The sequence below is a fragment of the Dasypus novemcinctus genome, chromosome 10 (genome assembly GCF_030445035.2).
Source record: "Dasypus novemcinctus isolate mDasNov1 chromosome 10, mDasNov1.1.hap2, whole genome shotgun sequence".
In the NCBI taxonomy this organism is placed as follows: Eukaryota; Metazoa; Chordata; class Mammalia; order Cingulata; family Dasypodidae; genus Dasypus; species Dasypus novemcinctus.
Window position 1 is genome coordinate 34,581,568 of NC_080682.1, and position 72,089 is coordinate 34,653,656.

The 72,089-nt window shown below is 36.0% G+C and overlaps 1 protein-coding gene, 1 non-coding gene and 2 pseudogenes across 2 annotated transcripts; 2 read left to right on the top strand and 2 right to left on the bottom strand.

Moving 5' to 3' along the window:
- Positions 1-21,199: 21,199 nt before the first annotated feature.
- On the bottom strand, positions 21,200-30,480 carry LOC101427144 (olfactory receptor 5D14). Its single transcript, XM_012526388.3, has 4 exons — positions 30,430-30,480; positions 29,704-29,836; positions 26,993-27,923; positions 21,200-21,233 (listed from the first exon to the last, which is right to left on the bottom strand). Exons 1-4 carry the CDS (start codon positions 30,478-30,480, stop codon positions 21,200-21,202), a joined length of 1,149 nt encoding a protein of 382 aa, XP_012381842.3.
- LOC111764887 (U6 spliceosomal RNA) lies at positions 22,264-22,372 on the top strand. Its single transcript, XR_002797379.1, has one exon. It is a non-coding gene; the product is annotated as a U6 spliceosomal RNA (small nuclear RNA).
- A 954-nt stretch (positions 30,481-31,434) lies between the features above and the next one.
- LOC101427593 (olfactory receptor 5D13-like) lies at positions 31,435-32,363 on the bottom strand (annotated as a pseudogene).
- A 9,055-nt stretch (positions 32,364-41,418) lies between these two features.
- Positions 41,419-43,066, top strand: LOC101428021 (cytokine receptor-like factor 3 pseudogene; annotated as a pseudogene).
- Positions 43,067-72,089: the final 29,023 nt, after the last annotated feature.

Consider the following 72,089-nt stretch of genomic DNA (forward strand, 5'->3'; position numbering starts at 1 on the left):
ACAATTAAAAATGATGGGGTGGGGGTGTGTGGAGTGGGGTATATGGGAACCTCTTATGTTTTTTTATGTAAAGTTTTGTGTGATCTATTAACTTTAAAAAGAGATAATTAAGAAATAAAATAAATTAATTAAATAAAACAATGTTTCTTACTTTTTACTTTTTTATTTTTTCATATACAATGATTATTTAATTGACTCCTTATAGAGTAATTTATATGAACTGAAAATAAAGGTTTTAATTAATTAGCCTTTATTCAAGATCTCATGGCCATCCCACTTACTTTGATTGGACTCACATAAAATTATGCCTTAGGGTATATTTTTCTTCCTCAATAAAGCAGTTGGCAAATTATTTTCCTCAATACAGTACTGATTTCCTTGGAATTGTATCTATACATACTGAGTAGAGAAAAAGAGAAAGTGAGTTATGCAAAATTGAGTTATGAAAGATGTATCTGATAATTAGAATTTATAAATTTAAATATACATTGATGCAAATGAGTGTATGGTTTTTCACTTAATTTTGGATAATTATATGCAAAATATTAGCTTTCGATACCATAGAAACTCCAACCACTCCTTTTTTTTAGGTTGGATAAAAGTTTTATTGCAAAGGATTCAAAGACTATGCACATGTTTAGGAAAGAAAATCCTAATGGACTGATATTTTGTAAGACATGGGGAAATGGCAAAATGATAGCACCAACACGAATTAGACACTCGACATCCTTGCTGTTTTAATTTTCTGCCTTCCAAATAAAATACCATGCAAGGGGTTGGCTTAAACAACAGGAATTTAGTGGCTCATGGTGTTGAGGTTAGGAAAAGTTCAAAATCAAGGTGTACATGGCAGCCTTTCCTAGCTTCTGTCTTCTCTTGTGGGTCCCACTGACCTCTAGCTTCTGACTGGTCCCTAAGGCTTCTTTTTTTCTTTCACTCTGTTTATAAAGGACTCCTGTAATCTATATTAAACACAACTTGATTCATCTGAGCTACACCTTAACTGAAGTAATATCTTGAAGAGATTTTACTTGCAATGGGTCCATACCCAAAAGAATTTATTAAGTTTAAGAAATTGTTTTTCTGGGGATACGTATCTCCAAGCCCACATAGCCTGTGTCTGGAACCTAAAAGACATGCTCATTCTACTTGCAAAATACTTTCATTCCATTACATATCCCAAAAGCCTTAAGTCATTTCAGTAATAATGCTAAGTACGACATCTCGTTATAATTGGTTATTGGTGTGTTCTGCCCTGGGACACATTTCTGCTCTTTTTGGGAACCTGGAAAATCTAGAAAACAAGTTATCTGTTTCCAATACAATGGAAGGAGGAACAGGATAAGCATTCACATTCTAGAAGGGAAAAAATGGAAGGAGCCATGTGTCCCAAACAATTCTGAATCCAGCCAGGCAATCTCCTTTAGATTTCAAGGTTTAACAATCTTCTAAGGATTGTTGTTTATTCTCTGGGTCTGATGGAGAGGCAGTCTCACACCATGCAAGTGCTTGTTCAGTGGCCATTTTCTCCCAAAAAGTAGGGTGAAGTGTCCACTCTTTCCAAACATTGCGATGGCAGCAAGTCTCTCAAGAGGTCCCACCCTCTCTGAGCATTGGAGTGGAAATATGGGAACAAGGCCCACTCACTCCTAAGTACCAAGGAAGATGGACTGCTCCTCCAGAGGTGTGAACCTACTCTTTCCACACACAAGGGTTGGCCCACTCTCTTGACATGACGAGACGTCTTTTGTTCAGACCTCAGCTTCTGTGGTTTTTCCTTGAAAACATCCTTTCTATAATTTATTCCTTTCCTATCCCTTTTAGTCCAGTGTGGCAGTGGTTCTGCTCATACAGATATTGCAAAAAAATTGTTGGCTTTGCATGCCATTCAGACTTCTAACCCATCAGATAATGAATCTTCCACAGATCTTTCCTGCAAAGCTGCATTTCCAATCCTGACTTTCACTGACATAGCTGACTGAATCCATGTTCCAGGGAAATCTTCATAACTGTTTTATACATACAGTATTTTTTGAGATCCATTCTACCATTTTTAAGCTTCAGATCAGTCTGTTACAGTTTATCATACTGCTACATTGGAATTTGTTATAAAACACATTCAGGATATAGACAATATCATTTGAAATGCAAAAACTGCATTCATGCCAAAGTAACCTGTACACTCAACTCACACACACATGCAAACACACACACACACACATGCATGAAGACTGCATATTTACTTAACAAAAATTTTTTTGGATAATTGACTCAATATTACCAATCCTCTTGATTTTGTTCATGCTACTCTCATCTGACAAAATTCCTTCCTCACTGAAATGTGTCTCATAAAATTTTGCCCATTCAAATATACTTATCCTATGAAGACATAATTCCAATGTCCCCAAATGGATTTGAACCTCTCCTTCTCCAAAATCTTCTCATGATAAATACTATTTCAACCTTCTACAATAACCACTTTCTATGACAACCTACAATTACCACTGGATTTTGTGTTCTATGAAGGTGAGGACAATATCTTATTTTAACTGGAATTTGTACTGTTTTAAGATAATTTGTGTATTTAAGAACCTACAATATTAAAAGTGCCTTATAAGAAGCAGGAAGAAATTATTATCTGTTTAGATGATACAAAGTACTCAACGTACTATTCATACTATATTTAATCTTTACAATCAGATTATTCACAAGGTCATGGTATTGCAATTTTGTAGATGAAAAAGTATAAGATGAAAGAAATCAAGTTAATTGATTTTTTCCAGAAAGTAAGAGATATAGCCAAATTTAGTCTCTTTAAAACAAAATTAAAGTCCTTCCTATCGTAAAATATTGAAATCTAAATCACTGAAATCTAAAGGTATTTTTAAAAGCAACCTTTTCAGAAATAATTTATTTACAAATCAGTAACAAACTTCACTCTAATAATATACTTACAGAGAAAAGACTTTAGTGCCCATTATCTTAGTGACAGCTTCCTTCACATCCTTATTCCTGAAACTGTAGATCAAGGGATTCAACATGGGGATCATCACTGTGTAATACAGATTCCACTTTGATCGTGTGCCTGGAACTTTTGGAATTGGGCACACAGTAGAGGAAGAAGATGGTGCCATGGAATACAGTGATGGCAGTCAGGTGTGAGGCACAGGTGGAGAAGGCTTTGCGGCACCCACTGGCTGAACTCATCTTGAGGATGGTGACAACAATGAATACATAAGAGGTGAGAATGATGAGTAGTGTGCTCACCTCATTGAAGGTGGCAAAGATGAAAAGCAGCACTTGGCAGTGACAGAGGAATAGCAGAAATCCACAAATGAGAAATAGCTGAGGAAAAAGTGCATGGGCATGTGTAGTTTGGGGTTTATTTTGATTCTCACAATCATTCCAAGATTCCCGACAACAGTAACATTGTAGATAGTCAGAAATACTAAGAAGATAGGCACCTGCAATTCTGGGTAATCTGAGAAGCTCAGGAAGGTGAATGTGGCCTCACTTTTATTTCTCTCTGACAACAGCATGTTTTCTATCTATTGAAATCTGAAAATCAGTCCTGGAAACAAACAAACAAAAAAATATTAGGAGAGTGAGCATACAGGATGGTTGATTAACTCTCCCTTGTGCATATGAGAAAATAAGACAACATATCTTTTAAAATCTCTCTATGTGTTTATTATCTAAAATAAACAATGTCTACACTTTTAAAACTATGATTTTTAAATTTTCTTAAGGAGAAACAAATATAATTTTGGAACTATTTTCAGTTTAAATTCTTACCTGTAATTTTCAGTATATGAAATTATAGGAAAATGAATGCAAGAGCTTTGATGATAATGTTTAATAATATCATCACATAATATTTTCAAATTTCTTTGAACATTATTTGTTCATGAAAGAAAAGCATAGCATAATACAGTGACTAATTATTCCATATCTACAATGCGCAACAAAAAATTGGAAGTTTTCAAAACTAATTTATCCCATGAACACATGGGGCATAAAGAATGAACAGCTTTATCCTTTCATTTGTATATTTATTGTTAATGTGCTCTAACCCTTTAATATTTTTCTATCTGATGCAGCAAATTTGATATCAAAATAAATTTTACTTTTATTTTTAGAGAGAAAATTCTTCTCAAATCAGAGATTACTAACTTGGAATTATTCTTCATTGTTTGAGAAATAATAAAATTAAAACAAATGATAATCTAGACTAATATCTTTATTACGCAGGTAACAAAACAGAAAGTAGACAACTCGACTTTCCCAATGACTTGCAATCTCTGAATTGGTGACTGGTGCTCTGATCTCCAGACTCCTAGCCATATATCACTTTTCTATACCAGACTCCGATCCATGTTAAAAGTTTATATATGAAAATGTTTCTTTTGTTAATAGTCACACTTTTAATTTTTGAACATACTAGAGACTATAAAATTGTGCTAACTCTTCCAGTGGCAATGTGATATGTGACAGAGATATAGAGAGCAGCATTAGGATGAAAAACATGAGAATGGGACTTAGAGAAATGCTCACATTCAGAAACAATATCATAAAGATGCTTTGGCTTAGAAACTTTTCTTTCCTAGGTCTTTCTTCTCTCCATTCAAGGTACCTAATGTCCTCACTCTGTGCTTGCATTGCATATGAAGGAGTAGGGAGAAAATCTTAATACTGTATTATGAAGTCATTTCATGGAAAAGAGTAATAAAAAGGAACTGTAAAATTAAAGTCCAGCACCTCTCAGAACCCATCACTGTACCATGACAATCTTCTATATCAGTTCTGATAAGATTATCTCTGGCCCTAATTTTCAAACACCTGATCAATAAAGATGACAGGTCATATGCAAGACTGAGACATTCAAATGGCCTCATGTGTTTCTATACGCAAAATCTGAAAATTAAAGACAATCTCAAAAGTCAGTCTACAAAACAGCTTGACATTCTAATTATTAAATTTTTTCCTAACTTCATATTTCATTTATCTAAGTGATTTGAGAATTCATTTTTAATCAATATGTATGTTTAATATTCTGGCTCTTTTCTGCTTCATTTGCTGTTATTAAATTGCTGTAATATTCATTATATCTTTGTACCCAGAAAATATGATAACTAAAATCTTCTTCCTTATCATTTTTTTTATTGTTTACCTTGCTTCCAAGAGCAAGCATCTGTTTCATGCTTTATAATCTTAATTAAAGCTAGTTCCCTTAAATTTTTTTCCATGTGGGAGTTCATTTGATCCCTGATTATTCAGCTCTACTTGTATACATTTTACCTTGACAAATACACATTTATAAAACTCTCAGATATCTTCTATTCTTCCACCCCAGATATATGTTTTTCATATCACTGTTATTTAGGAGCAGATCTGAGCCAGGTCTGTGCAGAATTCTTTTTAAAGAGTCCACTTTCTATTCCTTGCATAGCCAAATACAAACCTGTTAAGATGACTGAATATTTCTCAAAAACCCTCTTGCTCTAAAGAATAAGTTCCTCCTCATCTAAGTTATGTTCTAGAAACCCACATTGAAATTAATATTAGTACATCTTTAGAATGCTAAGGCAAACCTCCTGATGGTAGAGGCAGGATCCCTCTTGTCTCACAAATGTTGGAAGGGAGCGATGTATGCAATCATTTATCTGGAGTCACAATTGTTGGACATGAACCCTAGAGGTTTCTCTTACCCTATTCTCTAGAGATTACAAAATAAACAATTAAAATTAATGATCTTTCCCTGATATAATGTTTGGGTATTAGAAAACTTGGAGGAAATTGTAGCAGTATTAAGGACATTTAATATTGTTGTAGAATTTGAGAGAAGTTCAATTATTTGTGTATAGAGAGAGGCCAGGACTCAGGAATGATTTTGAGAAGGAAAAATGGTTTATTGATGGCCAGCCAGACTCGGGTGCTTTCTGTTTCAATCCTGAGCCCCGAACAAGATTTTTGAGTTTCTTTTATACAGAGAGGAAAGTTTAAATGATCCCTTTGTTTCAGTTCTCAATAGGCTTTAATTAGCATATATCTTCCACATCTTAGGTAAGCTTTTAGCATGGACTTCAGACATTCTAGATAAGCTTTTAGCATATTTTGTTTGCAATTCCCCTGAATACTTAAAGTTTATAGACCTTGCATTGTTAAACTGTTTCCTGGGACTGGAGTCCTTGCCATGGTCACCAAGGACAGGACTGCAGCCTCTTGCTGTCTCACACCCACAAGTCAGACAGCTTCAGTTATTTTTGAAGAGACAAAGAGCCTCCCACCCATAGCCAACATTATTTTTCCCCTTTGCCAAAGTTTAACTTGCCAAGCTTTGGCATAATTATTGTTGGAGCTATGAGCTGGATGGCTGTTTGTTGTTTTGATTATTTATCAATCTTTAGTGTAGCATCCTGGACTGTTTTTAGAAGTTTTCATTCTGGACAGCAGAATCCTGGGGCAGGGGCCTCCTGCAGTCATCCTGGGGCCACTGGCACTCACGTGGATTTCCAGTTAGATTCTAGACCCATTTATTAATTTTATTTATTTATTTATTTTTAAAAAATATTTATTTATTATTATTATTTTTTAATTACATTAAAAAAAATATATGAGGTCCCATTCAACCCCACCACCCATGCCCCCCACTCCCCCCACAGCAACACTCTCTCCCATCATCGTGATACATCCATTGCACCTGGTAAGTTCATCTCTGAGCATCACTGCACCCCATAGTCAATGGTCCACATCATAGCCCAGACTCTCTCACGTTCCATCCAGTGGGCCCTGGGGGGATCTACAGTGTCTCGTAATTGTCCGTGAAGCACTATCCAGGACAACTCCACGTCCCGAAAACGCCTCCACATCTCATCTCTTCCTCCCGTTCCCCACACCCAGCAGCCCCCATGGCTACCGTTCCCACACCCATTTCACATTTCCTCTGTGGACATTGGATTGGTTGTGTCCATTGCACACCTATGTCAAGTGAGGGCTTAGATTCCACATGGGTACTGGATGCACTCTTCCTGCTTCTAGTTGTAGACACTCTAGGCTCCATGTTGTGGTGGTTGACCTTCTTCAACTCCATGTTAGCTGAGTGGAGTAAGTCCAATAAGTCAAAGTGTAGGAGCTGAAGTCTGTTGAGGCTCTGGGCCTGGGTGTCATATTATCAGTCCAGAGATTCAAATTCCCTAAATTTATCTTAAACTCAGCACCATCTACAATTCCAATAAAGTAGCATGCAAGTATTGTGAAAAGAGATCCCCTCTGAGTCCATTTCCATCACGCAGAAACACCAGCTCCAAAGAAGGGCCATCTGTCATGGCAGTGAACCCCTTTTGCCATGACCATAGAACCCGTGGGTCTCTTTATCCCTCAAAAGAACCAATACCTGGGGTTGTATCTACCTTATCTGTCTCTTAGACTCTGTTCAGTTGTACATAGGGGTATTCCTTCTGACAACCTCCAGACTCTTTTTTAGAGACTCACAGCCTTATAATCTCATTTCTCCTTTCCATTTCCCCCTTACATTAGGTCAAACCGCTTCCCGAAGTCATGTTATTATATGTAGACAGGTATATTCTGCTGTTCCGCATTGAATCTTTAATTCAAGGTCATTTTCTAGTTGCTTCTTCAGCTGGTATGTGGTAGTGATCCCTTGGTGCCAGGGAGGCTCATCCCCGGGTGTCGTGTCCCACGCTGGGGGGAATGCATCACATCTACACGCTGAGTTTGGCTGTGAGAGTGGCCACATTTGAGTAACATGAAGGCTGTCAGGAGGAAACCCCCAGGCACAATGCTACTCTAGGCCTTGTTCTTATTGCAGGTGCATAGGCTCAAAAGTGTAGCCATTAGTATCAAGAGCCCACTGTTGGGCCCTCCTTCCTTCCTGGTTCTTGCTGTTGCACCTGGAGGATTGCCGCTGCTCTCCCAGGGCCCACAACAGTGACCCCCCGGCCAGGAGCCCAGTACCCCCCCAGCTGTTGTTTTTAATTGTTTCCACTATGAGTATATATAGACATTACCATATACCCTGGGCATATGCCCTGTATAACTCCCTGTCAACCATATATATCCTGTCAATAACATCCCATATCAGTATTCCTCCGCTGCCATTGTTGAACCACTCTGTGATCCAAAACTTCCCGTAAAGTGAATCCCAACATAATGTCAGCTTCAGAAGAGTCTTAGATCACCAAAATTCATATATACAATATACAGTATTTCCCCAGATCCACAATAAAACCTTTTCCCTTCCACAGCAATAATCTTTTAACTTATTCATATCATATTTCCTGAAACTGATGTACAGATTCCGAAACTATAGTTTTCAAACAAGGTAACATTTGTGCTTACTATGTGGTCCATACTTTAGGTTGTACAGTTTTCTAAATTTTTTAGTTATCCTATGTTTTGTCTTATGGTTTTCATTATTAGTCTGTCGTCCCCTATATGTTTTTGGTGTAATATTAGCTGTTTTATATTCATCCTCGTGTACTCTCACATAACTCCTCTTTTGCCCCCTTATTTACCTTTGTTCTATCCATTGCACGTCCATTTTCCCCTCCCCTTAGGGCCCACAACGCCTGCCAATCTAATGCCCTGGGAGCCGTCCTTTCTCACGAGAGATACAGTTCTCTCTATTCAACGGCATTAGTCTTCCCCAGGATATGGGTCCACCCCACCCAATGGTAGAACCCACCTTGGCAAAATGAGCCTTCAGCTATTCCCTCCGGAGTCCGTCCCGCATCAGACCATACCCTCTGAGCGTCCTAACCAGGTGACCCTCCTATTTATACTTTGATACGTTTTACTCAACATTTAGTTCTCAACAAACTTCTGGCACTCTCCCATGTTTGTATGTTGCCCCTCCCTCCCACCTATTTCTTGGACCATATTACCCCTCTTCCCATCCCCAGCCCCCCTCAAGCCCAGAAAACCCCACCCAAAGGTAACCCCTTGCCCCCATTTTGTCCCTTCTTTGTGCTCATACTTACCCCCAGCTCATCACAGATTCCACCCCTACAGACATTAACTCACATCCTTCCTCCACCCCCCGATTTCCAGTAAGCCACTTTTCCAGACTCTAGCTCTCTGAGGCAGTTAACTTATTTCATATCATTGAGGTCATATAGTATTTGTCCTTCAATGCCTGGGTTGCTTCACTTAACATAAGATTCTCAAGGTTCATCAATGTTATCACGTGCGATTGTAGTGTATTGGTTCTTACAGCTGAGTAGTATTCCATTGTGAGTATATACCACATTTTATTGATCCACTCATCTGTTGATGGACTTTTGGATTGATTCCAACTTTTGGCGATGGTGAACAATGCTGCTATGAACACTGGTGTACATATATCGGTTTGTGTCCTTGTTTTCAGATCTGATGGGTATATACCCAGCAGTGGTATTGCTGGGTCATATGGCAAATCTATGGATAATTTTTGGAGAAACTGCCAAACTGTCCTCCAGAATGGTTGGATCCTTCTGCATTCCCACCAGCAATGGATGAGTGTTCCCCTTTCTTCACATCCTCTCCAGCATTTGTATTCTACTGTTTTTTTCATGGCTGCCAATCTTATGGGAGTAAGATGGTATCTCATTGTAGTTTTGATTTGCATTTCCCTGATAGCTAGAGATTTGGAGCATTTTTTCATGTGCTTTTTAGCCATTTGTATTTCTTCTTTGGAGAAGTGTCTGTTTAAATCTTTTTCCCATTTTTTAAATGGGTTGTTTATCTTTTTGTTTCGAGATATATGAGTTCTTTATATATGCAAGTTATAAGTCTCTTATCAGATATATGGTTGCCAAATATTTTCTCCCATTGTGTGGGTTCCCTTTTTACTTTCTTGACAAACTCCTTTGAGGTGCTGAAGGCTTTAATTTTGAGGTAGTCCCATTTATCTATTTGTTCTTTTGCTGCTCGTGCTTTTGGTGTGATATTCATGAAGCCATTTTCTATTACAAGGTCCTGTAGATGTTTCCCTACACTGCTTTCTAAGGTCTTTATGGTCTTGGCTCTTATATTTAGGTCTTTGATCCTTCTAGAGTTGATCTTTGTATAAGGTGTGAGATGGTAATCCTCTTTCATTCTTCTACATATGGCTATCCAGTTCTCCAGGCACCATTTGTTGAATAGGCCATTCTCTCCCAGTTGAGAGGGTTTGGTGGCTTTATCGAATATTATATGGCTATATACATGAGGTTCTATATCTGAACTTTCAATTCGATTCCATTGGTCTGTGTGTCTCTCCTTATGCCAGTACCATGCTGTTTTCACTACTGTAGCTTTGTAGTATGTTTTGAAGTCAGGAAGTGTGATTCCTCCTATTTCGTTTTTCTTTTTCAATATGTCTTTGGCTATTCGGGGCCTCTTTTTATTCCAAATAAATTTCATAGTTAGTTTTTCTAGTTCCTTAAAGAAGGCTGTGTTGATTTTTATTGGGATTGCATTGAATGTGTAGATCAGTTTTGGTAGGATAGACATCTTAATAATATTCAGTCTTCCTATCCATGAACAGGGAATATTCTTCCATTTATTTAGGTCTTCTTTGATTTCCTTGAACAATCTTGTATAGTTCTCGATGTATAAGTTTTTTACCTCTTTAGTTAAATTTATTCCTAAGTATTTGATTTTTTTATTTACTATTGTGAATGGATTTGTTTCTTGATTTCCTCCTGATCTTGCTCATTATTGGTGTATAGAAATGCTACTGATTTTTGCGCATTGATCTTATAACCTGCAACTTTGCTAAACTCATTTATGAGTTCTAGGAGCTTTGTTGAAGATCTCTCAGGGTTTTCTACATATAGGATCATGTCATCTGCAAATAATGAAATTTTGACTTCTTCCCTTCCAATTTGAATGCCTTTTATATCTGGTTCTTGTCTCAGTGCTCGAGCCAGTACTTCCAAGACAATGTTAAATAGGAGCGGAGACAATGGGCATCCTTGTCTTGTTCCTGATTTTAGAGGGAAGGATTTCAGGACTTCGCCATTGTAAACAATGTTGGCTTTAGGTTTTTCATATATACTCTTTATCATGTTCAAAAAGTTTCCTTGTATTCCAATCTTTTGGAGTGTTTTTATCAGGAAGGGGTGCTGTATTTTGTCAAATGCCTTTTCTGCATCTATAGATATAATCATGTGGTTTTTTTCTCTCAATCTGTTTATATGGTGTATTACATTGATTGATTTTCTTATGTTGAACCATCCTTGCATACCTGGGATAAATCCCACTTGGTCATGGTGTATAATTCGTTTAATGTGTTGTTGAATACGATTAGCAAGTATTTTGTTAAGTATTTTTGCGTCTAGGTTCATTAGAGAAATTGGTCTGTAATTTTCCTTTCTTGTGGTGTCTTTGTTTGGCTTTGGTACTAGGGTAATGTTGGCATCATAGAAGGAATTAGGCAGTGTTCCTTCTGTTTCGATTTTTTGGAATAGTTTCAACAGGATTGGTGTTAGTTCTTTCCGGAATGTTTTGTAGAATTCACCTGTGAAGCCGTCTGGCCCTGGGCTCTTCTTAGTTGGGAGATTTTTAATGACTGATTCTATCTCTTTGCTTGTGATTGGTTTGTTAAGATCATCAATTTCTTCTTTCGTCAGTATGGGCTGCTTATGTATTTCTAGGAATTTGTCCATTTCCTCTAAATTGTCATTTTTGTTGGAATATAGTTTTTCAAAGTATCCTCTTATGTTAGTCTTTATTTCTGTGGGGTCAGTGGTGATATCACCTTTCTCATTTCTTATTTTGTGTATTTGCATCTTTTCTCTTTTTTTCTTTGTTAGTCTCGCTAAAGGTTTGTCAATTTTGTTGATCTTCTCAAAAAACCAGCTCTTGGTCTTGTTTATCTTTTCAAGTGCTTTCTTATTTTCTATTTCATTTAGTTCTGCTCTTATCTTTGTTATTTCCTTCCTTCTTCTTCCTGTTGGGTTACTTTGTTGTTGTTTTTCTAATTCCTTCAAATGTGCAGGTAATTCTTCAATTTCTGCTCTTTCTTCTTTTTTGATATATGAATTTATGGCTATAAATTTCCCTCTCAGTACCGCTTTTGCTGCATCCCATAAATTTTGGTATGTTGTGTTATCATTATCATTTGTTTCAAGGTAGTCATTGATTTCTTTTGAGATTTCCTCTTTGACCCACTGTTTTTCTAAGAGTGTGCTGTTTAATTTCCAAATTGTCGTGTGAAGTCTGGGTCTCTGTCCCTTGCAAATTTCCAGCTTGACTCCACTGTGGTCAGAGATATTGTTTTGTATGATTTCGATCTTTCTGAATTCATTAAGCCTTTCTTTGTGGCCTAGCATATGGTCAATCTTGGAGAATGTTCCATGTGCGCTTGAGAAAAATGTATATCCTGCTGTGTTTGGGTGTAATGATCTATATATGTTTATTAGATCCAGCTCTTCTAATATATTGTTCAAATGTTTTGTTTCTTTAGTGATTCTCTTTTGAGATGTTCTGTCCAGAGTTGATAGTGGTGTATTAAAATCCCCCACTATAATTGTAGATGCATCTATTCTTTCACTTAGTTTTTCCAGCGTTTGCCTCACATATTTAGAGGCGCCCTTGTTAGGAGCATAAATATTTATGATTGTTCGATCTTCTTGACAAATTGTCCCTTTCACTAAAATATAGTATCCTTCTTTGTCTCTCACAATTGTTTCGCATTTAAAGTCTATTTTGTCTGATATTAATATAGCTACTCCTGCCTTTTTTTGGTTGTTGTTTGCTTGTATGATTGTTTTCCAGCCATTCACTTTCAACCTCCATGAGTCTCTGGGTCTAAGATGTGTCTCTTGTAGGCAGCATATAGATGGGTCGTATTTCCTTATCCAGTGTCCCAGTCTGAATCTTTTGATAGGTGAGTTTAATCCGTTGACATTCAGTGTTATTACGTTTAGAGAGTTATTTATGGTAGCCATATTTTGGTTGGATTTGTGTTTGTTATATTTTGTTTGTATTCTTTTATTTTCCCCTTCTATTTTTGTCTTTCTTGTTGCTTTTACACTCTCCTCCATCTCTGACTGTCCTGTTTTTTCCTTTCTTCCTGCAGAACTCCCTAAAGAATTTCTTGAAGGGGAGGTTTCTTGTTGATATACTCTTTCAGTTTCTGTTTATCTGTGAATATTTTGAACTCTCCAACATTTTTGAATGCTAGTTTAACTGGATAGAGTATTCTTGTTTGGAGATTTTTTTCCTTTAGTACCTTGACTATATCATACCACTGCCTTCTTGCCTCCATCGTTTCAGATGAGAAATCAGCACTTAATCTTATGGAGTTTCCCTTGTATGTGATGGTTTTCTTTTCTCTTGCTGCTTTTAGAATTTTTTCTTTGTCTTGAGCATTGGATAATTTGACAAGTATATGTCTTGGGGTGGGCCTGTTGGGGTTTATGACCAGTGGAGTGCGCTGTGCTTCTTGGATATGTACATCTGTCTCTTTCAGTAGATTTGGGAAGTTTTCATTCATTATTTCCTGCAACACTCCTTCTGACCCCTTTCCCTTCTCTTCTCCTTCTGGAATGCCTATAATACGTATGTTTGAGCGTTTTGCGTTATCATTCAGGTCCCTAAGTCCTATCTGGATTTTTTCTACCTTTTTATTGACCACTTCTACTATCTGTTTGATTTCCAATGCACTGTCTTCCACATCACTAATTCTCTGCTCTGCCTCTTCTAGTCTGCCGATATTTGCTGCAAGTGTATTTTTGATTTCTTGAATTGTGGTGTTCATTTCCATCATATCTGTTATTTTTTTGCGCATGTCTGCAATTTCCCCTCCAAGTGTTGTCTTCACGCTGTTAACCTCTTTCATTACTTCATCAAATTTGTCGGTGATAAATGTTCTGAGATCTTTCATTGCTTGTGCGAAGTCCTGCCCCCCTTCCTGATTTTCAGTTTGTTGATTGGATTCAGCCATGTTTTCCTGATTACTGGTTTGGGTTGTAGATTTTTGTTGCTGTCTTGTCAACATTTTTTCTTGACGGGTTTAATCAGTTCCTTAGCTTCTTTGTTTAGTCTTGGAGATTAATTAGCTGTTGTTTTTGCATAAGTGTTATATCTTCTCTTTGTCACTTTGTTCTTCTTATTCCAATTTCTTATTGCTAGTTAAGCTCACTTTAAAGGAAAGTATTAGTGCTGGGTAAAGTCAATTGTGTAAGGAAGGAAAAAGTGTGAAGTAGTATTGGTGATATATGTTTACAAAGCAACAATATGAGTTCTGGGAGGATGGAGGTTAGATCATGTAAATTGTGTAGAGTTATAGTAGTAGGAAAGTACCTATAATGAGGTAGATGACTGAATATGGGAGGAATGTGGTACGTACTAAGAGGCTATTGTTTTCGTGAGAGAGGGAAAGAGAAAAGAAAGGTAATAGTTTCAGGGACGAATACCAGATGGAAAACTAAACAAAGGTATTAGAAATTAAGAGTTAGACACTTTGTGGATCAAAGAAAGGGAGATGGAATATAGGAGAGATAGCAGATGGTGGAGGATATCAAGTTGTAGGGGAAAGGGGATAGTGTAGATAGGCTAAATCTATTCACAGAGAAATGAGGCAGTGGAGGGTGAGGAAACCCAGCAAATGTGAGGTATTTCCTGTAGGACCTATTGTATTGTTAAGGTAAAATAGTATAAGAAGAATATTGGGGACAAGAAAGAGAGGATTGAAAAAAAAAAAAAGAACAACAAGAACAACAACAACAACAAAAAATAAAAAATAAAAAAACTAAAAAAAAAAAAAAACAAAGAACAGAAACCCGGCCGCAAGGCTTGGCTGGGCTCAGCTGGGCTCCGGTCCCCCGCCCGCCGCGGCTCGGCTGGGCTCGGCTGGGCTCAGCTTTCCCGCCCGCTGCCAGGCGCGGCGTGGCTGGGCTCGGCCCCCCCGCCCGCCCCGGCTCAGCCGGGCTCGGCCGGACTCGGCTTCCCCGCCCACCGCCCGCCGCCACGGCGCAGCGCGGCTCGGCTCTCCCGCACGCCGCCCGCCGCGGCACGGCTAGGCTCGGCTGGGCTTGTCTCCTTCGCCCGCCGCCCACCGCGGCACAGCGCAGCTCGGCTCTCCCGCCCGCCACCCGCCACGGTGCTAGCTGCCTCAGCTCCGCCTACCCAAGGAGGGAGTCCTCCACACGTAGCTGGGATCTCCGTGTATATTTCACAGATGGATCCTCTCTGTTACCTTCCCTCCAAATCGATGTCCAGACTCCTCCGGACCAGGAAAAATCCTGAAACAGCTGGTCCCAAAGAGTCTCCGACGCCTCCCAGCCGATTCCCCCCAGGAGCTAGTAACCGGGAAGTTCACTCAGCCGCTATCTTGCCTCCCCCTCCTGAAAAGTCCCAAATTATATCTTATAGACCAGTCCTTTCCATTACCTTCCCACCAAATCGATGTCCAGACACTTCCTGCCCTGAAAATATCCTGAAAAAGCCTGGTCCCGGAGAACCTCCAGCAGTGCCCAGCTGCCTCTTCCCAGGAGAGACGGCAAGGCAAGCTCACTCAGCCACCATCTTGCCGGAACTATTAATTTTATTTTACCCTTAGAGAGTTTACACCTTTAATCTAAAAGGGGTGCTGAAGGGCGTTGATTTCTTTTTTGTAACTGCTTTCTGCTGGCCATGAGCTGTAGCTATTGCCTAACAAGGTGTAAAACGCTTATTTTATTTTAACTGGAGGAAGATGGATCTGGCATTTTGTATGAAGTTGGAGGAAGTTATCATATGGTTAATAAGATGTTCACTCTGAAAGAAACAAACTTAATTAAAAATTCAGAATACCCTTTTTTAAAAGAGGACATTGGATTATAGAGGTAGACAAGGTTAGGTGCTTATAAAGATGGAACTCTTTTTTAAAAGCTGGTGGGAACAGTATATATATACTTTTTCTAAGTTATTTATCTTTAGAGAGAAATTGCAATAGATAGTTTTGTTTGAAGACATATTTCAAGCTGTTTAATGATTGGCACTCATGTGCTCTATCAGATGCTCCTGGTGAACTGGCACCCCTTGGGCAATTCGTTTCACTCAGGATTAGTACACCAAGTTGGAAATTTTCTTAGTTTTTAGCTGTGGGAGTGATCAGAACTACAGAATAAAGGTTTTTTACAGTTTGGTTTTAATTGTACAATTTCTAGTAATTTTGACTTGTTCAATAGGTGACTCACTATTAGCAAGCAAGCCTCATTTTTGCTACATAGTAGAGTTGTGTAGAATATAGTAAGTTGACCGAACTGGTGGAGACTGCCACTTTATTCTATAGACATGTTTATTAACATTTTAGAAAATGAATTTACTAGGAATTTAACATGTCTAATATACTTTTGCACTTGATCCAAAATAGAAAAGATAATGTTATAATCATTAGGCATATATTTAGTACAGGATAAGAGTACAGCACTTAATATTAATTAATGTATTACTTAATGCAAAAGATTTAGAGTTGCAATTAATAGTTTTAAGTTTCAGGTTTGTAATACTTTACATGTTATCTCTCCATGAGGGCAGGCCATAATGCCAATTGTGTTTAAGTTTTACTTATAGTATCCTGGTATCATGACTCCACTTAGCATGTTTTTCACACAGTGAGCAAGTCGCAGCATTGTTGCTCCTACAGAGATTTTCCAGTATTCTACTAGCCTGGTGCATAGTGCTCTCTGGCACTATGGAACAGTGCGAGTCTGGAGGCAATATCCATTGTACTCTTGGCTGTACTGAGTCATCATTGACTGCTGCAGGAGCTTGAAACTGCAACGTAGTTTCCATCCACTTCAGGAGCAGAACTAGAGGCTGATATAGCAAATATTTTGAATTGAGGGGTCAGTGACCAGCCTAGCCAATAACTCACATGGAGAGGCAACCTGTAATGTATTTGAATGCACAAAAGAGTTTGACAATGTTAAAGTTTATTCCTTGTTTTTATACATATTTTAAACAATTTAATGCAACACATATATCAAATGACTGTTTACTTACACAATTTTATTATGGAGATAACAGTAGGTACTTTACTTTAATAATAGAGGGAAAATTATTTTTCATTGTTAAAATGAAAACAGAAGATTCCCAGTAGAAGCAAGATAACTTTTTATTACCATTTACTTAAATATGCACTTTGCGGTGGCCTTCATACAGGTTTTATTATCACGAAGTTATTTTTTGCAACCAATACCAATCTAAGTTTTTAGTTAACAATGATTTCTAAAACTAGAACTATTTAAACGTTTTTAGTTTGGAAGATGTTTTACAAACTCTTTATAATTGACTATAGCCACATTGACTAGCCAACTCATGTTTAAATAAACTTATTAAATTCCAATTACCAACCAAAGAAATTTACTCTATTTATTTAAGAGAGCATATCTACAATTTTTTTTCTTTAGCCTAATTTTACCAATGTGAACTTACAATTTCCATTTAAAGATTTTGTACATATAATGTTAATTTAGTTTATAAGTTAACTATGGGAGATTACAATCAAGTTAAATAAAATTGAAACCATTATAATTTATGCAAGGAATGTTCTCTTTTTTCTTTACAGGAAACTAAAAACTTCTTTTCTTTTTTTAAGTTATGAAAATGAATAATTTAAAAGCATACTGACTACCAGGTTTTAAAACACATTACACAATTACTTAATTTGTTTAATCATAATCCAGGAAAGATCCCTCCATATTTTTTATGGACTTTTCTTTACTAATGAAATTTGTCAATAGAGCCACTAATTACCTTTATTTTGTTGGAAAGAAATTTTCTTCTGGAAGAAAATGAGGCTCACCTGATTGTGGAGAAGAAAATAATTTATTTTTAGTCTTGCAAGAAGGGACACAGAACCAGGTATGGCTGGCACTCTGAACAAAGAAAAATGACACAATTTATAACCTTAAGCCTACCAGGCAAGCTCTTCCTCTGTTTTTCTATAGATTGGATACTTCTGAAGTTACAGCTTATCTGAGATCTAACTTTCCTGCACAAAAGTTGTGATTTAACTGCTTTCTCTATCACATTCTAACCATTTTAGTTTTTACCTGCTCCTCTTTGTCAAATAGGGAATGGAATTAATGCTGAATTGGTGTTGACATAGCTCTTTCTTGGGCATCTTTTGATTGTCTACAGGACTCTGGCTTTTTTTTTTTTAAAGATTTATTTTTATTTATTTAATTCCCCTCCCCTCCCCCGGTTGTCTGTTTTCTGTGTCTTTTTGCTGCGTCTTGTTTCTTTGTCCACTTCTGTTGTCGTCAGTGGCACGGGAAGTGTGGGCGGCGCCATTCCTCGGCAGGCTGCTCCCTCCTTCGCACTGGGCGGCTCTCCTTATGGGTGCACTCCTTGCGCGTGGGGCTCCCCTACGCGGGGGACACCCCTGTGTGGCACGGCACTCCTTGTGTGCATCAGCACTGCACATGGGCCAGCTCCACACGGGTCAAGGAGGCCCGGGGCTTGAACCGCAGACCTCCCATGTGGTAGACGGACGCCCTAACCACTGGGCCAAAGTCCGTTTCCCTACAGGACTGGCTTAAGCTGGTTTCCTTTGCTGCTGTTTAACCCGGGAGTGGGAGACTGAGGCAGTAGACTGCCAGGTTACATTAATCAGTATTTTCTTTCTTTATGTGAAAACTAAACTAATCTTTGTTTTTCACATTTTATGGCTGACAAAAGATTTAAACTGGGGAATTGCAGGGCAAACTGATTCTTAATTCCTTAGCCTAGTAGATAGGGTTAATTTGCCACACCTATTCTTGTCTTCAAATCTCTTACAAAGAGGAGGCCTTTTCCTAATAGGTTTTATAATCAGATTTTTATATGACCTTTTCATCCTGCTTAGTCTAATTTGGGTTTTAAGAATATTTATTCACATATATAACTGTATATTGAATTTTTAACAATTTGAATAGAGCCTTTTTAGGATTTTTTTCTTGGTAATTTGCATTATTTTATATACCGTTTAGCTTAATTTGGGTTTCAGAAATATATAGGGTTATATATATATATATATATAGGGTTATAAATATGCAGTTTATAATTGCATATTTAACCTCAATTTGAGCAAATGGGCAGACATGAATAGGTTGACACAAAAACATAATTTTAGTTACTTTAAACTTCTAATTTTTACAAAACAAGTGTGACTGCAAAATATTTCAAAGACTACTGAAACTTTTCTTAATTTGCACTATGACCATGCAGTTTTACACTATGATCATGCAGTTTTACACAAGAATTTTCCTTCTTAATTAATGGATTGTAGCCAACATGTTTCAATGCTTTAATACCATTTTTTTTTTTGTTTCAGAACTTTATGTTTTACTTTGAATTTAGCAGAATTTTGGATAAGCAACAAGATTAATTTTATGTATATTTACTGAGGCTATCTGAAGCCTCAGGGAGACAGACTGGTTTCTTTCATGAATTGCCACTTTTAGGAACACTGAATGTCAAGGCAGGAGACTTCTCCCCCCTCCCCCTTTTTTTTCCAGTTTCTGGAGGTAATAAAACTCCAGTGGTCATTTAACCTTATTCTATCAGGCAGCAATTTATTTAGTTTACACTTGAATTCATGAGAGAAAGGGTTACTAATACCAGGACAGGAGATCCCAGCTCTTCTCTGGACTGTAGGGGCAGAAGCTATTATGAAATAACCATAGGCAAAGGCAAGGGGTGAGGTTAAGCTTGAAGTAACCATAAACAAAGGAAAGGTTAGTTTAGAATTTACACTTAAATAATAGTTTCAGGCTAAATTCACCCAGCTATAATTTCAGTAATTATCTTTCTGCTGTTTTATAATATAAATGAATTTATAAATGATTTAAACTCAGTTACAGTTTTATTAATTTTTAAAAACCTGTTAATTTTATAACACCTTTAAACACCTTTATTTGACTTATAACATATTAAATGAACTTAACTATTACTTTAATTTTTCTTTTAAGGTAAAAGAATAAATCTCTTGCAGTTAGTTTGAAATAAAAAGCTACTTTTCAGGATTTGATTTTTTAGAACATAATATTCTTTTAAAAGAGATAAGACCCTTTTTTCTTTAAACACTGAGGAAATGATGAGGTTAAAGCACAAGAAGCTATTTTGACAAAACAAATTTTCTTTGTATATTGATTATTCAAGAAACTTTTACTAAAAGAGACTGATGACTTGAAAGATTTTGAGAAAGAACAAAATTTTAAGTTTGCATCAGAATACTAATTGGTACTAAACCCTTTAAAACTTTATATAGACTTATTAAATCTTACTCAATTTTTATCATAAAAATTTTCCTTCCACAAATTTTCTACACTTTCAGTATTCATTCAGGTTTTTTCCCACACTCTACTCTTTCCAATAATCAATCATTTTATCTTAGGACAAAATCATCTTCTGTTTCCTTAACAATAAAAACACATTCCATATAAACATGCTAAGTTATCAGGCAAACTTCTTACAACATATAATTGCCATTAATACTGACCAAGCTTGTTAAAATAATGAACTTTTCTTCACTTTAAATCCTTGGAAGCAAGTTGGCAGGGGAGGCTGGCTGCTGACAAGTTTTCTTGTTATAAAATTACCTTTTATTATTATTATCAATTCAGTTTTTGTTTAATAATGACTTTCTGCAATTAACCATTTAAATACCTTAATTTAAACAATGCTTTATTAAACTTTTATATTTTTTTATACTTTTAAGACAAATTTTACCTTCACAGAACACATTCTCTTACATAAAGTTACCACAATACCTTCTAAGAACCAGGGTAGAATGCAAATGTATTTTGGCTTTGACCCCCCAGGGAGGGAAATTTACTGCATTTATTTTGATTCTGCTTTTCACCCCCTTAAATTCCCCCCCCCCCCTTCCAGGCAGTCAGGTGCACAACAATCAAATAGAAATGCGGCTTATGAATAGAAGGTGTGGACTCACTGGAAAGGGGCAAGCCGCTCCCCCCTTTCCAGCTTTCAGCCAAAATGGGCAGACAGAACCTACTCAAATTCGGCAACTCTCCCAGTGACCCAGCCACCCTGACTGGGGCAGCCTCAACAAACTTGGATGCGTGGCATGGACACAGATGGCCTCCAAGCACCAGCAAAGGAGCAGACCAGAGACAAGACAGCAGAGCATGCACAAACATCTAGATTCTGCAAACATCCAGACTCCTCAGTTTTGCCCCATAATCATTTCACCCCTTTGCCAATGGCAAGAGAGGGTCCCAGCTTAACTGAATTCTACTTTAATATGAAACCATTTAAATTTTAAAATCATTTCCCATAGCCCCATGATAACTCCCATACCCTTCCATAATTATGAAAATGCATATAATCACAAGATTCATCACAACAAATCCTAATGAGTGACTACATGTGCGAGACATAACTCTCTTCCTCCATATGACCCACTCAATCCACATTGGAGAAGTATGAAGATCTGGCTTCCGGGTGCTCATGAATTATTGACAGTTAAAACATGATTACATGATTACTTAGATGGTAAATATTCAGTTGGACGGATGGATGGTTAAATCTCTTTTATTATTCCTCCCCCCTCTGTCTTTTTCAGCTATTCTGACTTCTTTGTAGTTCCTTGAAAAAATAGGACTCTCTTTTTTCCTTTCTACTGGTGTATTCTCTGACTAGAAAGGTCTCCTTTTAAGTTTTTGTTCAAATGCCCCTTGTCAATTACACACACTTCCATGAGAACGCTACTGTACTGAACACCCAATTTTAGTGTTTAACATACATAATGAGGTTTAAACATTTTTATTGCATTTATTGTACATTGTGTTTCTTCCTGCCTAGAATAAAAGCTCCAGGAAAACAAGGAATTTCTGTTGTTTTGGTCATGGCTCTAGGTCAAGCACCTGGAAAGTCACAAGCACAAAGTCAATGTTCAAGAATATTTACTGAATGATAAATAAGAACTTCCAAGAATATTTACTGAATGATAAATAAGAACTTCCATGGAACTGGGAATAGAGTCATAATTATCAAGTTCTAGGGATTCAGTTATGCAGAGGAGATAGTTCAAAAAGCAAAGAACAATCAGGGTTGTTTTAGGAAAAGTGATTATTGAAACTAGACAGTCAAAACAAAGCAAAATGTTAAAAAATGCCCATTTGGCTTGATTTCCTATATCTAGTAAAGTTTATTAAAATAGAAATATTGACATTTAAAAATTAAATTCAGCCTGATGAAATTACTTGCAAACAGAGACCTATATCCCAAATATTTTTCTTTAAGCAAAAGTTTGGCAAAAAGCAGCTTTACCAAAGTTTTATTGTGGTGTTCACCTCAGGAGCACATGTACAAAAACTGCAGTGATACAAAAAATGTTTAGCATGAGCCCATGCAAAAGAATGATATGCAAATTTATGAAGCATTCCATATTTTTTATTCTAGGCTGTAAATATGCTACTGGAATAAAAAAAATAAAATTCAATTGTGCAAAAAAGAAAGATATAGTGTGTCTATTTATCAGCAACTATTTTTGCACACCCATTATATGCAAAAATATGCTATTATATGAGAAAAATTATAAAAATGAATCACATTTAAACTTTTCTTTCAAAGAAATATAATCTCTTTGTAGTAATGGTCAACATCATTGAACATAGACTGTTAGAATTCTGAGTATGAGTTCATCATTATTAAAACAGTTACTATATCATGAAAATTGCTTTCTGGTATGGGAAACAGAGAAAGGAGGTTGAATACATAATGAAGTTACACAAGTATTCACTTATAAATTAATTCATTCAATAGCCTAATATTCATAATAGGTATAACATGAGCCAGGCACTATCTTAGGTTTTGGGGGAAAAGAGAAACAAAATTCCTCCACCAAAATTACATTTAAGAGAAAAAAGAAAATAAGTAAAATAAATATATAATTATTTTCCAATAATGAGGAGTACTAAAGAGATTAACTAGAGTTGTCATTTTAAGAAGGGAGATCAGGCAAGAACACAGTGAGTGAGAGAGCAAGTTATGCAACTACATTGAGCTCCATTGACTTCCAGCTTCTTGCTTCTCCTGTGCCTTCTCTTTGGCCTTCTTCATAAGGCATCCCGTAAAAGGATTAAGACCCATCCTGATTCAGTTAGAACACACACCTTTACTGAAGCAATCCTATCAAAAGATCCTATTTTGATTGGGTTCATACCCACAGGAATGCATTAAGATTGAGAATATGTTTTTCTGGGGTACAGAACTATAAGCCACCACATTTACCTTCCCTGATATTATAGCTGTAATTCATCTCTAAAGCTGACAACTTTGGTTTCAATATCATTTATATAATTATTTACTTTATAATAAAATAATCATTATGTAAGATTGACATACCAGCATAATACTGTAAAGTTCCTTAAAGAAAATGTTTTATGCTACATGAGCATGTTTCCAACATTATAGACAGGTAGATTTATTTTAATTTCTTTTCGAATGGTAGAGATTGTTTTTAGTTACTTTTAATACAAATCTATATTGTAAACTATGTGAAATATTACCTTTTTCTAAAAGCGAAAGTATATTATATGGTATTTCTCAAAAGTTTTCTTTCTTCATTTCCTATTTTGTTTAGGTTGTGATTTACCTTTTCCTCTTCTTTCATACAATTTGCCATGCCATTAACCCTTTTTTGCATCTCGTCTGTTTTCACTTAATACATGGTGGAGTTCATGCCATAGCAAGATTTAGAAATGGTCCTTTTTCTTTTATTACAGTTATATAGTACTTTATTGTGACACATCAAGTATTCAATAATTTTCATATGAATTTTATCTCTTCTGTTGTTATTATAAGTAAGGCTTGTTAATATATTTTTTATATTTTTGCTACTCTACTTTTAGAGTGGATTCTTAGATCTGTGATTGATTTTAAAGGTGATAAATGCATGTGTAATTTTGCTTAGTGTTTGAAGTCACCTTCTCTAGGGATTATACCTTGTTACAGTCCTGTCCCCAATGTACAATAATGTCTTTTTCCCCACAGTTTCACTTACAGGATATGTCATTAAACTTTTTGTATTCTGCCAATTGGATATAGGGAGAAATGATATCTCAGGGCAATTTTAATTTGCTTTTCTAACTATAAAGAAGTTAAACTTTTCATATACAAAAGCCAATTTGTATTCCTTTCATGAGAACTAATTAATGAAATGTCTGCTTTTCTATAGGATTGTTGGTTGTATACTTTTTCACTATATGTAATACATGGCGATTTTTTTCTCATTATTCATTTGTTATTTTAACTTCTTTTCTGTTGCCTTTGCCATGGAAATTTGCTACATTTTCTTCATTTGAATTTGAAACTTCATTTTCTAGAACACTTATTCAGTATGTGGAATAAAGAACAGATTCTATTTTACCTTCTTTTTTTCCAGATGATTACCTGTTTGTCCTAATATGACAGTTTTAATATTAAGAACTTTATAATTTATTTAAAATTTCATTAAGTTTATCCTTCCTACTCTAATTTGCTTTAACATGTAGGGTTTTCCAGGATTTTCTGTTAGTTTATTCTATGAAATTTAGTACAGACATTTTGAAAGATGATTCCTCAGTGTCCCCAACCTAATGAATACATTCATTCTGGTCCTAAAAGCTGTGAATTAGAGAAGGGAAAATTTGGGGACATTTTTAGATCCAGTGACAATGGGAATGTAGGCTTTTGAGTAAATACTATCTGGTCAGAATCTAGGTATATTGAAATGAACCCATCAGTTGTCCTTTCTGAAGGACAAAATTATTTTCTATGACCTTTCATCAGACAGCTTCAAAAACGTAGTGAAAAAGCACTTGATTTGGGCTCAAAGAGTTAAGTTCCTGCCTTCAATCAATTATTTCTAATTATATGAACTTGTGGAAACCACAATTTCCATAAACCTTTATGTCATTGTCTACACAATAGGTATAATTGTGTTTGTCCTATATATTTCTCAATATAAGTATTTGACTGTCTCAAGGGCTAGAAAATCCTTTTGTGTAGAATTCACAGAGCCTCAGGATAGTAAAGATTGAAGGTATCAAAAATTTATTTCTTCTTTTAGCATAAAGCATATTCACCTGTGTCTCCCCAAAAAAGATTCAATGTTTCTTCTACATGTTTGAAAATCACCAGGGATAAGTGAAATAAGTAACTTTAAAGACAAGTCACCCATTGTCATGTGCATTAACAAATCAGAAAGCGCTTTCCTATGATGAGTCCTTATCTTCCTCTAAGTAACGTGTTCAATTAAAAGAAAAAACAGCACACACAGTAATAGGATTTATTGACTCTGGGTGACTGTTTAAATAGGCCCATTTTAAAGAATCCTCAGATGAAACAGAATTAGGTGTATTTTGTTAGACACTGAGAACAAGAGTACAAAGTATTATGTTACATAGAAAATTCTAGACTTCGTGATACAGGACTAGTGGAGGCCCGATGCCAGCTTTTGGAATTTAATGCATTTCACTTTCAGAATAATTTTAGCTAACAAAAAAGTACTGCCAAGTCATTGCTTAGCCAAATAAGGATACCAAAATAGAATTAAAATAAATTAATTACACACATTCAGATGCAGAAGTAAACAAAATTCCCTTCTATGAACATAGAATGAATATTAATTAATGCATATACTTTTCCAAATATTGTTGAAGGAGACTTTTCAGGAAACATTTGCATCAATTTAACATTATAAATATTCACTAGGAATCTATTATGGTTTGGCAAATTGTTACCTACCTCAGAAAGTAAACTATACCTGCTAGGTATTATAATGGGAATTTTTATATAGATTTTCTCATTCCATATTCACAAAAATACCATGAACCATTACTATCCCCATCCCAAGATAAGGAAATCTAAGTTCCATGATTCAGTCAAGTCTACAAATCATTGTTATTATAAGTGCAGACACTGGTGTCAAAGAATCTGGGTTTGAATTTAAATTCAGACGTTGTAACTATGAAACCTGGGGCAATCTTTTAAACTTCAGGGTTTTTATTTGCAAATACAAATACAGAGTTTGTGAGGATTAAATAATGGGAAAATGCTTTTAAATCATTTATTTAGGTGACTGACAAATAGAAATTCCTAATAATAATAATACTGGTAATATCAGTAAAGAATAAAAGTGTACACCAGAGCTTCATGAGCAGCAGGCAGAGAGAAGAGGCCTGCCTATTACTGCAGCGCAGATTCTGTTCACTTTTCTACCACCCAAACTGCACTTCTCTATTTCCACCAACATTACCCATACTAAAGTTCATGAAATTATGGTGATATTTTACTGTGTGGGTAGTTTGCATTTGCTGTTGTCCCTGCTTTCAAGATTCCCCAATCAATTGAGCTAAATTTTATTCTGTCTTCTATCTTGGAAAAAGCACTTCTTCTGGAAAGTGGACTTCCACTCCTTCTTTCTGCATTAGCAGTCATCCTAGTTCTTTTAAACACTCTTCATGCTTATGTAGTCACTGAGTATATGTATTTATACACCAGAATAGAAGTTAAATTGCATTAAAAAATGTACCTTTAGACTACATCCTTCTCTAAGAATTTGTTTTGTAACTCACTAGATACAAAGCACTGGGAAATGCATTTAACCTCTCCTAAGTTTTGTTTCCTCCTATGTAAAATAGAATATTAACTTTACCTGACCTCATGTATCCCTTTGTATCTTAAATGTGATAAAGTTTGTCAAAATTTACCTCAGTACCTGTCATGCAGGAAACATTAAAGAAAATTAAGTTATTATTTGTAACAATATTTACCTTTACAAGCTATTACTTGTAGTATTTTTATTTGTTTTTATAACATTTGAAAAAAATAGATCCTTTATGGATCAAAATCCTGTGGAATGTATCCCAAACTTTAGCATTGTAAAAGGATTTGAACTTATCAGTTCAAAATCTATTAAAATCACAATTATCTATAAAAATAGCATGTGGTATGTTTTAGAAGTGGGTTAGGCTCTGGCCCAGTTGCTAGAAAACAACTTTTGATGTTGGTTCAGTGAAATAAGATTGTTGTATCTATTAATTTTCGGAAGGCATCCTTCACATCTTTGTTCCTTAAGCTGTAGATCAAAGGGTTCAGCATGGGATTGACCACTGTGTAAAATACAGAGGCTACTTTGACCGTTTGTCGAGAATTTTTGGAATTGGGCACAGAGTAGAGGGAAAGTATGGTCCCGTGAAATATGGTGATGGCAGTCAAGTGGGAGGCACAGGTGGAGAAGGCTTTGCGACGTCCGCTGGTGGAACGGATTTTCAGTACAGTCACAAAAATAAAAACATATGAAGTAAGGATGATCAGTAGAGTGCTTACCTCATTGAAGGTGGCAAAGCCAAAAAGCAGCAGGTGGGGAATGTGTATATCAGAGTTCGAGACAGCAATAAGAGCAGTATATTCACAAAAAAAGTGGTTGATTACATTATGTCCACAGTAGTTTAGATGGAGAGCATAGCAAAGGAGCACCAAGGGGCCAAACATACCCCAGAGATATGACCCAGTCACCAGCAAGGCACAGAGTCTCTGTGACATGGCCATCATATAAAGCAGAGGATTACAGATGGCCACAAAGCGGTCATAGGCCATCACAGCCAGCAGAAAGGACTCAGTTACCACAGCAGTGCAGGACAGAAAGTACTGCAGCATGCAGCTAAAATAGAAGATGCTTTTATCTGCCATGACCAAGTTCTCAAGCAGCTTGGGAGTGACGATGGAAGAGTAACAAAAATCAACAAAAGAAAGGTGACTAAGGAAAAGGTACATGGGAGTGTGAAATTTGGAGTTAATCTTGATAATTGCTATCATCCCAAGATTTCCTACCACAGTGATAGTATACATAAACAGAAACACCAGAAAGAGAGGAATCTGAAGCTCAGGGTAATCTGTGAAACCTAAGAGGGCAAAGGTGGTTTCCACACTGAGATTTCTTTTAGCCATTACTACAGTCACTTTAATGGAAGATCATGGGACAGAGTTGTTCTTGCCAAAGAGAGGATTTATGGGGGTGAGTGGCAAATAGGTTATGGCTGTCTACAGAGGAAAAAAAGAGAGAGAAGAAAATGTATTGAAGCTAGTATTCTCCATGAAGCTCATGCTTCATTCAAATAACTTAAATGTATGTATCAAACCAAGCTGATTCTCTAAAACATCTTTGAATTTCCATTGCACTTAGTTTTCATTTAAAAAAATACTGAATTGTAATGTGTAAGAGTAATATTTATACTCATGTTATCTTTCCCCTTGTTCCCATGTATCATTAGCATATGTTCATACATTATACTGAGCAAATGTTTGTACAAAAATATATAAACTTACAAAAGATTCTGTAAAAAATGGGATAATTTACCCAAAAAACAAAATATACAGCCCTTGTGTTTACCTATATACTTGAATCAGTTAAAATATTTAGGAGAATATGTTTTTTATTCTAAGAATAAAATAAGATGATAGAACATTAGAAGAAAGCATAATAATCCCATTAGCACATTTTATTACATAACAGTTACTTCTCTCATTGAATAGTTCAGTTGCTGTGGGGTTGATGCTAACTAAGGAAGGTTATATTCCCTTTTGACCACTCAGTGGTGATATCTATTTTATTAGGGTTTGTGACCTGAAGTTTAACTTCTATTATAGCCCAAGCATCTTATATATAAATATATATCTTAGGAATCACAAAAGTTGTCATATAAGAATTCTAGTAATATTAACCAGAAATTTATCTTTGTAAATGAATAATAGTATACCATGCCAATTCTATGAAAGTTTATATAAACACATATAAGATTTATATAAATAGGATATGGATAAATATCCATTTCCAGTTACCAAATTTACTCTATTCTTTATGAAATATTTGTTAATGGATAATAAAGTCAATTACTTCCAAATTAACAACTTCTTATTTAATATGATTGGGTCCAGAATGTAGAGCAGTTACATTGACTTAACATAAAAAGAAAAGTTAAAGACCCCAGTTACTATACTAGGAGAATATTTTCACTATTTCTAAGAAAATCTGAAACAACTCACCTGCTACAGAGAAACAGGCCACCACCTCCTGTTTCTCTGTAAGCTGAGTACAGCTGGGACTTCATAGATCTTATACCTAATTCTATAGCCTTTGGGACTCGAGCTCAGGAGAATCACTAGCAACTTATTCCTCACAAGTCTCAAAACAAGTAATTAAGTCAAATGTCAGGTGTCTTATACTTTAATGAAGAGAAGATCCTTGAAATACACAAAATTTGAAACTTCAAATTGACTACCCAGCTTTGCTTGTATATCATTAAAACTCCTTCCGGAATTACTAAAACCAAACTAAGGCAGGTTTTCTCAATGGATAGTCTGCATCACCTGTACCAGATCTGACTGGAATTTTGAGTTATAACAATTCCCAGGCCAAATAAGATTTCCTAGATCAGAATTTCTAGCAATGGAACCCTATAATATCTACACTAAAATGAATTTGAGTAATGCTTATGATTATTAAAGTGTAAGAACCACTGCTAATTGATTTTTTTTAAAAGGAAAGTTCAGAATAATCACAATGATTTCCCTAGATGGAGAGAAGCAGTATTTGTTTAATAATTTCTGTATTGTATATTTAGCAGGATACTAAATAATGAGAAGAATAAAACAATAATTTTTGCTATTCTCCCATAAATTCAAAACATTGATGAATACATGTTATGCATATTATTGCTTATTATTTTACATTTGCCTCACTATGTCCACTTTTTGCTCTTGTTCCTCTCGCTATGTGCTCCAAAAGAGTGGTATCAATGGACTGCATCATCCTAGCTCCCTGGTCCTTGAGTTTCAGACAGGGTTGTCTTAATCCATAGTACTGTGGGGAGACCTGAAGCCACAAGAATTTTCTGGTTACTTCAGTCCCTGAATCATTTTCTTAATGTCTTATTTTAGTTTTCTTCCTCAGAGACTCCTATAATCTATCTTTTGTATGTTTCTTTGCCTACCTAAAATATTTGTCACTCTTCCTTGATTTATAAAATATTTTTCTTATTTTTGCATTGTTCCACCTCAAAGAGTGATGCCAGTAAAAATGGCAAAGTAAAGAACTTCAAAAGCAAGGAGTAAAAAAATGTCAAAATCAACTTTTTTTGGAACCCTGAAATCTAACCAAAAATTTGGAGCAAGGAGAGGAATGCTTTGTTAAGAAAAAGCTGCTGCATCTCAGAAAGAATAAAGTGATTTGTGCTATTTTAGCTTGCCATGTATTTTCCATTTGGTTGCTCAGTAGTGTCTTAGAGGACAATAGCCCATGTTCTGGTACAGAAAAACAGTAGACTAATAAAAAAATTGGGAGAAAAGTTGAGGGGAATGAGATGCTTTGAGAAGCTCAGATATGTTTCTAGGAATATAGGAGGCCATGCACATGACCAAGTCTGGGTGTGTGCTCAGAAAAGACCCAAGAGGGCTCTGATCTCTCACCTCTGGCTGAAGGTCAGGCTCAGCAGGAGCCTGGCTGAGTGTTGAAGGCATGCATCAACAGGGCTGAGAGCATGCAATGGAAACTCATCTGCCAAGACTGGGCCATTTTTCTTTTCCTGGTTCCAGGCATTTGAGGAAATATCTACCCAATCACCAGCTGACTACCAAAGTAATGGAACAGTTCTGAAATCAGTAATTGGTGTTCAAAACCATGTGGTCCTGGCATATGGATAGATATTTAGATAAAAGGAATATATCTGGCAGTCCAGAAATAGCCCAGGCATTCTCATAGCTTAAATGGGATTGGCAAATGTTTAAAAACATAATTTACCATGTCAATAATATATGAGCTAAATGATTTGGGTTTTGCTGTATTTAAATGCTATATTATTAATAGTTTTCTAAGGCACTCAAAACAAATGATCACACACTTGTTTACTTAAAACAACAGAAATTTATTCTTTCACAATTCTAGAGCCAAAGTCTGAAATAAGGTGCCAGTAGGGCTGCACTGTCTCCAAGGGCTCTAGGGGTGAATCTCTTTCCCTCTTCTTCCTTCTTGCTTTTGATGTTTCTTGGTTTGTGGCAGCATAACTCCAGTCTCTGCCTCCATCTCCTCATGGCCTTCATCCCTGTGTGTCTGGGGGTATTTTTCTGTCTGTCATAATGATCCACTCTGATCTCATTTGGATCTCTACCATAATTAAATCTGCAAAGACTCGATTTTATAAAAAGATCACTATCTGATATTCTGGTAGAGAAGATAAGTGGGGGCTACTCTATTCATTCCCTTATACTTGTTTAATTTCACGTATGGTTCGAAGTTACTTAATTAAATATTAAACTGCATAGAAATTAAATTATCAGTTAACTAGTCTGTTACAATAGATTACAAAATCTGGCCAGATAAATTAAATAAAATAATTTGCATCTCCATCTCTATTGGTAACATTAGAATAATCCTTGACATAATAAAGCAGATTCCTTTGGAAAAAAAATAAATCATCAATAAACTTTTATTGAATGATTTACTAACTTCCTGATAGTCTCCTTTACATCTTTGTTCCTGAAGCTGTAGATCAAAGTGTTCGGCATGGAGATCACCACTGTATAAAATACAGAACCTACTTCGACAATGAGCCCTGAGTTTTTGGAATTGGGTTCACAAACAAGAGTTGGACAGTCCCATGGAAAATGGTGATGGCTGTCAGGTGGGAGGCACAGGTGGAGAAAGCTTTTCTGCTCCCACCAGCAGAAGGCATTCTTATGACAGTGACAAAAATGAAAATATAAGAAGTGAGGATCATTGCAAGACTACTAACTTTATCAAATATGGTAATGACAAAACAAAGCATTTGACTGATGTAGGGTTCAGAGCAGGAGACAGAGACAGAGACTAAATGCTCACAGACAAACTGTTTATGATGTTAGACCCACAGAAAGATAATTCTAGGGGAAAATAGGTCAGTATCAGAGAAGAGACTATGTCCCATGTGTAGGGTCCAGCTACTAAGGATGCACAGAGCTTTTGGGACATGATAACTGTTTAAAGCAGAGGGTTACAGACTGCCACAAATCAGTCATACGCCATCACTGCCAACATGAATGTTTCTGTCACTGCAAATATACAAGCCAAGCAGAACTGAATGATGCACCCAGTGAAAGAGATGGTTCTGTCCTCCACAACTAAGTTCTCCAAGAGTAGTGGGATAACAGAAATCCACAAAGGACAACTAGCTGAGAAAAAAGTACATGGGGGTGTGGAGTTTGGGATTTATCTTAATAATCATGATCATGCCCAAGTTCCCCACCACAGTGACTATATATATGGTCAGGAATAGCAGGGAAAGGGACACTTGGAGGTCGGCATTCTCTGAGAAGCCCAAGAGGATGAATGTGGCTTCAGTGCTCTGATTTCCTTCAATTAATGTCATGATTGTTCTAGAAGAAAATCTGTTACAATAACAATAAAAATAATAAAAATATTAATGATGCCTAAATACTTAAAGTGTTTACTATGTGTTAGACATTGTACTAAAACAGTAAAATTTGTTACTCATTTTAGGTCTTTGTAAAACATCATGAACTATAACACAGGTACCCTATGTTACCCTATGTTTCATCTGAGGAAACTGAAATATCTATAAGTTAAGGGACTTGTTTGATGCTGCATAGCTAGTGAGTGATGAGCTGGATTTTGAAGCCAGGAAGGTTATCCTAAGAAGCAGAACTTGAATTAAGGAGTTTCCTTAAGGGAAGTAGTTTTCTACAGTGTTGTAGAAAATGTGGTTTTTGCAGTTGTATCATTCTGAAGGTCGATTTTCTTTAAGTCTTTATATAATAATGAATGTCAATTGAGTGCTAAAAAGCATTATGGAAAGATCTGGTAAAACATTAGAGGAAATAAAACTGATAAAGTTATAACTTCCAGAGGAAGTATCGATAGAGGGAAACTTTCCCTGGGAAGGCAGCCTTTTAGAAACCTCACAGGAATTCGTTAGTTTTGAAAAATATGTTGGATGTTGAAGGAAATAAGGCTTCATATAACTTCAAGTTTTTCTTTGATTCTCTCTTCTTGATCCTTCAATAATTGCCTTACTGTTCAAAAATAATGCAGCATCATGGTAATATGATAAAGTTGCATTTTATGCTAAGTGGCTTATTTTTACTCATATGCTTCATTCCCACTTTAGTGCCTCCTTAGAGTCACCCAATGTTCTCAACTCACTAAGAACACTTCATCATTAACTTTTTAACGTTTACTGTTACCTTTTAATTTGACAAGTTTACTAGCCATATTATAGCATTAAACAACTATTCTTTTATATGACTGAACAATCTACGAACTGGAGGGTAACTGAAAATCCTTTTTTCCCCAGCCATCCATATTCTCCAAAGCAAGACAACCAATGGTTATAGAATGTATCTGGATGAGCCTCTTTGAGGTATTGTAGAGGGATATTGATTACAGCTACATATGTGTTATCTTGTTATGAGTCATTCAATCTTTGTTATATTTGTATATGTTATTTTGAGAAAATAAAAAGATCATATATTTACAAGTAATTTATAACCATAGTAGTGTCCATTTAGGCAATTATGGTTTTTAAAAAATTGAGGCATTAAAATATATGTTGCTGAAAATTTCAGGTTAATAAAAGACTTAGTGTAAATCCAATAGACAAAGATACCATCTTTGTTTTTCTAACCAGCTCAAGGCAGAAAGGAAGTATTATCTTTTTCAAAGGTAAATGCCATATTTGACTTTCATAAAAGTGTATTTTCTGCACAGGAAAAGAGAATGGCCAAAAGAATAACAAATAACTTGTGAAAGAACAACACAATGAAACAAGCACGTATTTTGGAAACAAATAGATTTAATTTCGATTTTAGGTTTGGCCTTTTGCTGTGTTATATTTGATTAGTTACTCTAATTTCCTAAGTCTCAACTTCATTATATGTAAAATGATAAAAATAATAATGTGATAATACATAGCTAATAAGTATGCAAGTATTGAACTAGAAAATTATGTTAAAATCCATAGTTCAGAGTCTGACAGTTGTAAGGTAGAAATGCAGGCTCAGACTTTTACTTTTCAATGCTAGGCTAATTGGTAAGATTTTTTTTTTTTTAAGATTCATTTATTTCTCTCCATTTCCCACCCCGGTTGTCTGCTCTCTGTGTCCATTCGCTGCTTCTATCATTATCAGCGGCACCGGGAATCTGTGTTTCTTCTTGTTGCGTCATCTTGTTGTGTGAGCTCTGTGTGTGTGTAGCGCCATTCTTGGGCAGGCTGCACTTTCTTTGGCGCTGGGCGGCTGTCCTTATGGGGCGCACTCCTTGTGCATGGGACTTTCCTATGCAGGGAACACACCTGCAGGGAATTCCTTCCATGCATCAGCACTGTGCATGGCGGGGGGCGGGGGGGAGAGGGGGAGAGAGAGAGAGAGAGAGAGAGAGAGAGTTGTTAGAAGCTGGCTTTTAGGAACAAAATCTAGGGTTTATGTATGCCTCCATGACCTCAGGGATTTAGACCTTAGAGTCTCTTTATTGAAGTTTCTTTTTAGATTACAAACCCAGAAATAAGACGAAATGTTCTCCTATGTGTCATTTTGGAAGAATGTAATTTCTTCTAAATTCACTGATAACAATGCTTCATCAAGTCTACATTATTTCTTTATGTCTTTAACATTAGAAATATACAAATTTACTTACAAACCATAAGTGCAGTAAAACACAAGTGAAAATAAAATTAGCTAAAATTTAGGGATGACTGAGCTTAACATTTGCTATATTATTTTTTCTTTTCTATGTATATATTTGTGTATGTGAGTATTTAGCTATACGGACTACATATATGCAGAACAAAGATCCTTGTTTTCTTCATTTAAGATAAAATAATCATTGTCTGTGGAAAACATTGATTTCCTTAATTGAAATGAATTTGTGTTTTCTTTCATATATGGACACATCAGTGCTCCAGGTTTATATTAAATACTTAAACAATAAAATCTTCCTCCATATCTTCTTAAAGATAACAAATGAATATTGGAAATTTGCTTAATTCTGTAATCTTTTGAATATTGACCACTCCATTTGTTCCACTGCACCCAAATATTACCCAGTTGATCCACTTATGCTTTCCCTAGACCCTTGACAATCTGACTATGCCTGGCCAGACTTTCTACCTATACCACATCAGAAGAAGTCTATCAAAGGGCATGTGACTCTTTATTGCAGACAGCATGACCTTATGCCAGAATCCCTGTCACCTTCATTGTTATTCTCCCATTGAAATTGCCATGAGCTCCACACTGCATCTTTCCCCACCACTAAAATATCTGAACCTTAGATGAGCCTCAAATTACTTTTCTTTACTGGGCCCCACTCAAAGCCATCAGACTTCTGGGTCACCTGGTATATTAGTTTCTATATCACATTAAAATATTACCACAAAATATCAGCTTAAAGAAAAACACATTTATTTTACAGTTTCTGTAGGACAGAAGTCTGAGCGCAGCTTCGCGGTGTTCTCAGGGTTTTCAAGGGTTTCACTGGTCTTCCATCTAGGTGTTAGCCAGAACTGCAGTTCTCAAATGGAGAAAGATCCACATAACAGGAATAATTGGTAATTGGATACAATTTATGTAAAAAAAAAAGCATATGCGTTTGTCTGTGTGCATGAACATATACATGCTTTGTTAATTTCTGAACATTAAAAAACAAGTGGGAGTAGATTTTTCAGGTAGAAAAATTGCTTGAAAGGAATATATCATATTAGGAAAATGTATTATCTAATCAAAGACCTTTATATTTGATTAGTCATAATTTTTTTTTCTCTTCTTATTTTCAGTACTGGGGCTGGGGATTGAACCCGGGACCTTGTATGTGGGAAGGCAGAGCTCAGGGACCGAGTTATACCAGATCGCTTAAGTTGTTTTACTTTGCATTTATTTTGGTTTTGTGTGTGTGTGTGTGTGTGTGTGTGTGTGTGTGTGTAGGTACCAGGAATCAAACCTAGACCTTAGATCCCTTAAGTTGTTTTACTTTGCATTTATTTATTTATTTGTGTGTGTGTGTGTGTGTGTGTTTGGAGGTACCAGGAATCAAACCTGGACCTTAGATGTGGGAAGCAGATGCTCAACCACTTTTACACTTTCTGTCAACCATAAATGGTTTTAATGCTGAAATCAATGACTCAAAAAAGTTGGCATGACCTCCAAATTTTGTGATCACTGAAGTATGTGTCTCTCTTTCTCTCTTTGTATATGAACTGACAGATATTCATATATACAAATATATAATATTATATTCACATTTCATGTATTTAGATATCAATTTACCAATTACTACTACTATGTTATTCTTACTCAATTTTTCTGATGCATAGTATTTTGGAGACTCTTCCATTTAAGTATATATAAAAATGACCTAATATTTTTAATGGTTGCATGGTATGATTGTTTCAACATGCTATAAGTTATTAACCAAACAATTTTTAAGGGGCATTTAGAAGTCTCCAATCTTTTGCTAATACAAGATAATACTTCAAAATATTCAAACACACATGCTTTTATATCTATCAAAATGTATGTAAAGTTAATTCTCAGAAGCAGAATTGGTGGGACATAAGGTATATTTTTATTTAGATGTGTACTACCAAATAGCTGTCTATGGTAATTCTACCAATATTCAGTCTCACAAGAATTTATGAGATTCATTGATTCTCTGTACCTAGCTGTGGTGGCGGAGTTGCACTATACAAATTCCCCTTCAAGGAAGGATATGTTCTCCCATTTGTTTACCCCTTTACAGGTGGCCTCAGCTTTGGAAAGCCACCATGCTCTGACGACTGATTATGTTAAAAGTGGAAGGACCTGGCCCCAGAGGTAAAACTCTGAAGGATAACGTATATGGCAAAACTTTCCATGGGGTAGGCCAGGGATTGGTGGTTGCATCACAGTTTGAATTATCCCTCTGTCCTAAACTCTATCCTTCTCTTTTCTCCCACAGCTATATATCCCTAAAATTTATTCTTCATCACACTCTGTCTCAGCATCTATGTCCAGAGAACACAATTACAACACTGGCGAAATCTACATTTTTTCCCAAATTCTTTAGGAAAATACCATAAATTTAATCAAAGGAAAAAGAGAGGGAAAGAAAAAATAACTAATATTTTGCCCATGAACAATACCAGCACTAGAGACACTATGCTAACTTTAGAGAGTATGACAAAAATGTTGTATTGTTAACTTTGAATATAACTATAATGGATAAATTCCAATGAAAATATAAAACTTAATGATACCGACTGAAGAAGAAATTAAGTCATAATTTTCCTACCACTATTAAAGAAAGTGAAAAAATGAGTGAAAACTTTTCTATGCAATTCAAAATTTTCCTATTGACCAGTGAACTCTAATTTCAGTAGACTTTTTCACTGAATTAAATTAAATTAAATATCATAGATTTTCTAAAACATTTTAAGAGACCAGCACAATTTTGGTACTCAAAATTAACAAGGAGGTACAAAAAGATAAAATTGTAGAACATTTTCACCCACGAGCATAGATTTTAAAATCCTAAATAAAATACTGACACATTGAACTAATCAACAAATTAAAAAAGACAGTATATTATTTTTTTTAAGATTTATTTTTATTTAATTTATTTCTTCCCCCTCCCATTGTCTGTTCTTTGTGTCTATTCACTGCATGTTCTTCTTTGTCCGCTTTTGTTGTTATCAGTGGCACAGGAATCTGTGTTTCTTTTTGTTGCATCATCTTGCTGCGTCAGCTCGCCGTGTGTGCGGTGCCATTCTTGGGTAGGCTGCACTTTCCCGCTTGGCACTCCTCGTGCGTGGGGCTCCCCCACGCAGGGACACCCCTGCGTGGCATGGCACTCCTTGCAGGCATCAGCACTGCACGTAGGTCAGCTCCACATGGGTCAAGGAGGCCTGGGGTTTGAACCACAGACCTCCCATGTGGTAGACAGATGCCCTAACCACTGGGCCAAGTCTGCTTCCCAAGACAGTATATTATATCACATCCAAATTAGTTTTCTCAGAAAACATCTTTGGTTCAATATTGGAAAAATCAAAGAATGCAAGTTGCCATATTAAATATTAAAGGAGCTACATCTCATTGTCATCTTATAAATTAAAAAAAAAATGCCTTGAATAAATTAATCTCAACTAACTAAAAAGCAAAAACCAAAACAAGAGGAGAGAGCTTTGCTAATCTGGAAAAAAAAGAAATCTATAAGAAATCTATAATAAAAGACATTTTAAATTATAAAATAGAAATGTTTTCCCTGTAAGATCAGAAAGACAAGCCCTATTTTAACATTTTTATTCAATATAATGCTGGGGTCTCTCCAGGCAACCAAAACAATAAAATAGTTTAAAATCAGAAACAACAAAATAAAAATATATATAAATATTATATGATATACATGTTGAAAATCCAAAATAATCTATAAATAAATTATGAAATTAATACATGATGTTGGTAGAGTGCATAGAAGCAAAGTCAGTATAAAATAAATTGATCTAAAAACAACTCATGTTTTTTTAAATGCCATGAAAAAATAACATGAAAAACATCAAGTGCCTGGGGACTACATTAACAAACGATGTGCAAGAGTACCTTGGAAAAGCTCTAGAAAATAACTATGATAAAACTTGTATTAAAGAAATTAAACTAAATCCATATAAGCAGAAACATCTTCATAATTTGGAAACTAGGTGATGAAAACTTTCCATTTATTTCCAAATGGTTCTACAGTTCTACTGTAATTCTACCCTAAATCCAAACAAAGATGATTTTAAAATTTATTTGGAAAGATAAAGGCCCAAGAATATCTCAATCATCCTGCAAGGAAAAGAACAAGGTTGTAGGATTATTCTATTAGATATCAAAGCTTATTAATTATGGGTGGTTCTAATTATAGGCAAAAAGGTTATTTGAAATATATAGAGGGTCAAGAAATAGATCCATGCATTAGGGACAATTACTTTATGAAAAATATGGCACTGTAGAACAGTGTATAAATGATTGTGTTTTAAATAAATATTGCTAGGATAAATATGCATTCATAATACTATACATCCATTCATACATTGTCATACGGTCCAATTTTCATAAAAATTCATGCAAAATGCAAAAAGGTAAATTTATATGAAACCTAGAAAACAAAATAAGAAAAAATATTATATAAAATACAGTATATTGTATGGAATTTGAGACAAGTTAGCATGTAAAATACATGAACATCAGGAAGTTGGAATGAAATATTTAAGAGGAAACTAAATGTGCTTTGCTATATAAAGGAATAAATTGCTAAATTGTACTGCATTAAGAATTAGGACAGGGAAGCAGACTTGGCCCAGTGGTTAGGGCATCCGTCTACCACATGGGAGGTCTGTGGTTCCAACCCCGGGCCTCCTTGACCCATGTGGAGCTGGCCCACATGCAGTGCTGATGCACGCAAGGAGTGCCCTGCCACGCAGGGGTGTGCCTGCGTGGGGGAGCCCCATGCTCAAGAAGTGCACCCTGTAAGGAGAACCGCCCAGCGTGAAAGGAAGTTCAGCTTGCCCAAGAATGGCGCCACACACGGAGAGCTGACACAAGATGATGCAGTGAAAAGAAACACAGATTCCCGTGCTGCTGACAACAGAAGCAGACAAAGAAGGAGCAGCAAATAGACACAGAGAACAGACAACGGGTGAGGGAAGGCCCGACAGTGCAGCCGTCCAAGCCATGAGACTTGCTCTACAAGACATGGGACTATGAGTAAACTCTAGCCCCAAATGCCCTTGAGTAAACTCAGGGATGGTTTTTAAAGTGCTGAGTCACAGGGCGAGGACAGTGCACATGCGCCGAGCCGCCATTTCATCTCCTTCCGCCATTTTGTCTAGTAATCTATAGTTACCATATATAGACATATTGCTGTCCCAACCAATCAGATAATGTTTCTGGATTCACCCTATATAACTCCCATACACTACCCCCTCCCTGGACTCGCTCGCAGATCACGCATAAACCCGCGCGCCCTGGCTCCCCCACTTCTGCCAATAAAGCTGTCTACTTCTCCTGGCCAGTGGCTTGCAGTGAGTTTGTAGCGCGGTCCCCCTTCCCTGACTAGCAGCCCCGGCCAGCTGTCCCCGGTACACGGCTGGTGAGGTGTGTTAACAGCCCGCGGCTCACAAAGGCAGTGCGAGGAAGGCTTCCAGCAGCCACCACGGTGGCGGCAGTGGAGAAAGCGAAACCAACATCCGTGCTGGCAGCGTGAACCCCCGCCCCCTGCAAACCGGAGGCGGGGAGGGGGGGTTGGGGGGGGGTATGAAATAAATAAATAAATAAAATCTAAAAAAAAAATAAAAAGAATTAGGACATAAATACCTCAGCAGGGGAGTGAATATATAAGCCATCATCTAGGAGGAAATACTCAGAATACATGTATTCAACAAAGTACTTATATTCAGACTGTATAAAGAAATCCTACAAATCAGTAATAAAAAGACAAACAACTCAATAGAAACATGGGTAAAAAACCTGAATAAGCAGTTTGAAGAGAAAACAAATCCAAATGATCATAGTAGGTATTAATGCTTGTACTCATGAACTTTATTCTTGTGAAATTGAATCTTAGCCTAGTAATATACAATGCCTAAATGTTGCCTCCTGAAAACCTCCTTGTTACTCAATGTGGCCTCTCTCTAATCCCAACTCAGCACATAAACTCACTCCTTTCCCACAGCATGGGACATGACTCTGGGGGCTGAGCCTCCCTCCCACTGAAAGATTATTATCAAGTGTCTACTAGTGATGCATTTAGAAGAAAATTACAAACAGCAATGAGAAATATTAAATACAAAAAGGGTTTTTAAGGCTAAGAGATTTCAAAGTGAGCGTGGGGTATTCTAGAGGCTGCACTTATGCATGTCTCAGGAGGATCTCACTGACTTTCACAGTAAACAATGCCTCAAGGTGGGGTGCTCTTGAGGGAACTAGAGACAACTAGACACTGTAGGCAGGGCACACATTGCCTAGTCAATGGGCCTGACATAGAAATACATGTTACATTCTTTCCAATGTAATAGAGTTAGATTCATTTATAATTTTCTTACACATGGTTCTTCTGTCCCTTTCATTTAAATCTACAATTACCACTATACCCATTAAAATTATGTCTGAGAGACTTAATTCTTCCAGCTGTTCATAGGCTGGTTGGACCCTGAATCTCAGCAGAGTTGCAGCCAACACCTCCTCTCCAGTTCACCAGGCATGCCCAGGAAAAATAACAAAATGATGATGGCAGCCCCATTCCAAAAAACAAAGAGTATCTACAACTGCAAGCAAGACAGTTCCACCCATCTGCCCTGTGTGATCTAAGTCCCCTTTCAATTAGAAGCAGAGTGGGCATCACCATCTCCAAATCCTCAAGATTGAAGAATGAATAAAACATAAAGTGGGAATGCAACTATGGCTGAAAGTAAACCAATTATTATACTAGTAATGGAAGAACTTGTAACATTGATAAAAAGGTTGTGGTCACCAGAGGTTCTGAGAGGAGGGAGAGGAATGAATGGGTGAAAAATAGGGCATTTCTGGGACATTAGAATTCTTCTGCATGATACTGAAGTGAAGGATACAAGTCATCATACATTTTGCTAAAACCTATAAAATTGTGTGGTACAAAGTGTAAACAGCAATGTAAATTATAGGCCATGATTAGTAGAAATGCTTCAACATTTGTTTATCAATTTTAACACATGTACCACACTAATGAAAGATGTTAAATTAATTGGGGAAAATGTGAGGGGGGCCTGGGGTATCTGGGAATCTGCTATAGCTTTTTTTTATATAACTTTTCTGGAAACTAACACTTCTTTAAAATCAAATTTAAAAATATTTATAAACTAATAATAATAATAATAGGAATTTAAATTTTATCTTAATTTGACAGAGCTGCTATCACAAATACTACCAACCAGTTTTGACTTAACAATAGTAATTTATTGACTTATACTTTTGATGCTAGAAGTCCCAAATCAAGATATGGGCCGAGCAAGAAGTGGACACCATTGAGCAATCACCATTTGATGATTGCCAGAAGCTAATTGAGCATGGCCTTAACACTGCAGAGGTCTTAGTCTGAGAAGGTGGGATCACCATATTTGGGGGTGTAGGGGAACAGAATGAGAAACTATGAAGCTTCACCAAAAAGTCCTTTTGTATTCAGTTGGACAGCTAACAAGAGGTGTCATTATTTGTTGATGTGCCGCGTTTATCTGCTGAATTGTATAGCTTGATTCTTAACATAGTTAAAGCTTCCATTTTTAACTATAGAAGGGCAGCATCTCAACCACCAGTACAGTTAGAATAATAGAGAAACCAGGAGGAATCATAGTACAATGGCATAACGGTGATGACAAACTTTTAGCCCAAGATTGCAGGCTCCAATTCCATAGATGTACTTCAAATAAATTTGAAGATGTTTATGTAGGCTCTGAAATTAATTCATAGTACTGCACACAGACCTCAGTGTTGTTAATCAGTTCAGAGTCTGCACTCAAAGAGATTGCCAGTAAGAATGAATTCCTTGAAGTGTCCCCTAGATAATTCACTCCACATTGGTACGTCATGAATGGAGAGCTGACTTTGAGGGATAGAGCTGAGCAGTTCAAGAAATATAACACTCTGGAATGAACTGAATCACAGGTGTTCTCTAATACATTGCTCCAAATTATTTTTGTTGGCAGACATTAACATTCAGAGTTGAAATTGTAAGACAACCAGTCAGAAGCAGCACTACGGTGCGTGTGTAGAAAAACAGTATGGATATGACTTTTTGCCATGGGATCAAGCAATGTCCATTAGTGTAAATAGTGTAGTTTTCGTAAATGGAAAATAAAATGAGTAATCATTTACCTGAAAGTCCTTTTGGATCCACTGTCACGTTTGACATTGAAGCTGTGACTCTAGGAACCAACAATGGAGGCAGAAACTTCAGGCTTTGAGTAACTCTTAATGCAAATAACAGAGAAGTGTTTTTTAATTGGTCAGTGATCAATCATGTAGTTCTCTTGACTTTGCATGCTCATTTTTCTATCATAATAGAAAGTGTTAGTATGTTAGCTTGTTGGGTAATTGGCTTTGGTTTGCAGGGTTTTAACATAGCTGTTCTCAGTTTAGTTTAAATTGATAAAAAATAGTTGAATTTATCTCTCAGGCAATTGGAAATGAAAACTGTTTACTGAATTATTTGTGGAATTTTTTTTTAGCAATAAGATACTTGGATTTTTTTTAGCATAGTGCTTATTGAATTACCACATCATAATAAATATCAAATTGTTTTAAAAGTGGTTATTATAATAGAAAAGGTTATATAATATTATTTCATGAGATCATGAGATCCATAACCATGTAAAATTAACATAAAGCAACAGGAATAGACCAGATAGAAGGCAGAGTTCTGTAATATGCATTCACTTATGTGCTCTCCACATGAGTATGTCGAATATTCTCTCTGTGTCAGGTACTTTGTAAGCAGTGTTGACTTTAATTTATGTTCAATAATCTCTACATCCCCAAAACCTTGAAATGATTGCATCTTAATATTCCTGAACAAAAGTACACAAGAGTCAAAGTATTTTCTTTTCTTCTCGTTGGATTTTGATTCAAGATAGGCTAGAGAATTTTTACAGAGTAAAACTATTTATGGAAGTAGCAAACACAGCAGTGTTAGCCATTTCACAGGTATGTAATATGCACATGTGCATATCCAGCCTCAGTGATATGCATGTACCATTTGTAGCATATAATCTGAAGTTTAATGTCAGTTTGTTAAATGGCCTTTAGGGACCAAACCAATATAGTGTAAACATTTTACCTATTTTTTTAAAACTTAAATTGGAGAAAATATTTATTTGATGAATTTAGTATGTAAAAATGATGGTCTTGCTTGCTATATCAGCCTACAAAATTTTTTTAAAAGAGGTACTAGAAATTGGACCTAAGACCTGGTACAGAGGAAGCAGGTGCTCAACCACATAACTACATCTGCTCCCCAGATGTATTAGTCAGGGTTCTCTAAGGAAACAGAATCAACAAGGGATATCTGTCGATAGTAAGAGATTTATCAGTGTTTCTCATACAGCCATGGGGTGCACAAATCCAAGCTCCGCAGGCAAACTGCAAACCAGGAGCTCCAATAAAAGTCCAATGAAGAGTCTTGATGAGTTCTGGGAGATGTGGCTGTCCAAATACAGTCTGGGAAATTCTCTCAATGTTGGAATAACTTCCCCTTCTAAGGGATTCAGCTGATTGGGTGAAGCATCACTCATTGCTGATGGCAATCTCCCTGATTGACTTAATTATAACCAGCTATCTATGATTTACCACTGCAGTAAAGTCAATGGTGACTAAAGTCCATAAATGCCCTTGTACTACAGGTAGCCCAGTGCTTGCTTGACCAAACAACTGTGCACAAATACCTGGCCGAGTTGACACAATAGCCTAACTATCACAGCAGCCTACGGATTTCTAATGTGAATTTTTTTTGTGTGTTTTTTACTAGTAGATAAAAATAGTTGAAGCCATAGTTGAACTAATAGCTCTTATTTTTCTTGAAGTAGCAAATTAAAATGGGTAAGTGAGAAACAGAAAGAACTCTAGGAGTACTGGACATGATGTATAAATTTCAGACTGCAGCAAAAATACATTCTGTCATTCTGAATCAAGTTTTAAACTTTGCCAAGGACAAGTGTCAGGCTAAAGATTCATCACTAACAGAACTGTAACATTCCTGGTGCCACTAGCACAAGAACTTCAGACATGAGCCCTGTGTTCCCATTAACATGTGCAGTTGAATGGGATCATTGTGTGCATCTGATGTTCACAATCTTTCTCTTTAATGGGGTCAAATGTGTACACATGTGGAGTTGTTCCACACCAGATGTGTGTGGAACTCCTGGAAGCTACAAGGAGCAGAGGTCAAACAAATGCTTGAATTCTCAGAGAAGAAGCCTCTCTACACTTCAGGAAAAAAAACAGAAATGGGAATTCCCAGGTTCTTTCTAAGTCTTGTCCCCCATCTAAATCTGGTCCCCCATCAAACATATTCTTTTTTCTGTGCTCACAAGCTTGTCCTTGTAACTTTGGGATCACAAGAATTAATCTCATCATACCCTTTATAACTATCAGGTTCATTGTTCACTGAAGCCTAGAGATAGTTGGTTATGCTTCATCACCCATTTGATAATCTTAAAATGAATCTGCACCTCACTCTTTCTGATACATCCTCTACCTCTTCTCATCCACTGGCATTATTCCACCAGAATGGATGTCACTTGAAAAAAAAGGAAGAATTAATACATAACACCTTCATTCCTGTCTTCACCAAAGGAAGCAGATATTTTGGCAATTTGGCCCATACATGGACTTGTCTCCTTGAAAGATTATTGGAGTTCAATATTTTCATTCTAAAGTGAAAACAGAACAATAAACATATCAACTCACCTAATAACAGAAGCACTTGAGTGACTCATTTACTGAATATTTCTTGCCTAATTTTAATCAATTCCACAAATGTTCCTGCTTAATATACAATTAATATAAATAGATCTGAATATAATAGCAGGAGTGTGCAGTATATTTCATTGCCTGTTTCAAATAATGATTTTTCTTAACAATCTGTTTAAAAAGTCTAGAAATAGCCGAGAAAGGCAGACCAAAGAGTTGCATGCTGGCACCAAACTGTTAGAAAAATATACTATTAAATCTTTGGGGATGCATACCATAGAGAAAATAACTGAAGCATTCCCTTTGAGGCCACAATTCAAGCAATTAAATAAAATGATGTCCCATGAAATATCTTGACTGTATATTATTTCTTCTAAAGCCCTAAGTAAGTAAGAACCATAATTTCTCTTTTAAAAAAAAACTGAGACACACTAAATAAAGAAATATGAAAGGAAAATTTAATTATAAATCAACAGTCAAGAGACAGTATTATCATTCCTTGTTGTTTTAAATTTTTCTTATGAAAGTATAGTTACATTCTAGGTATAGCTTAAACAATAAGTTATATTGTATATTTTCCTTTGTTAATTAGCTTTATATAGGAAACGTCATTTCCCATTCATATAATTGGTTTTCTTAATAGAAAAAAAATGCATTTATCTTCTAAATATGGGCACTGTGCTTTCAGATGTGCATATTTATTATTATATCTGAAAAAAAATGGTCTAAATGTGTCTAAAGAAAATAAAGATTTATTGAAAAGATAGTATATTTATGAATTCTGTTTATCCATCATACCTGAACATATTCACATAAAAAATTCCTGTGACAAGATGCAAGTTTATTCCTAACTGGCACAATGTCCAAAATGCATTTCAGATCATTGAACAGCTCTGCCCCATACAGGGATAGAGGGACTGAGTCTCCTTCCAACTTTTTGCACCATAATCACAGGTTTCCTGGTTTGAGTTTCTCTTCTGCAAGAGAAAACACAATTTAAGAACAATCGCATAAATATGCATTCTGTGAAGGTAAATCTCATTGAGGAGGACCTCACATAACACATAAGTAAAAACATGGCCAAATGATACAGTCATTAGATTCAAGAATATTGCACCTGAGGACCTACAGAGAAAAAGAAATATGAAAATTACTTAAAATGAGGACTTTAAATAGGTATATGTAGATATAGATTTCATGAAGCAAGATAGTATGAACAAAAGCTTTCATTTTTTGGAAAAGATATAAATGGAAGTCCGGTAAATGAATAATAGCACCATCAATATTAGCAGCATGAAAAATCAGTGAGAAGGGGATCCATGATGGCAGAATAGGAAATGACAGGCTACACTCCTCCAGAAACTTCAGAAAGGTAGGAGGTTTTCCTGGCAGAAGAGAAGCTACGGGACCATGGGTGCTAAAGGAGAGGGTGGCTGGAGGAGGGTGGCAGATGGCTCAGGATAGAGGGAAGTTAGAGAGCTGATCCATCTGGCAGACTATTGCCTAGTTGGTTCTGAGAGTGAGAGCGCCCCCTGGAGAGGAGGGGTGCAGCAGGGTCAAGGAGGAGGCAAATCAAGGGGCAATCAGTTGTGCAGGCTGGAACCAGCCAGCTCAGAGGGAGGGTGGAGGGGGGGGGGCGGGGCGGGAGGGGGGGGGGGAACTTATAAGCAGACAGACTGGCACCAAGTCTGCCTGGGGCGAAGAACCGCCAGTCAGTTGGGTGTCATGCTGGCGGCCAGCCAACTTTCAAGGATAGGGAAGCCTTGGGTAACTGGGAGTGCCCGGCTGGTACCGAGTTGGCTCAGTGGGTAACTGGAGCAGAGGGGGTATGATTGGGCAGGCCAACTAGCTCCCAGCCAGCTCCAGGGAGAAGGAGAACTTAGGTCCTACACCTGACCCCTTCCAAGGAGAGTGGAAGGAGGAGGATTCAGGAGGGTTGAAACGCACTGAGCCAGCCACTGAGGAGAGAGGAGCCAAGGGTTTCAAACTAAGGGCTGGAAGGCATGAGACACTGAGACAACTCCCCGGGGCAGGGGGGGAGGAGATCAGGAGGGCTAACATACACCCAGCTGGCACCTGGGGAGGAGGGGAGACTTGGGGCAAGCAGGTTTGGGAAGGGCAGCCTAGAGAGGATATTGCTTTGTTTTTTGCCCGCCCCCCTCCTTTCAGGTACTTGGGGAGAGGCTGGCCACAGGGGTGACTGATTGGCTGACACTGCAGCTTGAGATTGTTGCTGGAGGTGTGTTTATTCAATTATTTTTATTTTTTTATTCTTCATTTTTTCTTTCTCTTTCCGCTTTCCTTTCTTTTTTGTCTTTGCTTTTTTTCTTTCTTTTTTTCCTCTTCCTTTTTTCTTCTTCTTTTCTGCTGTCCCTTGCTTTGTCTTTATTTTGTTCTCTTTTTTGTCTGGTCTTTTACTCTACTTTATCTTCCTTTTTTCTGTTTCTTTGTTTCATCTTTGTAATTTTTATTCTTTTTTACTCTTTTCCCCTTTTATTATTATTTTTCTCTCTTTTTTGTTCTTTTCCCTTCCCTCTTTTTTTCTCTTCTTCTTTCTTTTTAATTTTTTGTGTACCACATAATTTTTCAGTTGAACGCAGGCAGCTAAAAAGATATAGAATAAATGGAACCAAGTATAAAGAAAATCTTTCACAAAATAAAAAAAAGTAAAATCTTAAACTAGGAGAAACTAACCATACCCCAGTCTAATGAACAAACTAAAGAGCAAAAGGAAATGTACAATGTGTAAATCTCATCAAAGATGACCAAACAAATATCCTTAATCAATGCAATAAAATGAAGGAAGAGATAAAGGATATCAAGAAGATCTTGAGGAAACATGCATAGAAAGCTAACAGATCTTACACTGATTAAGGCATAATGCAGGAACTTTAAAATACATTGGGAGAGCAGGAGGGAGCCAGCAACTGGGAGCCAGACTGCTAAAGGAGTCCATGAAGGGAAAAAATAAAAGGTTATTATAAAATTTAGTAAATTTCATGAAAACTATGTGGAAATGATTCAGAATGCAACCAAGAGAGGTAGTGTAATGAAGGATAACTTAAAAATTAGAAAAAAACAATTCTACAAATGTCTAATAAACTTTCAGAAACAAATATTTGAGAGAATGAGGAGTCAATAGGCGAAAATAATATTTGAAAAGCAAGACTTTTGCCTATTTAAAAATCAACTGATTTTAATTTTAGCAATTCCAATGAAATTAATGTTCACCCATATATTTTGTGAAAATATATATTTTGTGAAATAACTATACATTAGTCCATTTTATTTAGTTTTGTTATTGATTTGTTAGTGTTCTTTATATATTCTGAATAATTGACAGTCGTTTGCATATTTACTCCCAGTCTTCAGATAATAACTTCTATCTAGAGATTGACTATTCATTTTCTTATTGATATCTTTTGATTACAAGTAGTTTTAAAATTTGGCAAACTCCTGTTTATCAATTATAACCAAGATAGTCTCCTTTCCTTTCTTCCAGAAGCCATAGTATTTAAGCTATTATCCTTAAAACTGTAATAAATTTCAAATTAACTTGTAAGGAGTGAGGTAAGGAATGAGGCTCTCCCCCCATTAAATTATCCAGTTTCTCAGGCACATTTTCAAAAATCAATTGACTTCATACATATATTGATTTATAACTGGAACTGGATTATTCTATTCTATTTTCAAGTTTCCTATCTTTTGTCTTTTATAGTAAGTCTTCAAGTCTTCCAGGATATTAAAATACCTTTGCATATTTCAGGTTGTTTGATTTTCATAAATATTTTAGGATCAGCTTGTCAATTTATTTAAATAAATTGCTGAGATTTTGGTAACAAATCAAATCTATAGACTAACTTGGGGACAGCTGATATTTTAATAATACTGAATGTTTAGACCAGTGAATATATTCTATATTTTCACTCTCTAAGATCTTGACAAATTTGATAATTTTGTTCTTACTTTTTGTTCACTCGTTTTATTTTTAATTATTTTATTTATCTTTTATATGGTATTTTACATTTCAAAACATTGATGTGAGCATATAGAAATATAACTGATTTTAAATATAATAATTCTAGCATTTGTATATGTATCTTCACATATATGTACATATATATATAAAGCATATCTAAAACAACTTTCAAATTATCAAAATTGGGAGACTTATACTATTTGATTTCAAACAATTTGTATAAAAATGTCCAGTAACCATGACAGTGTGATGTTGGCATAAGGGTAGATATCTAAATCAAATAAATAAAACAGCCCAGAAATAATCCAAAACATATATGCAAAAACGATTTTTGTTAAATGTACAAAAGAATCAAGTGGGGAAAGAAAGGTCTTTTGAATAACTGAATATCCATTTACAATAAAAAATACTTCAGTACAGACTTCACACCATAGACAAAAATTAACTCAATAATTATCATAGACTTATATGTAAAACCTAAAATCATATAATGTCTAGAAGAAAATATATAAAATATCTTTGTCAGTTTGGGTAAGATAAGAATTCTTATATCCTACAATGAAGACATAATCTATAATTTTTCTTTAAATTGATAAATTGACCTTCATCCAGATTAAGAATTTTTTAGAAGCATAAAACAATACTCATTTATTTTATTTTATTTTACTTTAAAAAGTTATTTTATTTTATTTTTAAAGGACCTGTAGATTACATAAATGGTGCATAAAATATAAGGAATTCCCATATGCCCCATGTCATCCCACTCCAACTTTCCTACATTAACCACATTAATCCCGCATGGAGGAATTATTTCCAAGCTCTGACTAGCAATGCATCTGGAAACAGACCTTCAGCAAAAGGGGGAAATGGTAAATACAACTGAGTTTTTTATGGCCAAGAGATTTCAAAATGAGTCAGGAGGTCATTCCAGAGGTTAAGCTTATACAAGTCTCAGCACGATCTTACTGACTGACACAGTAAGCAGAACCTCAAATAGTGGGGCTCCTGAGGCAACAGAGACAACCACAAACTACAGAGACATCCAGAAACTATAAGTAGGGCAGACAACTCAGGAATTCCCACCCTGTCAGTGGGTCTTACTTTGGAATTTATGCTCCCTAGTGTAACAGAGTTAGAGTCAAATATAGGTTCTCTACACATGGCTCTTCTGCTTCTTTTATTTGAACCTATAATTAGCACAATTCTTGATAAATATATGTCCCAGAGACTTAAATCTTTGATCCATCCATGTGACAGTTGAGCCCTGAATTTCAGCAGAGTCACAGCACCTACTCTGCAGTTTATTGGACTCATCTAGAACAACTTACCAAGTAGATGATGATGGACAATGCCCATCCCAGGGAACAGAGAGTACCAGCAACTGCAAGGATGGTAATTCCATCCATCTGTCCCATGGGATCTAAGCTCTCTCTCAATCAAAGCAGAGTGGGCATTACCATCCTGAAATTCTCAAGATTGGGGAATGAACAATGGGCTAAAGTGGACTTATTATTTAACTGTAGACATTGTTATTCTAGCAATGGAAGAACTCTTATCATTGACATAAGGCAGTGGCCACCAGAGGTTCTGAGGGATGGGAGAGAGAAGAGGTATAATATGGGGGCATTGTCAGGACATTGGAGTTGTCATGCATGACACTGCTGTGACAGATATAGGCCATTGTATATTTTGCGATAACCTACAAAATTGCATGGGACAGAATATAAACTATAATGTAAACTGCAGTTCATGATTAATAGCAATGCTTCAATACATGTTCATCAACTGTAACAAAGAATTTCTTTTTTTATGACAGACACTGTAAGAAAATGAAAGAATGCACAGGCATATAGAAAACATTTGCAAATCACAAATTTTAAAGTAGATGTTGTAAAAAAATATATTAATAAGTCTCAAAACCTAATAATAAGAAAATAAATTGCAATTTAAAATGGGCAAATGATTTGAACAGTTAGTTTACTAAAGAAAATATGGAGAAGGTAAATTATCTCATGAGAAGATATTCAACTTAATTACTTATTAGGTAAATGCAAACAGTTATCACAATGAGATAATCCAGATATCAATCATCAAGTGAATGGATAAATATATTGAAATATTCATACAAGGGAATACAATGCAACAACAAAAAGACATGAGAAATCAATTTCAAAATAATTGTCCTGAATAAAAGAAGCCAAACAAAATTGAGTACATATTACATGATTTCATTTAAATGAAATTCTAAGAAATACAAACCAATATGTAGTTATAGAAAAGAGTTCAATATTTTCAGGGGACAGAAATTTTTTTGCCATTGTCTATAATGCAGAGCTACAAATTATTTTGCTATAAGGTGTAATATGGGAAGCTGATTGACCCATAACCATTCAATGAGAAGTTCCTCCATTCCTCTTTGATTTTTACTGCAATATCTGTTATAAAGCATTTATATATGAATGATTCTGTTAGGGGCTATCATTTGTGTTCCTCATTTCTAATTATCTATTCTTGCAAAAATACTATCATATCTTATTTATTGCAGTGTTGAGAGTAGTATGATGTTTGGATAAGGTACTCAAAACTGTCTTCAAGACCAAAGATATGACCAACTACCTATATTTGAAACTGTTTCCTATGAACACCACAGCTCTAAGTTAGGGTCCATTCATGACACAGAAACCATTCTAGCCATTTCAAATATAATATTTATCTCAGGAAATAGTTTAAATAAGTCTTGGTATAATTTACAAAAATACACAAACATCAAATTAAAAAAGAGAAAATAAAAGGAACTTTGATGTAACGTAGAATAACTGCCATCCTTATCACTGGGAGATATTGGTATTAACAGAATTTAGAATGTGGAGGAAAAGTGCTGTGGATCCAGCTAACAAAGTAATGATAACAGAGAGCTCCATGTCTGCCTCTGTCTCTGTAGTAATTGATTCAATGCTTGTCCTTCCCTTAAGTAAAATTCCAGTACGGCTATATTACACAATATTGATGCTTCTTTACTCAGGAAGAAGAGGTGAAAGACCTTTCTATTTTACAACTCTATTCCATTTATTGCTAATTTTCTGAGGGAATTTTTTTTATCATGAACAGTTGAATTTTAGTAAATATCTATGGAAATTACTGTAAGTTTTTTCTACTTTATTTTGTTAATGTGGTGGGTTGCAATGATGCGTGGTAAATAATATACTAACTTTGCACTTCTGAATAAAACCTTCTTGTTTATGATATATTGCCTCTTTTATATATAAATTAATTTGATTTGCCATTTTATAGTATTTTTTTCATATATATATGAGCGATTGGCCTGTAATTTTCTTATTTGATAATGTTGGCCTCATAAAGTAAATTTGCAATATGTTCCCTCTTATTGACTGGGTGAATTATGTCAGATTAGGATTATTTCTTATCTAGATAGTGCTATATATTGCTGATAAGGTTATAATTTTAATGAGTTTATCCTGAAGTTTGACTGTTAGCAAAAGGGAAAGAAAATACCAAAAATAAGTAGAGAGGGAGAAGATGTGGCTCAAGCAGTTGGGTGCCTGCCTCTCACATGAGAGGTCCCAGGTTCAGTTCTTGGTGCCTTCTAAAGAAGGTGAGCAGAAGCTGCAACCAGCAGACACTACAACCAGCAGTTGGTGCAAGGAGCAGGTGCTACATGAACAGATCCTTCAAGGAGCAGACACGGCAACCAGCAGACTCCTCAGATGCTGCAAGAAGCAGATGCACAAGAAGTAGACACTGCAAGGTGCAGTCACTACAACCAGCAGATACTGCAGACACTGAGGAACAGAAGCCACAACCAGCAGATGCCACAACCAGCAAATGCCACAACCAGCAGATGCCACAACCAGAAGCCACCTCAACCAGGAGGTTCTGGGTTTGGTTCCTAGTACTTCCTAAAGAAGATGAGCAAACAACAAGTAGACAGATGAGGAAGCCATTTCAGGGCAAGGGAGGGAAATAAAAACAATAATAAATAGAAAATTTTTTCTGGATAATGCTTCCAAATCCATAACTGAGACAGATTCCATGTACTCCATTTTGGGCTTTTACCTTCTGCTTAGGATAGAGTGATCCCTTCCAGCAAGAGGCCCTTGAGTTTGAATGCCCTTTGTATCTAGACAGCAATCTCCAGGAAATATAGGCTGTTAATGGAGAAGTTCCACAGTCCATTTTCCTAACTGCTAATCTAAATTACCTTTTTTCTCTTTTAGGGCCTGTTTTAGGAGAATCTGTATGAACGTGGAGGTGAAAAGAAAGACACAACACAGCAGGGTTCAGGGGGTCGTCATCTCTAAAGAAATGAGGCAATTTTTCTTTATTAAACTGTCCTTTTATATATTTTGCTGACCTACTTAATAAATTCTCCTTATCCGGCTCTGGCAATGATTGTCACTCCCACTTCCTCTCCTTCATGCCCTTGGACACAGAACAGGAATTAGGAGGCTGCTGAGTTCCTCTTAATCTCAAGCACACCTGCTTTTATTTTCTGGATCATCATTCTTCATGCCTTTTACCCAGATAATAACTGCACCTTAACCAAGCCACAGCATCTCATAATTCCCCCTTTTTTATTTAATCAAGCAACTCTGCCTGTCTTAGTTTGCTTTCCTATGAAAATCTTACCCGTCATTGACTACCAGCCAAGCTATTATTATTTTAGGGGTATTTTTGTGTCAAACCAGCCCGGGTCAGTTGTCAGGGATGTATTTGTACTTGTAGCTGCCTTTTTATGCAATTGTACATAATAATGAGAATCACAGATAATCGTAGGAGTCCTCCAATAATCACCAGAGAGGGAATTTGGAACATCTTATCACTCCACCTATGCAATGGATTCAATTTATTTAAATTAGTGGTTAATTCATCCCAAAAGTCAGAAGATTGAATGTTTAAAGTATTCTGAGACATGTCTAAAGCTTGTTTTTGTAATTTTAGAATATCTAAAGTTAAATTATATCTATATCCTAAAATGTGATTCTACACTTCAGTCCAATTATATTCACTGTTATTATAAGCCAAGGGAGTGAAACAAAAATTTGATTCATTCCAATTATGTTTCAGTTTTGTCTCATTTGAATATTATATACAGTATCTCCACAATGTTAACATCATTTTCTAAGTCATTAACACGATTACTCAATTATAAATCTACTTTAGTTTGACTATGCCACATGTCACTTGCATTTTTGTGCCAACTGTTTACATATTCTTTTGAGTTAATAGAATTATGCCAAGTTACTCCAGCAACAGAAGCAGCAGTAATAATCCCAATCAATCCAATAATTCCTGCAATCAATAGTCCTACAAATCATTTAGTCCTTTTAATATAATGATTTTTAAAATTCCATAATATTTGCGATTCAGGATTAAGCTGCCAAGGTCTTGGAATTTGAACTGGTAACGATACTGCTCATTGGAGGCGGGCTAAAAGAAAGGTTTCATTTTCCAACATCCAGCTACTAGAAGACACACAAGTTCTGAGAGAACAGTTAAAGCATTGAAAACTTTTTATCCGATACATTCATTTTACCAATCACATAAACCAAATGATCCCTAACACATGCCGCCAAAAACTTTGTCTCTCCTTTTCCCAATTTTACTTGATTAGAGTCATTATGATATCCTTTATGCACTAAAATTGGTTGTAAAACCAAAAGCCATTTCCATAAATTGTGCTGAGTGACATTAACAGAATCATCCCAAGGTTGAGGGATGTATTTTCCCAAATTATGCCATTTTATTTTATCACTGCTGGCTGATATATTTTCCATAGTTATGCAAGGATATATTTTTGAAGCAGTAGTAATGATGGTAGTATTATTAGTACACATGTTCCAAGATATATTCAATCCAGTTTGTATTGAGCTCCCACAGGGGCCCAATCCCATATTCCATAGGAATCACTGAAAGACTGAACTGCATTAATACCATGACAATAAAACCACTCATTGACTGTGGACATTCGAGATGACTCACAAGAATGATTAAGCCAACTGATTTTAGTAAATGGTATAGATAAGTAAGTAATGACAAATAATGCAGTACCTTCAATAGTAATTAAACTTCTATTATGGGGCTTGAGGCAAGGGGAAGGGCCGACACACAAAGGATGATGTATAAAAGGTAATTAGCATTTTCTGAAGTTCCCACTTCCTCTTCAGGATGTAATAGTAAACGATGGTCAATAGGTCCTGGAAAATCCAAAGAATCATTGAGATATACAGGATAAGAAGTATCTGCCCATATAAGCGCTTCCAATAAGGAGGATTGAAATGTAAGCCCAATATGTATAATTTTCATTTGTACTTACTTTATACAGAAGAGTCATGAGGCTTAATGTGATGAGCAGTTGTTCAACACTCTTCTCCATCCTCTGTAATAACAAGAGCATACCCTCAAACCCACACTTTTACTGTAGTAGGGTACCATGTATTATCTAAAAGCTTTTTACAATATATTACATGTTGAAGATTTTTACAGTGTCCTGATTTTCCTTCCCAGAACTGTTCAGCTGCTGATGTATGAGTATTAGCCTGAATGTTAAGAATGTTCAGAGTGCAAAGGGCTTTGCTTAATATAACTGCTGGCTGAAAATCATTAGTTAAGCCCATCTCTGTTATGTATATGGGGGATGTCCCTTCATTTCCTCCCTTTTTATTTAAAAAATTATATAAATAGGTTTTTAAAATAACATTAGTTCTTTCTATGATGGCTTGTCCTGGGATATTATAGGGGATTCCAGTACTATGCTGGATATTCCATGCTTTACAGAAATCAGAAAATGATTTACTAGTATATGCAGGGCCATTATCAGTTTTAATCTTATTAGGCACACCTATGATAGCCACAGTGGCAAGACAATGATGAATAACACGTTTTGCAGTTTCTCCTGTCATAGCAGAAGCCTAAGTAAATCCACTGCACGTATCTACAATTACATAGATGTATGCTAATCTGCCAAAAAGGAGGAAAATGAGTGACATCCATTTGCCATAGTTGATCATAATTTAAACCATGTGAATTAACACCTTCATTTAATGAGGGATGAGTATATTGATTACATTGAGAACATTGATGGATGATATGTTTTGATTGTTCTGTAGTGAGTGAAGGAAAGCGTGCCCTTAAGCCTTTATCATTTGTGTGTGTCATATGATGAAAATGAAGCGTATCTTGTAAAACATTTCCAATTAAAGAATCTATAATATTATTTCCATGAACCAGTGGTCCACAGAGAGTAGAATGTGATCAAATATGTGTAATAAAAATGGGTTATGACTATGAATAAGATTTTGTAATCTAGCCAAAAGTAAATCAATCTCCAGAAAGATAAGCTGTCTCAATATGGTTAACAGTATAGCAAACATAGGCAAAATCAGCTACTATATTAATGGGTCATGTACATCAGAAAGTAATTGAATAATGGCTGACACCTCTGCTTTTTGGGGTGAGGTTCGTTTAGTATCAATAATTTTTTTAGTGCACCTGATATAGGCTGTGCATAAATTTAAAATTGTTTCCAAGTGTACCTAGTCCCCAAAATGGACAAATAAGTAATATAGGCCCTACAGTCTTTGAATGTTCAGAAAGGATGTGAGACTAAATGTGTATTCAGGGTTGCTTCCAGATGGGATGTGGAAGATAAGCTAATCCAAGCTGGCTTGGATGTGGAGAATATGTAACTCACCTGGAGGAAATAACCTATCTGATACTAAGATCAAACACTGAAGAACCTAACCAAAGGTCTGTTTGCATACCATCACTGTTAGTCTCCCTAATCCTATATCCTCTGTATAAAAGGGTCTGGAAAAGGCTATTCAGGTCTCGGTTTTTATTAGGACAAAAGTCCGCCGAGCCTGGCCGGTCGAAATAAACCAATCTCCTTCTCGGTTCTCTCGTGTCCTGGCCTTCAATACTGCGCACACCCAATTTCTCTACAACACACCCATAATATCCAGCTTTTCTTTTTCCATTTCCATCTGTAAAATATATACTATCATTTTTTATTGACTGGTCCCATACTATTTATATTGATGACAAAAGCTGTGCTTTGAAAAAATGCTAGAAATTTATTTGATGGTAAATGTGTATCAAGTATCCCAATAAAATTAGAAAGAGCTGCTGCCATAATAAATTATTTTTTGCCATAATTCAGTTAATTCTTTTTGTTTCCAAGGGAATGATAATTTTTCCCTGTCCTTAGTCAATCAAAACCATGATTATTCACATTGTACTTTTGTTTAATATTATGCTGAAACATTGGTAAATTTTCAGTAATTTTATACATTCTTTAAGTATTCATATGAACTTTTTACTCATACAACTTTAATTAACAGAGGATTAAAGAATTCCATTTAATTTTATAATACTTTTAAATGCTTTCCATTTGACTTATATTAAAGGAACTTAACTATTTTATTACTTTACTTTTTTCAAGGTAAAAGAACGAATCTTTTGCAAGAGTTTGAAATAAAAAGATACTGTTCAGGATTTGACCTTGAAAAAGCAGGTTTGAACATTATGTTCCTTTGAAAGTGATAAGACTTGCTTCTTCTTAGAAAACCAAGGAATTGATAAGGTTAAACTACAAGAAGCTATTTTGATAAAACAGACTTTCTTTGTATACTGATTATTCAGGAGAAAAACTCCTTATAAACTTTTACTAAAACAGACTAATGACTTGAGAAACATTGAGAAATTTAACTTTGTATTAGTATATTAATTGATACTAAAGCTTTTACAACTTTATAGACAGACCCATCAAATCTCACTTAACTTTAACCATAACAAACTTATTAAAATAATGATTCAAATTGGATATGTGCAAATATAACTTTTCTTTCTTTCAAATACCTAGTAGCTTGCAATACTAGAAAAAGTTTTTGGAATGAAGTTGGCAGGGGAGGCTGGCTGCCAACATGCTTTCCTGTTATAAAATTACTTTTTGTTGTTATTATCAATTCAGTTTTTGTTTAAAAATGACTTCTTAGAATTAGCCATTTAAAGACTTTAATTTAAACAATGCTTCCATAATATTATTTATAACCATATAGACTATAATTATATTATCCTAAGACAAATTTTACCTTTACAGAACATATTCCCTTACCCAAAGTTACCACAATACTCTCTATAACTTACCACATACATTTTTGTCCCATCCTGCATATGTTCTTTCTGATTTTATGAAAACCAGCTGTCTTATTGTAGGACAAAACACACTTTTTGAACAAACTTATCCAATTTTAGTAAGCACTTTTACAAAGTTTTACCTTTTAAAATATTTAAGTTTTAAATTCTTTACTTTATTTTGGGAAGAATAATAAAGTTAGATTTAAATTTAGGCAAGAACCATTTTTTTATGAAGAGACATAGTAATTTCATTAATTAAGACTTACAATTTTTATCACTGTAGAGATCTCATTAATATTTAAACTTAAGTGTTAATATAAGCACTTATTTAATTTTTGGCCATTTGAATAGAACTCTTAGATATTTTTATTTATCAATTTATATTACCATTCAGAGGTATTAAAATATACACTAAGATTTAACAAACAGAGAAATACAAAACATGTACAGCACACCAATAGAAACATAAAGTTTACAGTTTGACTCATAATTCTTACCCTTTAGGTTTAGTTGTTTTTAAGCTCTCCATTATTTCACATCTTAGATTTTACTGCTTTTAAAATTCCTTTTGGAATCATGTTGCCTGTAACATGCAAGCATGTTCTTGGAGACACTTACATTAGTAATCAGCAACCAGTTAAGATCACTTGAGCAGCATAAATGCAGTTAAGCTTTTATTTAGCAGTTTTAGACAGACAATTAATACATATTTTTTGAATTAGTACTCTTTAAGACTACACTGAAACTTGAAGTTTAGGAGTAAGCTATTGATTTAAAACCGAAAATTCCTTTAAACACCTTAATAAAAATTTTGTACTAATTTTATTATTATTTTGGTTAAATAGGCCCAATCAGAATCAGCATGTAAGCAAAACAGAAGACCAATGTTGCTATGTTTTTCTCCTCTTCCAGTGGCTTAATTCTCTTAAACCCACTAGCCCACAGCTACATTATCATGTAGACAGCAGAGGGTTTGCAGAGTTGCCGCCAGAATAATTTTCTTATCTTAGTTAGCATTTTAACAGAGTTTATTCACAAGCCTGTGTTCACTAATAAGGGCTTTATTTAGCACTTTTGCCTGTGCGGGATGTTATACTTGTTGCAAAGGCTCATAGGCTCCTGTGCCTGAAAGCACGTCCAAGGTAATAGTGATATTGTGAGACTAATTACATTTAGCCTGAGTATTGCATTGTTTAAACCAATTACTTTTCCAGAACATATAGTAATCTCCCATCAAGCAAGCTTTAGCTAAAGTCATCCAAACTTTGGGACAAAGAGGATTTTGACTTACTGATTCTATTAAGGAAAAAGTGAATGAGGCAGTGGGCCCGTATGTTCTACAAGCAGATTTCAATTCTTTTATGACTTTAAAATTGATAGGTTTATTATTAAATTGTACCCAACCCTGAGCGTGTTGTGCATCAGGTGGTTGCTGGGCAACTATAATAGGAAAAGCATTCATTAATTTAGCTGCATCAAGATCACCTTCTTGAGCCAGCTCGAGAAATTCCCTTCATTAGCCCTGTTAGCCCTTGGGCATGATCTACTCTAATGGAATAACCTGGAGGAATATTCATATCCTGTAATGCAGTAAAATATTCTTTTGGAGGAAGGGTAGGCCATTTTTCCTCCTCCCTGTTATTATCTAATGCAAAAGTCCCATAATTATTAGTAGGCTTTTGTTCATCCACTATCTCTATTTGTCTTTCCTCACATTAGCAAGATTTACATTGTGCCCGAGCGCATATGCATAATAAAGAAATAAAACAAGGGTAGTCAGCAGTATTAAGCAATTTGTTTTCCTTATCAGATGAAGTATGTGAAGAAGAACTAAACTCAAAATCAGAAGTAATATCAGAATCGATATTCTCAGTCTCACTTTGTAATGGTTGCAAAGCTAATGTAATAGAATTTGTTAATAACCAGACTTTTAAAGGAATAACACGTCCATCTTGATACTCTTAGTAGAGTTTTTAACACTAGTTTTCATTGTTTTACATCCAAGAAATGTCATCTCTGTGGTTGAAACCAGGGACAATATTGTTGTACCAAAACAAACAATGCTCTAAATGTTTTCAATTTAGTTTTTACCCAGTATTTTCTAAGAGTGTATGCAACAACTGTATATATTCATTCCACTGTGACTGGGAATTCCCCATTACCCAGATGCTATGGGGGATGGCCTATCTGTCTTATCAGCTTGTCTGGAAATTCCCAGACTCTGCAGTCACTCAGGTCCCTGTTCTGAGGTGCCACTTGTTGTAGGAGAACCTGTATGAACGCAGAGGTGAAAAGAAAGACACAGTACAATGGGGTTCAGGGGGCCGTCATCTCTAAAGAAATGAGACAATTTTTCTTTTATTAAACTGTCCTTTTATATCTTTTGCTGACTTACTTAATAAATTCTCCTTAACCAGCTCTAGCAGTGATTGTCACTCGCACTTCTTCTCTTTCATGTCCTTGTACACAGAACAGGAATCAGGAGGATGCTGAGTTCCTCTTAATCTCAAACACACCTGCTTTTACTTTCTGGATCATCATTCTTTGTGCCTTTTACCCAGATAATAACTGCACCTTAACCAAGGCCACAGAATCTCACAAGGGCCAATCTTTTTCTAAGGTGTTGAATAGACTAGGCCAGTTATGAAGAAAAAGAAATACAACCAAGCTTAATACATTCATGTAATAAAATAATTTTCCAACAAGAGTAAATTTTCTGAAGTCATGTTTACTAATGATATGACAATTCACTTTTGCATAATAGGGTCTAGATCAAATTTTTATAAATTTCTAATTTCTCCCCTAATATAATTTGCACATAGAAATGGATAGTACATCACTATCCTTTTGGATGACTCTTATGAAATAATTTATATTACCAAACCCACACATACTTCCTCAAATAAAATGTGAACTTTCAGTTTGAAAGTATTAATTTAGATACTTGGAGAATTTCTGCAACACATTTTCCATTCAACGGCATTTTCCAAAATAAAAAGAACAACCTATTCTAAAGAAGTTTCCAGGAACCTAAAGTTATGATTTCATTTCATTTCCTTTTTATCTTATTATTTTTACTTTATTTTATTTTATTTTTTTCTCTCAGCCTCTTGGGGTTTCTCTTTCTGTAACTATAGGGGATCCTGGAGTCCTCTCTCATACGGTAGGGTAAATGGCAGCTCTCTTTCTCTCTGTGTCTCTGCTTTCAGTCCTCAGTTTATGTAAGACTCTAGTGAGAGGATTAGGACCCATCCTGGGCCCTGCAGTCTAACCAAAGACCCTTAAACAAAGTGATCTATTCATATTGATCTAATAAAAAAGTTCCTTAGCTGAATCTAATCAAAAGGCCCTACATAAAATAGGCTTTCATGTACAGGAATGGGTTAGCTTAAGAACATAATTTTCTGTGGTCCACAAAAGACTCAAGTCTGCCCACCCCCTGAGACATCAATTATGATTAACAAGCAACTATAAGCAAGGACAGTCATTTGATTAAACCAATCAAATGGTCCATTAATATGGACAATTTCAGTCAAAGCATTCATAGTTTAGTTATTCTTATCTGGCAGTATCAAAAAACATATTCCAGGAAACAAAATTTATCATAAAGTTTATGTTGATTGAGAGTTGGGTCTAATTCTTCATCCCTCCCTGTAGCTATGTTCTTTACCATGTAATTTTTCAGTTCTACAATATTCATCCTTAATTCTTGATTGTGGCTCAGCTAGGTTATTCCCAAACAAGAATTTAAAATAGTTTTTTTTGTTTTATGTTCCTTTTTATACCTCAGCTATTGACTTTGGAAAACCATACTTTGGCTTCCAAACAATCTGAAGACCTATAGTCTGGAGGTAAGTTCATCAGTCAAGACCAGACAAGGACATGTGATCCAGAACCTCCAGCTGATATTAGTTGGCATATCAAGTACACAAACTGTAAAACTGAATATATACATAAACTATGATCAATAATCCTATTGTTAGATATATATCAAGAGAAATTTTGCACATAAGGAAAAGAGTGATCTGGAAATGTTATTTGTTATCATTCCAAACTTGAAAAAACAAAAATGTGAGATCTTTCAAGTGTTTCTACATCAGGGGGTACTTCTCCAGTCCCAACCTCCTACAACAAATGCAGCCAGCAGCACATGGCTGGTTTGGTAGCTTGGAGCTGTATACCTGAGGAAAACATTTTCTTATTTCTAATCCATTCCTGTGGATGTTGTTTGGAGTATAGCAGGGAGCCATGTAAAATGACAGCTTCCCACCAAAATAAGAGGAATATATCTGACCAAAGAAAGACTCAGAAAAGCCCAGCTTGGCAAGCAAAAAGAGCACTTAATATGGTTCTTATGTGGGGCCTCACCCTCGATGGTCTGGAGGGGAGTCCTCTCTCTTGGACAGACTAAGGCTTGTCATGTCCTAAATCCTTATCCATGATGTTTGGCAGAGAGTCTGGCACTTCAAAGACCCAAGCTTCACTTGTCACAAAGAAAGAAAGGTCTGTTGGAGGGTATGTGGCTCAAGCCTTGGAGCACTTGCTTCTCTCATGGGAAGTCCTGGGTTTGGTTTCTGGTGCCTGCAAAGAAAAAGAAAAAGAAAATCAAGGGAGTTGATGTGGTTCAGTGGTTGAGCACTGGCGTCCCATATACCAGGTCCTGGCTTCAATCTCCAGACCCTGGCAGCTAAAAAAAAAAAAAAAAAAGATATCTTTTATATTACATGTCTACATTCAAATGGGGACAGCACATAACAGGAGAGCATGGTCAAAAAGTGCAGTGTTCAGGATGGATAATTAAGGACAACGAAAATGTTTCCAAATAGGGCAGAAGTCACACTTTTATAGTAACTACATAAAATGAGAATTTACAATGTTTGTTGGTAGGGTTGAAGCTGAAGTTACATCTTTATAGTTATTACAAAAGGGATCTGTTGATACAAAGGTGGTCAAGCAGTTATTTGTAGAGTTTCCAGGAGAGAAATCTAAGCATACAAGTCTTAATTATTAGTCATGAGATCATAGTTATTTCTCAAGGCTTGGTGTATAACTATTAAGAAATGAAATGCAGATGTGATCAGATGGAGAAAGAACTGGAAGGTTGTGGGAAAATGCAAAGCCATGTATGCTACAGGAATTGTAAATAGGACCTTTTGAGGAGGTTTCTTCAATTAAGATATGGCCACCTCAAGTAGGACAGAACTTAATCCTATCACTGGAAGCTTTGGCTCTCAGCAGAGAAAGCACAGGGAACAGTCAGAATCTAGAAGTCAGTGGAACCTGGAAGAAAAAGGAGAATCCAGGGCAGGCTACTGTTGTACTGCCATATGACACAAAATCCAAGGAACAAGGGTCACCGGCAGCCAGCACCAGAATGCCACATAAAGCTTTGTTTGATGACTCCTTCATTTTGAATTTCTCCTAGCCTCAAAACTGTGAACAACTTCCCAGTGTTTTAGCCAACCCAATTCTTGGTATTTGTTTTAGCAGTGAGGAAACTAAAATATCTATTAAAGGTTAAATCAGGCAGCAGCTCCCCTTGACATCTCCCCATGATCAATTTTGAAGCAGACTATGTTTAATGAGACACCTCCCCATAAAATTTTTCCCAGCACCCTGAAGAACAGATTCTCAGCAAGTTTCTCTAGTGTGGCACTATAGAGGCTTCTCTGCCATTCACTGCATCACAGCTATGCCTCTCAGTCAAGAACTGTCTTTTAGCCTTGGGAGGAGGGGTCTCTTTTGCAGGGCTCTATCTCAACCTCATAGTAGTGGCTGCTCCTTACATTTGCTATTCCTATATTGGTTAGAGTCCTCTATAGGTCTTACTAACTAAACCCTTGTTACTCTATTCTCTATTGAAATAATAATTCTTTATATTAAAATTTTTGTTCCACTTTTTGTGTAGGGATAGAAAGCAGATCTGAATTTCTGTAAGGCTATGGGTAGAGAGAAGGATATACTGAAAAAGGCGCTGAAGAAACTTTTGGAAAAAATGAAAATGTCCTGTATCTTGACTGTGGAAGTGAATTTATAGATTTATACATTTGTCAGAGCTCATTGAATTGTACATTTTAAATTGGTTCAGTTTATTGTATGTACAATATAACTCAGAGCTGATGTAAAAAAGGCAAGCAATAGACTGGGGAAAATATTCTCAAGACACATATCTGAACAAATACTTTTTATCTGGAATATCAAAATAAGGCTAACAATTCAAGAATGAGACAAGTAATCGAGTTGAAAATCCTAAAAGATTTTAGCAGATGGAAGATACATGAATGGTCAATAATCACATAAAAAATGTTCGTAATCATTCATCAGCAGTGAAATTCAAATTAAGATCCTACAATACAATGAAATACAATACCCACTTGACAGGAATAGCTACAATTTTTCAAATGGAACACAGCTGGTAAGAGCGTAAATCCATTACACAGGCTAAGTCCCAGTGCAGAAAACTCCTCTTTATCCCAATGTTTGAAGAAGGGTGAAGGGATGTATGGTTTTAGACCAAGATAGATGATGATGATGATGATGATGAAAGAGAGAGAGAACGTAGATAGATAGAAGGTGATAGATAATAAAGATATAGAGAGATATAGAGATTGAGATATAGAAAGACATAAAGGTGTATGATATTAATTTTAAAATCATATATGCATATTTACATTGATAAATAAATCACACATTGTTTGCATTTATATTTTACTTTACCTTTTGGAAAACTGTGTGATTCAACTACAAACTCTTTTTTTTTTTTTTTAAAGATTTATTTTTATTTATTTAATTCCCCTCCCCTCCCCCAGTTGTCTGTTTTCTGTGTCTTTTTGCTGCGTCTTGTTTCTTTGTCTGCTTCTTGCTTCTTTGTTCGCTTCTGTTGTTGTCAGCGGCACGGGAAGTGTGGGCAGCACCATTCTTCGGCAGGCTGCACATTCTTTCGCGCTGGGCAGCTCTCCTTAAGGGTGCACTCCTTGCGCGTGGGGCTCCCCTACGCGGGGGACACCCCTGCGTGGCAGGGCACTCCTTGTGCGCATCAGCATCGCTCATGGGCCAGCTCCACACGGGTCATGGAGGCCCGGGGTATGAACCTTGGACCTCCCATGTGGTAGACGGACGCCCCAACCGCTGGGCCAGTCTGTTTCCCCAACTACAAACTCTTGACAGCATTTAATTCTCAAAGCATTTCTGAATGTATTAAATAAAAATATAAAAAAAATACAAATGAAATAAATGCAGATTCCTGACATGCTTTACAGTAGATAGAAATGTTATTAATCCTGAGCTTGTCAACTAAAGAGAACACACATGATATGTGTGTTTCATGCTATGCTGTTTACAGCTGTTGTCAATTACAGTTTCTCTGGAGTACCAATAGCTGCTACAGTTGAATGGACCTGTAAGTTTAACTTCCAGTTAGGACTGCAAAATTGTCTTAAATCACAGAGGGCAAGAGAAGAAAATCAACTAGAAATGGCTAAAATTCCACTTATGTCTACATAAACCACAGTTTTCTCCATGGGTATCTTTGGGATGCAGAGAACAACCTGCCATGTTGTGTGGGTATTAAAATATAGCAAATTATCAGACTGGCTCTCCAAAGGAAATAAACATTGTTAAAGTCTCTCTGTAAGGGCTTGAATTTGGTATATTGACTAATGCACTCCATTTTCCTGGGTACAATGGGAGCCGACTGGCCCAGAAAATGAGAGTGTTCACTTGCTATTGAAAATTTACAAGAGCTTAAGCTTTTTTTTTCTTTTCTTTTTCTTTTTCTTTTTCTTTTTTAATTCTCGCTGGGCTGGGAGCACTTACTGTTGTTGCTCAATATATTGCAAATCAACGTAGCTCATAAATCACAAAGAGAATGAAATGGTGTTATAGAACTGAAAATAGTTTACTGATTGGGTACAAACTCATCAAGCCTTTATTTCCCAATGAGCATTTTACTGGAATCCCAACACAGTTTGCTTTAGAAATAGTGAAAAATGGCTGGGAGCAAATGATATCATGGGAAAAGTGACCTTCTGTTGATTTCAACTGTGTACAGCTGGTTAACCATTTAACTCTTCCTCAATCCCATCACGCTTATTTAGATAGTTTCAGTTATGCATCATTAATCTTACATACAAAACACCCAACCAATGCTCAATTTCCCCAGGAACTTTCTGCATTTTGCCACAATTTCCAATATTATTAAAAATATTACAAATTAATAAACCAATTCAAATATTTTAATAACATCACAAGTAAACAAATGAAGCCAATATTTTTGTAAACCCCAGTCCAGTGTTCTTTCTGGCCACACACAAGACATATTTTTTAAGTTTATTCTTTTTTGGCATAATGAAAAAGAAATGTTGACACTATTTGTCTCCAATATTTCCAAATTGACTCAAAATTATTTGATTTCTTTTTTTCAGCTAAATTTCATGTCAATTGGTAAAGACTTAAAACTACAGTCCGGAAGTACAAAATCCCCCTCCAAAATAGTTGAGAGCATAAATATTTCTCTTATAGGTTGTAGAAACAGAATCACCACTAGGTGGCAGGGTGTTACCATGAATTAAATGAAGATCCTGGTGAATAAAGAGTGACTTACCCAGGTCAGCTAACAAGGTGAGGATGGTCAACCACCACACCAAGATCTGAGTCTACAACTACAAGCAGGAGAATCCCATCCATTATCCGTGTGGGATCTAAGTCCCCTCTCAATTTAGAGGTGGAGTGGGCATCGCCATCCCAGGATCCTCGGGAAGGAGGAATACAATACGAGTTAGAGTGGATTTACTTGTATTCTACTATAGAATTATTGTGACTCTAGCAATGGAAGAAATTATATCATTGATGTGGAGACAGTGGCCAGGGGAGTTGCTGTAGGCAGGGAAAGGGAAAAAGGTATGATATGGGGGTATTTTTGCGACTTGGAGTTGTCCTGAATAATATTGTAGGGATAGAGGCAGGATATTAGGTATCCTGCCATAACACACTGAATGGACTGGAAGAGAGTGTAAACTACAATGTAAACTATAATCCATGCTGTGTAGCAGTGCTCCAAAATGTATTCATCAAATACAATGAATGTACCACACTAATGAATGAAATTGTTGATGTGAGAGAAGTGGGTATGTGGGGAATGGGATAAATGGGAACCTCTTATATTTTTTAATGTAACATTTTGCATGATCTATGTATCTTTAAAAAATAAGAAGAAAAAGAAAACAAAAGAGTAAACAGAAATTGAAAGCAAGTTCACTGTTTTAATGTACTTTGATGATCTTTCATTTCATCCCCTTTTCTTTCAAAGGCCACAGATGCTCAAAGATGGAAAATCATATTCCTGCAGCAACTCACTTATTATTTTTTTTATTTTTGCTTTTCCCATTATTAATATTGAACTTAAACTAATAGTGTGTTTAGTCATTTCCACAATAATCAATTTTAAAAAGAATATGCAGAGTTGATCAAACAACAACAAAACAAATAAACACTGACAACTTATGTTAGTCCACAATTGCTCCATTTACTATATTTTAAATTTAAATATCTCTGTAGCAGGTTGAAAGGTGAATTTCATGCTTTCAGCAAGTACAGCTTGAGTGATTACTATGTTCTAGGCATTGCAGTCATTGTAGGAGGGACATAGTGAATTAAATAAAATCCATTCCCTATAAACCTTTTCATTAACTGGAAGAAAAGCAAACATGCATGTGATTTCAATAGAGTGTAATATGTTCAACAATACTGATGCATAAAGAGCAAATGAGATCACTTAGGACTGATAAAACACAGAGGCTGGGCTAGGATGAGGAAGGAATTAGGAACATTTACCTGTCCTGGAGCCAATGAAATGAATGTATAGTCCTAAGGGCAAGAGAAATTGATAAAGTTGAAGAGGCAAGGCTGTAGAAGTCAAAAGGAGAATCAAGTTCAATGTTCTGGTTAAAGGGTCAAGGTGTGGTTAGTAAGCTTAGTCAACATGGTTAGAACATGTTGCAGGGGAAAAAATGATGCAGTAAAAAATATAGAGACCTAAATGGAAAAGGTGACAGTATGAAGCTTTTTGTGGTTCCCAGAGAAGATCATGGTCTTAAAGTTAATCCATTCTTGTGGGTGTGGGATCCTTTGACTGAATTACTTCACAGAGGTGTGACCCAGGGTGGGTCTTGGTCCTTTAGGTGGGGTCCTTTAAAAACTGAGGACCGAAAGAAGCAGAAATACAGAGAAAATGCCAGAAAGATGGAGAGAAGGAATGCAAGAGCTCAGAGAGGAACCCGGGAGAGAGAAGCCACAGATAGAGCAGCCAGAGGCTGAAGAAACTAGACCCAGAAGAGAAGCAGATGTTTCCATGTGCCTTGCTACATGGAAGGAGTCCAGGATAGCCTGTAGCCAAACTTCAGTGATACAGCATTTCTAATGATGCTTTTATTTGGACACTTTCACATCCTCAGAACAGTATGCTTTTAACCTAATAAATTTCCATTGTAAATGCCAAACCTTTTCCATGATAAGGAGTTTATCAAGAAAGAGTATATAATCAATGAGGGTTGTATGGAATAAAAAAATAAATACTGTGTATTAGAAAATGCATTCTGGCTGCAGTCTGAGGAAAAAACTGAAAAAGGAAGAAATGTTATTTGGAGGTCAAATTTGGAGACTGCTACTGAAGTAATATAAGAAAATACTGCTTTCCCATTTTGACTTCCAAAGGTACTTAGTACATGCGGTTGCTTTCAGCATTTGTATTGTCTCCCCTCCTGCTCCTCACCTCTAGACTCAGTGAACTTCTTTTTGTCATCCATCCTCAGCTCTACCATCACAATCTCAAGCAGCCCTCCCAAGGTTTATGGGAAATAGCCCCATTCTCCTATCACACAATCTATAAGCTGTAACTCTCACCTAATTGTCATTTCATTTCTATTTGATAATGTTCTTATTATGCTTATCTTCCTCACTAGATGAAACTCTCCAGAGTGCCTGGTCTACAGATTTCAGAGTCAGTATATTATCTCTAGTCAGCTGTATATTATTTCTCTCTTAGTTCCAGAGCTCTCATGACAAAACCCTACACACTTAGTAGCTTAAAACAAAAGAAAGTTATTGTCTCACAATCCTGGAGGATAGAGGTCTAGAATCAAACTGTAAGTGAGCCCAACTTCCTCATCCTGTTGGGGAGAATCTGTTTCAATCTTTTCTCATAGGTTCTGGAAGTGACTTGCTGGGAATTTATGACATTCTCTACCTCAGTTACAATATGACAGTTTTCCCTCTGTCTGTGTCCAATTTCCTCTTTGTGAAAAGACACAAATAAAATTGGATTAAGATCCACCCTAAACCAGTTTGGTCTCATCTTAACTAATAGTGTCTTCCAAGATGCTATTTCTAAATAGGGTCACACTCTTGGGATCAAGGGTTAGGATTTGAATGTATCTTTTGGGGTAGACAATTCAATGCATAACAATCATAAAATAAGAACTACAAATTAAATGAATGGGAGATGTGTAGGAGTGTTACTGCTGTCCCACAGTATCACCAACACTTGCTGTTGTCAGCTTCTCAAATGTTAATCATTCTGGTGAATATATGGCAGTAACCAATTAAGATTTTACTTTCTTTTTCCTTAATTTTTAATGAGATTAAGCATCTTTCAATATGTTAATTAGCTATTTGGATAGCTTCTTTGATGAAATGCCTCTTCTAGTCTTCCCCCCCCCCCCTTTTTTTTCCTGTCAGGTGATTTGTAATTTTTTATCTATTAAAAAAGATCCCTCTTTTGGTTAAATTTGTTACAATCTCATGGCTTTAAACGCTAATAGGGAAGAATTATTTCAGTATAGACCCAGATATCTCTACAATTTCCCCACAATCTTATTATTTGCAAATATTTAATTGAAATTGGAAAATAATATTCTTGGATTGTATATATATAGTCACACCTATCTAAGCACATATATATTATGAGCAGATATTCTAAACATTTTAAAAACATTTTTGCAGCACAAGTTAAAATTTAAACAAACTAAGAGAAAACAAGTACATGATATATAAAAAGAGACAGAACAGAGAATATATTCTTGTAAGCTTGTGGATTCTAGCTAGTGTTTTTACTTTACAACATTTTAAACAATATAATTTTAAGTGAAACTCTGAATGCATATGTGCTATGAGGGTATACAACTTAGAAAACATAAATGCTCATTTCTAGGTTATAGGGTTTAGTCTAATTTTAATTTATAAGTTTGGAAATTTTATGTATGATAAGTATGTATTGCATTTATGAAAAGAAGAATAAATTATGTTTCAATAACAATTGAGATAAAGTAGAAAAAATTGAGAGATTTTTTTCAGTGAACTTTGAAGAAAATGCTGTCAGAGTAGATAAGGTTACTGAAAATGCAGGTATAAAATAAAATTAAATAATATTATTAAAGACTTGGTAATATCTTCCATCACAGGGATATGTTAGTTACAGTGATTCCTTAGAAAAATAGTAATGGGAAAAACTAATAGCCATTAACATTGATATGGGAAGGTTAATTGTTTTAGTTTCTAATGGGCTGCCAAGTAATATATCAGAAATTGTTTGACTTTTATAATGGGGATTTATAAATATACAGTTCCACGGCTGAGAAAACTGTCCAGACCAAGGCATCAGGAGAAACTTTCACCTGAAGATCAGCTACTAGCAATCAAGGACTCTGGTCATGTGTCAGGGCACATGGTGGCATCTGCCAAGCTCTGTCTTCTCCTCCCATTGCTTTCAGCTTCTGGCTGCTCCATCTGTGGCTTTCTCTCTCATCTTCTGTGGTTTCCTCTCTCTTCCTCTGTGCTCCACAGATTCCAGCCTCTGGCTTCAGGACCACCTCTCTCAGCCTCTGGGGGTTTCTCTCTGTATCCGCAGCCTTTGTTCTCTGGATATTCATCACCTTTATTGAAGACTCCACTAAAAGTCTTAAGACTCACCCTGGGCTACACCTCACTGAAGTAATCTAATCAAAGGATCTCATGTACAGTAGATTCACACCAACAGGAATGGACCAATTCAAGAACATAATATTCTGGGGTCCACAAAAGACACAAACTACAATAGTCATAGTTTGTGTTTACTCTTTAAAGTTTTTAATAGACTGGGGAATGCATGCTGGAGTGCCAGCATCCTTCTCAAATGATAAACTGAGGCAACACTAGTTTTCCATTTATCTACAACTCAGAATTGATAACTCTTTCTACTATTTTTCTTTACCCTGGTACAGGCATTATGTCTTTTCTCATAATATTCCTCCTGCAAAATGAAGAATGGTCTTATCTTAGTTTCCAGTTGCACAAGGGGAAAAAAATGATGATTTGATTGATATTAACATTAGACCTTTGAACAAAGTTTCTTAAAAAAAGTTCAGTTTCACCTTGGTCAAATTACCCTAATGGGAATTTACAAACTCACAGAGGTACTGAAATAAAATTTCTGCCAACTTAAGTATGTCTTAGTTAAACCTGT

Excerpts from the sequence above, each read along its gene's own strand:
- LOC101427144 (XM_012526388.3), bottom strand. The coding sequence starts at position 30,480 with ATGCCTTCAACACTCAGCCAGGCTCCTGCTGAGCCTGACCTTCAGCCA. Across the intron at positions 29,837-30,429 it reads AGCCTGACCTTCAGCCAGAG|GTCTCCCCACAGTACTATGG; the intron begins GTGAGAGATCAG and ends TTGTGGCTTCAG. Across the intron at positions 21,234-26,992 it reads TTCCGAAAATTAATAGATAC|TAAATGGTTTCATATTAAAG; the intron begins AACAATCTTATT and ends GATTTTAAAATT.